At 33.7% G+C, this 53751-nt stretch overlaps 9 protein-coding genes and 1 long non-coding RNA gene across 20 annotated transcripts; 5 read left to right on the forward strand and 5 right to left on the reverse strand.

Moving 5' to 3' along the window:
* The first annotated feature begins 1047 nt into the window (after positions 1–1047).
* On the forward strand, positions 1048–2919 carry LOC123223660 (probable indole-3-pyruvate monooxygenase YUCCA10). The gene is made up of 4 exons (XM_044646953.1): positions 1048–1742; positions 1841–2074; positions 2415–2537; positions 2618–2919. The coding sequence occupies exons 1-4, from the start codon at positions 1131–1133 to the stop codon at positions 2780–2782; spliced, it is 1134 nt and encodes a 377-aa protein (XP_044502888.1). The 5' UTR covers positions 1048–1130; the 3' UTR covers positions 2783–2919.
* Positions 2920–3230: 311 nt separating this feature from the next.
* Positions 3231–11308, reverse strand: LOC123223659 (protease Do-like 2, chloroplastic). Of its 8 annotated transcripts, none has more exons than XM_044646945.1 (18): positions 11042–11308; positions 10817–10945; positions 10522–10602; positions 10276–10326; positions 10025–10077; positions 9729–9792; positions 9165–9209; positions 8210–8287; positions 7275–7374; positions 6975–7054; positions 5987–6090; positions 5381–5468; positions 5182–5267; positions 4889–5081; positions 4622–4659; positions 4033–4045; positions 3890–3957; positions 3231–3820 (listed from the first exon to the last, which is right to left on the reverse strand). In XM_044646945.1, exons 1-14 carry the CDS (start codon positions 11174–11176, stop codon positions 4991–4993), a joined length of 1185 nt encoding a protein of 394 aa, XP_044502880.1. In that variant the 5' UTR covers positions 11177–11308; the 3' UTR covers positions 3231–3820; positions 3890–3957; positions 4033–4045; positions 4622–4659; positions 4889–4990. The 8 variants fall into 8 exon arrangements, with proteins under 8 accessions (XP_044502880.1, XP_044502879.1, XP_044502885.1 ...); XM_044646944.1 differs by having other exon boundaries at positions 6975–7063; XM_044646950.1 differs by having other exon boundaries at positions 6975–7063; positions 10774–10945; positions 11042–11061.
* Positions 11309–12805: 1497 nt separating this feature from the next.
* LOC123223855 (short-chain dehydrogenase reductase 2a) lies at positions 12806–14321 on the reverse strand. The gene is made up of 2 exons (XM_044647277.1): positions 14142–14321; positions 12806–13739 (listed from the first exon to the last, which is right to left on the reverse strand). The coding sequence occupies exons 1-2, from the start codon at positions 14159–14161 to the stop codon at positions 12923–12925; spliced, it is 837 nt and encodes a 278-aa protein (XP_044503212.1). The 5' UTR covers positions 14162–14321; the 3' UTR covers positions 12806–12922.
* Positions 14322–14631: 310 nt separating this feature from the next.
* LOC123223854 (F-box protein At4g00893-like) lies at positions 14632–16617 on the reverse strand. 3 transcript variants are annotated; one of them, XM_044647276.1, is made up of 3 exons: positions 16460–16617; positions 16100–16200; positions 14632–15859 (listed from the first exon to the last, which is right to left on the reverse strand). In XM_044647276.1, exons 2-3 carry the CDS (start codon positions 16174–16176, stop codon positions 14860–14862), a joined length of 1077 nt encoding a protein of 358 aa, XP_044503211.1. In that variant the 5' UTR covers positions 16177–16200; positions 16460–16617; the 3' UTR covers positions 14632–14859. The 3 variants fall into 3 exon arrangements, with proteins under 3 accessions (XP_044503211.1, XP_044503208.1, XP_044503210.1); XM_044647273.1 differs by having other exon boundaries at positions 14632–15868; positions 16460–16616; XM_044647275.1 differs by lacking the exon at positions 16460–16617 and having other exon boundaries at positions 14632–15868; positions 16100–16440.
* Positions 16618–18896: 2279 nt separating this feature from the next.
* LOC123224443 (U1 small nuclear ribonucleoprotein C-like) lies at positions 18897–21881 on the reverse strand. 2 transcript variants are annotated; one of them, XM_044648099.1, is made up of 6 exons: positions 21725–21881; positions 21575–21617; positions 21349–21390; positions 21012–21273; positions 19865–20141; positions 18897–19154 (listed from the first exon to the last, which is right to left on the reverse strand). In XM_044648099.1, exons 1-5 carry the CDS (start codon positions 21730–21732, stop codon positions 19879–19881), a joined length of 618 nt encoding a protein of 205 aa, XP_044504034.1. In that variant the 5' UTR covers positions 21733–21881; the 3' UTR covers positions 18897–19154; positions 19865–19878. The 2 variants fall into 2 exon arrangements, with proteins under 2 accessions (XP_044504034.1, XP_044504033.1); XM_044648098.1 differs by lacking the exon at positions 18897–19154 and having other exon boundaries at positions 19630–20141.
* Positions 21882–27864: 5983 nt separating this feature from the next.
* Positions 27865–32377, forward strand: LOC123224444 (RNA-binding protein BRN1-like). The gene is made up of 9 exons (XM_044648100.1): positions 27865–28244; positions 28415–28497; positions 29908–29959; positions 30121–30246; positions 30343–30422; positions 30888–31064; positions 31237–31582; positions 31670–31813; positions 31891–32377. Exons 1-9 carry the CDS (start codon positions 28076–28078, stop codon positions 32016–32018), a joined length of 1305 nt encoding a protein of 434 aa, XP_044504035.1. The 5' UTR covers positions 27865–28075; the 3' UTR covers positions 32019–32377.
* A 2875-nt stretch (positions 32378–35252) lies between these two features.
* LOC123224445 lies at positions 35253–36913 on the forward strand. The gene is made up of 3 exons (XR_006503971.1): positions 35253–35303; positions 36363–36443; positions 36602–36913. It is a non-coding gene; the product is annotated as an uncharacterized LOC123224445 (long non-coding RNA).
* Positions 36914–39028: 2115 nt separating this feature from the next.
* LOC123224446 lies at positions 39029–39752 on the forward strand. The gene is made up of 2 exons (XM_044648101.1): positions 39029–39593; positions 39685–39752. Exons 1-2 carry the CDS (start codon positions 39226–39228, stop codon positions 39725–39727), a joined length of 411 nt encoding a protein of 136 aa, XP_044504036.1. The 5' UTR covers positions 39029–39225; the 3' UTR covers positions 39728–39752.
* A 650-nt stretch (positions 39753–40402) lies between these two features.
* On the reverse strand, positions 40403–43246 carry LOC123224447 (rho GTPase-activating protein 2-like). The gene is made up of 4 exons (XM_044648102.1): positions 42774–43246; positions 42060–42180; positions 41623–41973; positions 40403–41438 (listed from the first exon to the last, which is right to left on the reverse strand). The coding sequence occupies exons 1-4, from the start codon at positions 43103–43105 to the stop codon at positions 40830–40832; spliced, it is 1413 nt and encodes a 470-aa protein (XP_044504037.1). The 5' UTR covers positions 43106–43246; the 3' UTR covers positions 40403–40829.
* Positions 43247–46889: 3643 nt separating this feature from the next.
* LOC123224448 (NPL4-like protein 1) lies at positions 46890–49788 on the forward strand. The gene is made up of 2 exons (XM_044648103.1): positions 46890–48085; positions 49190–49788. The coding sequence occupies exons 1-2, from the start codon at positions 47105–47107 to the stop codon at positions 49442–49444; spliced, it is 1236 nt and encodes a 411-aa protein (XP_044504038.1). The 5' UTR covers positions 46890–47104; the 3' UTR covers positions 49445–49788.
* Positions 49789–53751: the final 3963 nt, after the last annotated feature.

A 53751-nucleotide genomic window follows, 5' to 3' on the forward strand; every position in this document is an offset into this window, starting at 1 on the left:
AATAACTGGATCAACTAAATCATATTCGAGATTATATAATTTGACTAAAATTATATTATAATATAATGATTTAAACTTAATTGTACATGTTTATGTGATTATAATTCGAATCACATCAAATAATTTTTATATTTTTTCATTGATAAATTTAAAATAACGAATGCATGCCACCAACAAACTAAGGGATGAAATCATAATTAAGATTATGAAATTTAACTAGAATTAAATGATAACATTAATTTTAAGTTAATCACACCATGCTGATGTGGTCACAATGTGAATCGCACAACAAGTCCTCAAATGTTCCTATCTAGAAATGAACCCCACACAACATGAATGTTCATTCTTTGATCAGGATTCATGACCATCAATACTGGAAAACAAGAAAAAGTTTATTATAGTGGAGCGGAAGCCGAACGCTGTCAGTGACGTATGGTTTATGAATCTAGAGGCTGGAGCCCATCTGTTCGATTATTTAAGTAATGGTTTAATTTGGCCATGGACGAGCTTCAGTCAGAATACAGAACAGACCTGACCGATGGAATCAAGAGATTGAGAAGAAAACAACTCAAGTTTCTGTAAGAATGAATGATGCTAGATTTGAAATAGAAAAAAAAAAAAGACAAAAAAGTAAAAATATTTATTGTAATGATAGATAGCTGAAAATTTTACAAAAAATATCAAAAAATAACATTTTAAAAATTTATTAGTGGAAAGGTGTTATTCAGAGAAAAAAATTCCAGGTGGGAAATAGTTTTCATCCGGTAAAAAGGAAAAACGACTATTTTCCATCCAACTTCTAATCTACTTTCAGCCTCACGATCATAAGAGATAAAAAATCTAAACCCTTTCCCCTGACCCAACTGCCCTTCAAATTTATCAAGCCTTTTGTCGCACGGCATTTTTCAAGCCGCAAGCAAAAGTGGGCCCAAAATTCAATTGTGTTCAGACTTTCTGAAAAAAACCTGGTTTATTGGGACCATTTGTCAACTAATTTTATTAATTAGATTATTAAATGGAAATGAATATTATGTCATATGTATGCATAAATCAAGCCATTCGATTTTGCAACCGCATTCTCCTCCATTTTTGTGCAGAGGAAGAAGAAGCTCATCAGAAAACACTATACAATGAGAGAGCAATTAGTAATAATCGTAGGGGCTGGCCCCTCCGGCTTGGCCACCGCAGCCTGCCTTACCCAGCTTTCAATACCCTACGTAATTCTTGAAAGAGAAGATTGTTATGCTTCTCTTTGGAAGAAATATGCCTATGATCGTCTTCATCTTCATTTGGCTCAACAATTCTGTCAACTTCCTCACTTTTCATTCCCCTCTTCTTATCCAACTTTCATACACAAAGACCTATTCCTACGATACTTGGATGCCTATGTTTCTCATTTCAATATCAGTCCTTTGTATCAAAGATCCGTTGACTTTGCAAACTACGATCAGGTAAGCCAGAAATGGGTTGTGAAAGCTAGAAATACAGCGTCTGGGGAGATCGAGGAGTATTCTGGGAGGTTTTTGGTGGTGGCAACTGGAGAAACAACTAACCCTTTTACACCAAATATTAAAGGAATGGATTCTTTCACTGGGGAAGTTATTCACTCAACTGGCTATAAAAACGGCAAGGCATATGGTGATAAGAATGTTTTGGTTGTTGGGTTTGGTAATTCTGGCATGGAAATTGCACTTGACCTCACTAACCATGGTGCCAAAACTTCCACAGTTATTCGTAGTCCGGTAATATTAACATAGACCCATCTGTTGTTTTTGTCATTTAAACTAATTTATTAGTTAAAATGATATAAATACAATATATACTTGAATCATGTATGCAGGTTCACATATTGAATAGAGAGATGGTATACATGGGTTTAGTTATGTTGAAGTATCTGCCTTATGGCGTGGTGGACTCCATCATGGTGTTGCTTAGCAAGCTTGTTTATGGAGACATGAGCAAGTATGGCATAAACAGGCCTAAGGAGGGTCCATTTTTCATGAAAGTTGCTTACGGAAAGTATCCAGTTTTCGATATCGGAACCTGTAAGAAGATCAAATCTGGAGAGATCCAAGTAAGTGATCTAGTTTTATAGTTATTGCTTGTGTTAGTGACTTGGCTTCTGAATACTTCAAATTTTGTCAACAATGAGTTGGCTTCCTGGTTAAGCAAATTGAGCTCACCGGAAAATTCATAGCGCCTTCCTCAAATTAATTTATTAGTTTATGTAGTCGTTGTTTCGAGACTGTACAAGCTTGCTTGTTGAAGAATCTTATTTCGTTGACTCATTGGTTATTATAACACAGCTTGACTTTTACGTCGGAATTCCACTGAGTTGTACAACGTTAGATGTCTTTCCTTGTTTCAATATTTAACTTAAACTTAGAAAGTATGAATATTTAAATGTATGACAGGTCTTGCCAGCAATAGAAAGCATTAGGGCCAATGAGGTGATATTTGAGAATGGCAAGTCACATCCCTTTGACACAATTGTATTTTGTACCGGCTTCAAGAGATCAACATATAAATGGCTTAAGGTAAAAATCAAAGTGGATATTTACCCACTTCTTATCCTACATTAACATGAAAGGGCTAATATTTCTGTATTGCGGAGCAGGGGGATGACTACTTATTGAACGAGGATGGACTTCCAAAGCCCAATTACCCAAACCACTGGAAAGGAAAGAATGGTTTATTCTGTGCTGGATTGTCAAGGAGAGGGCTGTATGGCGCTGCCGCGGATGCCCAAAACATAGCTAATGAAATCAAGTCGCTTCTCTGAATGAAGTCAAACTCTCTCAACTTATTCAGCATTGTAAACATCTCATTTCTTTTAAAATATTTTTTGTTGAAATAAAAATCAGACGTTTGAGCTACTATAATAATGCCTTTTACAACAATGGTTGAGCTTTGACAGTAGCTTCACTTCGATAAACAATGGAGACTTTCCAAGCTTGCTGGTTACTGTTCATTGGCATTGAAGTTCGCTAAATCATTAGATGTCTCCTCATATATTTATGTAACAACGAATTACTAGTCTTTCGTTTTCTAGATGCTGGGTAGATTTTCAACCTGTTCACCTCAAGGTCAACCCCATACTTACAAAATTTGACAGTTTCCCAAAGGAGCGTACCTGCTTTTTGACGCGCCATGAAACCTGCTCCCTGCATTAATTTCTTAAACAAATCCCATACATCAGAATTTACTTTGTTTCCAACTGTACTACAATATGAATAATTTAACAATTTCATAATCGCACATCATTACGTCAAATGCTTTCATATATAATTCAGTGACCTGCCTACAATTATGCTCTCCCTTATAAAAAGAATAAGAGTGGAAAATTGATAGCCAGAATTTAAAAAAAAAATCTGACCTCAGAGAGATTGAAAAAAGAAAGAGAGAAGAATGTGATGGTCAAAAAAATTATGGCCGAAATCGAAGCAGTAGGATGGCCGAAATCGAAGCAGTAGCTCTGGCATTGCAACTTAAGGTGGTTTGCAACCTCTACAGCTCTCACGATGCTTCCCCAATTGTGGCTGAAATGAAATATTATGGAGTAGCGTCTTAACATATAATAATAATGCCCAAAGGATTCCATTAAAACCGATTTCTAGATTTGAAACTGGGCTGTCGCCAAAATCTTGCTGCAGTGCCAGGCTGTCCCCGTGCAAATCCACATATGGTTCTAACAGATCAGAAGATCTCTGAGATGGAATTCCATAATCTCTGAGTATGCATGGCGAAGCAGCAGTTTCCCTCTCCAATACAGCAACATAATTTTCTTCAAACTCCAAAACTAGATACTTGTCCTTGCATGCTGGCCAACAACACAGCAATCATAAGAATAGATGAGAAACAAGACATAGTTAAAAGATGTACCACTTACAATCAACAAGGTGGGCTGGGTGATGAACGTTTTTTATTATTGTTCCATTGAACTTCAAAACCTGTTATCTGGAGATTAGAGAAAAAAATTAGAATATGTCAAATTTGCAGTGGCTGGTTGAGGTTTAGTAGCGATAGACTCACCTGCTGATTACTCATATTGTGATACCCCTAGGCGAATCCCACATCGACAAAGCACGGGAGAGATGTTGGGTCTGTGTGTGCTCTGTCTTTGGATCCCACATTGGTTAGTGGTGGGAGAATTGAATTGGTTAAATAGCCTGTGAGCTCCTTAACTGTTAAGACGCGTTTTGGGTTGCAAAGCCCAGAAGCAAACCCATGATGGACTGTGTGTCCAAAGTGGACAATATCTTAACAGTGGCTATTGGACCTGGGGTGTTACAAATGGTATCAGAGCAACTCCGCGTGTCCTCTTGATCGATGGTGGGGCAAACCTCAGCGAGGACGCTGAGTCCCGTTGTATGTGATACCCCTAGGCGAATCCCACATCGACAAAGCACGGGAGAGATGTTGGGTCTGTGTGTGCTCTGTCTTTGGATCCCACATTGGTTAGTGGTGGGAGAATTGAATTGGTTAAATAGCCTGTGAGCTCCTTAACTGTTAAGACGCGTTTTGGGTTGCAAAGCCCAGAAGCAAACCCATGATGGACTGTGTGTCCAAAGTGGACAATATCTTAACAGTGGGCCGGGCTATTGGACCTGGGGTGTTACACATATCCTCATATCCAATGTTTACTTCATTTGCTAAGACCTATCATCAGAAAACACAATGCAAAGAGAAACTTTTATACCAATCCAACAATGTAAATTCCCGATTAAAACAGTCTGTCAAAGCAATGGGGCATGATTGAGAAGAACCATAACACCATGAGAAAAGCACAAGGGGACTACAAATTAAGCCGAATGAAAGATTCTAGCTGGATTACAGTCAAAATTTTAAAATTCCATGATACTGCTTGATGCAAAAGCATGAAGCTTACCTGTGATAGGATCACAACTTGTTCCCCTTTGAATCTTGCTAAAGAGTGCCGAGCCTTTGCTAGCAGTTTCAGCTAATCAGAAGAAGGACCAACTAAGTAAATTTAAGCCATCTGGTCACATGTTAATTTGGAATGAATAATGTACTTAAAAGGATGTCCTCTGTAATTCATATTGGAGTCTTCAAATTCTTCCCTGTCAATACAGAAAATGGGAATATAAAATAATTTGTATAATATTCCCACAGTAATTAAGAATTATTATATTTAGAATTGCATACGTCTAAGTGTCATACTCTATTAGGGGTTCTGACAGTGGGGTAAACACCAAACCAGCAATGATTAGATATGAAGGCTGACCTCCATCAATATGGTAGGGAACCTTCAGGTAAATGGATAAGAAATTCAACATAATTAGATCTCAATATGAAAGCTAATGAAACTGACAGATATCATTTCCATATCATTTGAGATCGTGCCAAGTTAGAGTCATACCAAATGCATTTGTGGATTTAAGACAACATGAACTTTCATGAAAGTCCCATCCCTAATAACACCAAGTTCTGCTACATCACCAGCAAACCTGTACAGCAGTGTCATTAGAAATAACAGCCACTACATATCAGCCCTACATATAGCAGATTCAGATAAATAAAAACTGTAGTGAAAGCATAAACATTCATGCCATGACTAGAGTCCAAACCAATAGTAATTAGAAAGTATAGTGATCATTCATAAAGAGTGTCAATAGTGAAAGAAAAATGACAATTAAGAAGGGATTATACTTAGCCTGAATACAACTACTGATGCTAGCCACAAGGCATACAGAATATCACTGTTGCAGCTCTGGTTTTATTGACCAGATTTTGATTACTAAATCAAACATCTTTACAGTCTTATAGAAACAATCAATCTTGAAGAGATAACCTTAAGGCATAAATGGTGGGGCAGTTAGGTTTTCAAGTGAAGTCGATATCCCATAAGTACACCACATAACAGGTTTTGGTATAGTTAGACTGTGAAATATTTTTGTACAAGCTATATTTAAGAAAATCCAACGCAGTTTTTAGATGAAAATTCTGGGAAGATAATAGCGTTTACTTTTGACTAATGAGGTAGCAGAATGCAATGCGCTCATTTGAATGGAAGGGTATTGTTCCTTCACAACCTACATGAACATCATCAAAATTTACAATCACATTGCCCTGGAAAAAGAAAAAGTACCATCAAATTTTGTAGCATATAGAACACTCAAAATTTTATGAAAAACTCATAACAGAAGCACTCGGTCTTAGGTTTTCCATCTTAAATTCATATTATACTGCCACCCCACCTCACCATGTCAACCCAACCCACCAGAATAATAATAATAATGGAAAAAGTATCTCAAATGGGTCACAAGAATACTCAAATGGATAAAATATGTAGAATTTTATCAAATGTGATGAAAATACAAGGTTCATCTCCAAGATGGACCAGCGCTTCGCAAATTTATGTTGCCCAGTCAACAGCTAGTTTTACTTATTTAACTTAACTTCTCTTCTATATGACAGCTTACGGTGTTAGTTCTATTGCATGTTTTATAGCAGCTTTCAATTTTTCCAAGATAAATAAGATGGAACTAACCAAAGATATATTAAGCCATTTGAGAGTTTTCTAACATTTTAAGAATGATTCAAATTCTCATGATTGTTAAAAAGAAAAATGAAGCGTAAGTGCAACAGCTCCTGAAGCTACAAACAGCAACATACCTCCTTCAATACAGTATTTGCATCAGAAGTGGGTTCAACTCTCCTTACCAGCACCTCTTGTATGAGAGATAATTTATGAGGAAAATACCTATGGTAACTGATGGTTTCAGTTGATAAAGGAACACAAGACATTTTAAAGATGATTTGTGCAGTTTAGAAAACACACCACGGAGAACATAATCAAGACATGCAAGCACAAATAAGTACGCAAAAAAAACAAATGAAATAGCTGAGAAATTTATACTATAATTTGTACCAAATGAAATTTTTAGAAAAGTATGAAATAAAATTTTTATTACGATGGGGTCACAAAAGGACACCTCAATACAAAGGCATACCTCATTAGACTGTACTTTCAGGCATGCATGTAGTGCTGGATTCTCTAGCTTCTGCAGCAGTACACCAAGGCAAGGGAAACCTAGAAAAGCTATCAAAGACTTTTAGTGATTCAATGAACTGTCATTCTTAAGATTGATTACAAGGTATGAAACACAACAGAGTTGAAGTGCCACTGACTAAAGGAAATTCAAACTATGACTTAATTCAAGAAAGTCATGGTAAATCAGTAAATTTTGCAGACAGATTCAGGTAGCCAGGCAGTGAAATGCACAACTTTAAGGCAAGATGAAAAAACTCACCAGTGTATTTCCCATTCCTCTCATAGTCATTCAAAAAATGAGATACAACTGTAGTTGGAATCACATATCCAACATTTTCATCCTGTTCAGATCTGTAAACCTGAGGAAGTGTCCTGTAAGAACATGGTAGACAAACAATTTGAGATAAAAAAGAAATTCATGTAACGAGTGTGGCCTTTACAGAAGCAAGAGCATGGTTAGCAGTTAAAACACAAGAAGATTGGTGGAAATAAAAACCATGCTTAAATATGAACAATGAAGCTATTGTAAAAAATAATATACAATAAGAATAGATGAAAGAAAATTAATTATATATTTTTTGATACACCATGAAATTTCAGCTAAGGTAAAACTTGTTATGCTAAGGTGGACTGGACTGGAGCAGCAGTATATATACATTCAATACAATAGATAGTACAATAGAAAGTGCTAGCTGCACGTTTTCTGTTACAGCAGGCCAGAAATCAACCTGAAAAGCTACCCCAATGCACTCGCCCTCATCATTGAATGCGGGGCCACCGCTATTACCTAAAATCTAGCAAGTATAAGCAGTGGCTATCACAATGATATAGAATAATGCCTTAACAAAAAGAGAGGAAATATATTGAAAGAGTAGTGATATTAAGGCAAATAAAAACTCACTGCTTCCATTAAAAAGTTTGTTAACCAGAAACTCTTTACAAAAAGAGCTTCAAATATACAAATTTCTACAGACCAGGATTTATTGCTGCATCAATTTGAATGCCCAACAAATCAGATGACCCATAAGCATATGATGTAACCTGAGGTATTAACATTAGAGGAATTAAACAGCATTAATTGTTTAACAACATGCTGGGTCAAAGACATAGCTAGTGGAATCAAAGATGCAGTGGCAGAACAAAAGTAGACTGACCATCATAAACATTCACATTGATAGGGTCAATCAATCATACCTCTATACTTGATACAACACCCTTCGTCACCAAAATGGTATCTCCTCCAAGGGGATACCCTACAACAGTTACTGCATCCTGATCACAAAGAAGGCAACACGGAAAGAGTTCAAAAGTTTTTCCAAGAGACGTTTACAGCACATGAATGAGGAATTTCTTACTGTAAAACACAGCATATCAGAATGGCTACAAGAGATTGAAAGATACACAAATTACAGATCAGCATCCTTTCCAAGTATAACTTCTAGAATCTTATCGAACATATTACTCCATTGTCTATGATACCACAAAGAGAAGCAGTCCATAAACATAATAAAACACAATGACAGAATTACACAAAGTGACAATTTAAACCTGAAGACGAGGCAATTGTCCCAACTGTAGTGGTTCAGCATCCTTCCAAAATTCCTCACTTTCTACTGAAAGCAAAGCTATATTGCAATCAACACCTCAGGCTAAAACCTAGGTTGAACCACTAAATGGAAAGTAAGTGGCAACTCTAATTATGGTTGAAGAAGAATTAATAAAACCCGAACGGAACAACTTAAGCCATGTCTACAGTTAAATTGTAACCTCAGAAAAAGAATCTCCAATTTAGTTTGTCATTTATGACACAAAACACAAGTAATGAGGTCCCATACCCAAGCACATCCAAATGCCTTATAATAGCATATATATGTGAAAGAAGTGAAGCAACTAAGAAGCACTTCCATTGATAAAGTTTAAAAGAAACCAAATCTGTGGTCAAACTTCTAAAATCACAAATTCATTAAGAAAAAGCAAAAATAGCAGAGATTTATCTAAAGATCTCGAGAAAACAAGCAGAATATGGTAACTCCTGCTACAAAATTTGAAAAGCTCGAGAAAACAAGCAGAATATGTTAACTCCTGTCACAAAATATGAAAAGCTCGGGAAATAACAAAAAAGTAGTTTGTCTTTATATTGAATAAATACCTTAGCCACATATTTGGTATCATCTCCCCTTCTCTTCACTTTAACCTGCAATAATCCCAAATGAATTTGATAATCTACATGACTAATTGACAAACTCATACACAAGTTTAATTAAAAGGTCTGAGTTAGAGTTAGAGTTAGAGTGTAGGTTAATTAATCTACACTCATATGGTAAGGATACTGTATGCAGTAACTACAAAGTTAGAGTTTATTTTCAAAAGAATGCAAATGCAGCATAGGGCAATTCTTCTGAACACTTACCAAAAAATGTTTTTAGTAGCAACCAAAGCCACCAAAAACGTAAAATCATTCTTTAAAACAGGTTTCTAGCACACTACACAGCAATTTTGCAAATTAATGTATCCTATGATAAGAAATAGTTGACCAGGCCCCATGGAACCATTTAATTGAAGCATACTGCAATAATTTCACTAGAGAATAAACTCCAGCTAAAGGTTTTATTTTTTAATTAAGTAATATTGATCCAAATCTGAGCCATCTAGTACGGTTAGAGAAGTTCAGTCTACAGACATCCGTAAAAAGGTGGGCAACTGAGTAGATTACCTGTGTATCATGTTCAACACAGTGTGCATTTGTCAAAAGTTTCCCATCACCAATCATAAAAGCACTGGAAAAAAGCATAATTTAAAAGATAAAATGAGGCTTTTATCTCCAAAGAAATTACATAATAAAATAAATGGGTGCAATAAACCAGTAGGTTTAATAAGAAACTAAAAAGAACCAACTGAACTTCTTCATCTCTTTCTTTTTTTCTTGAATTTTATAGCAACATTTATTTTACTCTTGAACAATAAACAGATTAAGTTTTAAATACTTGTCTTCCAGTACTTGTACATTGCCTTTGCTTTTGCCATGGAAGGGAATAATCAGGAGCAGTATGGGTGCAATAAACCTTGAGAAATTAAAATGAATAAGTAAATATAATTGACAAGTAGAACTGTAGAAGCGAATAAAAACATGATTGATCCTGAAACTCATATAAGAGAAGGAAAAATTACGTTGCTTCTCTTTAGGTTAAACCGAATTACAAGAATATTCACTGATTAAAACTACAATGCGAACACAAAAAAGGAAAGGAAAAAAATTATACCTTCACAACAGCATTAAGAAAAGCTACATCTTGAAGATTCCTTGGTTCAACCTGAGAATGTATAAAATGCCTTAATAAAATAAGAAATAGGTATTTTTCAAATAATTGATCAGACATATAATACAAACCTGAGGAGAACCACACCTCAAAAGCTAATTATTGAGATCATATAAACTCTACACTAGTTGTCATCATTTTCAATATGGGATCCAAGTCTCATACCTTACACTTGGGATCCTAACATACCATCACGCTCCGTAGCCCAGGTGCCCACGCGGACTGGCTGTACGCTAGCTCCTGCAAACACTGCAATGCCGACATCACCACCTGCATTGCACAATTGCAACTGAGAGATATGGTGATGACTCTCGTACCAAATGATACGAACCTTAGGTGAACTACATCTTAAAAACTAGCTATTGAGATGAGAGAGTCCAAGACTATATAAACTTCATACTAGTTGTCCATACTTTTCAATGTGAAATCCAAGTCTCATACCTTACACTTGGGATCCTAACATCGTAAAATTTTAAAAGAGTACCGGCTGCTCCTTCGAATCATGCTGAAGCTCCTTTCTGTCTTTTCTTTGCGCGCCAAAAGATTTAAAAGCAGTAGATTGAGAACGTCCAACGTCTACTCGGCCATCGGTCAATGTTTCGTGCAATTTCCTCTGCGAAACAGATACAAACTTACTGAACTTATAAAACCAAAAATTAAAGACAAATGAAATTAAATTAAATGATAATGCCAGAATTGGGGTTTTTACATCAGAGGTGGCGAGTTTAGAAGCGAGGGACTGTGAAGTGGGGATAAGGCGTTGGGAGGAAATGGAGCAACGGAATTTAACAGTGGAATTGAGCGCAGGGAAGTAAGAGTTGACGACTGCTATTGCCATGGCCATATTGATATGGAAGAGTAGAGACCTGGCCAGACCAAGCAAAGCTAATAAGAGATATTTTTGTTACAGGAGCTGCAGTGCTGAACTCGCTCAGTTTTAGGTCCCTTTTATCTTATCCATCTGCCTTTACATTGAAGATTTTGTATTAGGTCACTCGTTTTTTGGCGCCTCACTGCTTTTATTTTTTACCAATGGGGTGCCTCCAAAACAACCACGATTGAAGCCCCTGTTTTTTTTAAATTGGACTTGGGTCAAGGGCTATCTTGTGCACCACGCACTTTAACCCACTTCTTTTTGGATTTAATTGGAGTTTTAGGCCTACGTGGGGGCTGGTTCGGGTCGATATTTTGGTAGAAAGCTGCTTGGTCTTGTCCATGTTGCAAATTTCTACTTCAATTTTTTGTAATTGGTAGCTGATGAAGAATAAAAAAAAGATATTAAACTTTTTTGCTCTAATTTGAGTTAATTTATATATTTATATTACACTTGTCATATTTTAAATATTTTTATCATTTTATATGATAAAATATTTAAATTAATTTTATATTTAATATTAAAAAAATAGATAAAAATAATGTTATTTTCTTTATATATTATAGAGAGAAATATATTTAAAATAAAATTTATATATGTATTAGATAAGATCAAGTGAATTTAAATTTTTTTTAATTTAAATTCTTTAAAACAAATTACATTTGAAGTTTAAATTCAAATATAAAAAAAATTTTAAATTCACTTTATCTTATCTCTCTAAATTTTGATTAACGTTAATCCAATATTGAAGTAGCACATAAAAAAATATTCCAATAATTGAAGCCTATACTACCCATGAAGAGTATATACTCTTAAGGCCTCGGCATGAAATCTCGACTTAAAATAAACCTAAAACATAAAAATACTTGTGTTGAAACATAAAACTCAGGGCATTAAGGTTAAAATGCAACATTTATATAGGACTAGAGGGGTTGGTGTCCGCCAACCCTTTTTTTTTCTGTTTTTGATTCAAATCTGGATCTTTATCAATTAATTCCCAATTTTACTCAAATTATATTATAACAATATTAAATAATACAAACAACATAAAATCGTAATATTAAACAATATAAACAATATGAAATCACAACAAAATTATATTTCACATGAAATCATAAATATGAATTTATCTTACATTATTTGATTTTCAATTGTTAAAAAAGAAAATACAAAACATAAGGGCTTGAATCAAGATTGACTTGAATTTGAATGATTTTACTGTGAAATCTTTGTAAGAAATGTAAATTCTCTAAAAAAATTTGACAATTTTTGTCTCTCCCTTTTTTGTATTTATATAAATCATTTATAATTATTAACGATTCATTTCTCTAAATTTATTCTACGGATTTTATTGTTCAATTATATATGTTTGCTTTAATTATTTTTCAGAGTTGAAAAATCGACATATTTCAAATTTTTTTTATGTTACAAAGATATTTTCTCTAAATAGAAAGATGATTAAAAAAAAATCTCTCCGTATGAGTTATATTAATAAAAGTATAGAGAAAAAAAATTATTATTATGATATTTTTATTAAACCAATAAATTATACGGTATGTACGTATATACTGTCAAAAAAAAAACCTAAAATATTCAATATATCCCAATACAAAACGTGTTGTTTTATAACCGTATTCACATATCATCTAAAAGATAATTATAGAAGTCAGCCTCTATTACTGCAATATTCCTCAAACAGCATTCGACAATTAACAATCAACCCTTCTGCAGGGAATCAGTTGCAGGTGCAGAGAAATTAAAAGACTTGAATGACGTAAAACCTCCATCTACCACCAAATTATGCCCACTAACATATTTGGCGTCCTCAGATGCAAGATAGACTGCAGCATTAGCTATATCAACAGGTTCACAGTTTGCTCCCTTTAACACACCAGTATTTTGTACCATTTCAATGAGTCTCAGAGCATCAACACCAGGATAAAGCCGACTCATTTCATCCAGCACGAATCGAGTTGGAACCGCGAAGGGTGATATGCTGTTAATCCTGATTCCATGACTGCTTAGCTCAGCTGCCGCAGAACGGACAAGTCCTATAACAGCTGACTTAGAGACAGAGTATGTATGCTGTGCTAGCCCACCCATTACTCCTGTTACACTGGCTGTGCATAGAATGGACCCAGTTCTACGGGGGATCATCACACGAGCTGAGTGTTTGATCCCAGCTACCACTCCTCGGACGTTGATGTTCATCACTCTGTCGAAAACTTGAAGATCCAGATCAACAATACTTGGGGGAGTGTTGCAGGCTACCCCAGCATTGTTGTACATTATGTCAAGTTTGCCATGTCTGGAGACTGTAAAATCAACAGCATTAGATATGTCGGATTCATTGGTGACATCACAAGCAATGAATGTGGCGTTGGCTCCAAGATCTTTTGCTGCTTCTTCACCAGTATGTTGATCGATATCAGCCATAACAACTGTAGCACCATTGTTGACAAATTTTGCAGCAGCTGCTTTTCCTATGCCCCTTGCTGCTCCAGTGATCAGCGCTACCTTTCCTTCTAGCTTTCTTTATAACAAATATAACAAAAGATTCTAATTACCGAATGAAAACTAAAATCTGCCTTCTTATTTGTAACGAAGACGAATGGTGTACTCTTGTATTTCAAGATTAATTTGTGCAGTGTACATACATCTAAATGCTCAGTGCAATATTGCCTAAAGATTTGTAAAACTTAGTCCAAAATTTGTCATGGTTTTAGACTATAAGCGTTATTGTACTAACAAGATTGGATCTAGATTTATCATTTTATTAATGCGAGACCAGAATTTCCAATTGATTACCATCTCTATCTGCCCATCTAATTTTGTTATCTGAACATGAAGATCAAACCTTAATTCATTAAAAGATGAAAAGAGAAAGAAAGGGTACAAACTATGGAGATTAGATAATCGAAATGGAGAAACGCACCTTATCTCCCTTCTAAGCATAGTTGCAGATGGAAACGCAGAAAGAGAGAGAGTGGGGGCTACTTCGACAGAGTCAATAATGGACACAAAGGAAAGGTAGTGGAATTGATATTTTATAAACACTACACAGTGACGGAATATTCTCTTCAAGATAAGGTGAAAATTTTTCGGTCAACCAATTCCTATTAAATTTTATAGTAACTGTAAATAATAAATATGCTATTTAATAATTTTTTTAAAAAAATAAAAAATTATTTTTTCCACTTCAATTTTAAAAATTGATAATTTTTCTTTTTATGTTATCTTATTTTTAAAAACAAATTTTTAATATAAACCATAATAACCTCCGCGACTCAAGGTTGGTGACCGTGGGTATATGAGCTGGTAATAGTCTCGCTTCTTTTTGGCCTGTTTGGACTACATGATGACATGTCGTTTCATCATCTTCGTTCTTTGCTTGCTGATACCTACAGTTTCTAATGGGAATAATATAGAAATAACTTCTGCATAAAATTCTTACTAACACAAGTTGACCAACTACTACCACCTTTGGTGAGACGCTGCTAACATATATGAAAACATAGCAAAGCAACAGAGGAATATTTCCTCCATTTAAACCATAAAATTAATTATTCTTCAATGTAATGTATCCTAGCAACAATGAAAACAATAAATTAATACTATAAGTATAGCAATTATTCAAAGATAGAGTCAATTTCTCAGAGATCCCAGCTCACTTCTGGGGAAATTTCATAGAATCGAGGTTCAATCCAAGCTCCTTTAAGGCGACGACTTTGGCTTTGGCTGTCAGATTGTTGAGAGATATTCTCATTGAAAAATACCATGTCATGTATATAATTACGTCTTCCACCTGATACCACTGTTCCACAAGTATCAATGGAGACATCCCCTGCCAAACCCAACTTTGCCTTCATGCTCTCCATTTTAAAACTCTCCCTCCAAAGATGAAATGGTAGCCTTTCAACGTCTTCTCGTGACTTATTACTCGACGCATCAAGTATACGAAGTATTTTCCAGTTTCCATCTTCTGGAGTAAACATGATCAACCCATTTATCTCATCAAAAATGTGGAATTTTTTTTCATCTACTTGATAAGCTACTGCTTTGATCTGTTTAAACGTGTATCTGTAGCAACTAAATTTGTGCATAGTCCATTCATAAGATCCACGATAAAGCAATTGTACTTCCACTTCCCATTTATCATTCTTGCAAACAACACAAACTATGCAATCTTTTGATGTAGGAGGAGATGAAAATGCACCAATGTAGTCATGTTGCTCTGAGTTGGGAAACTGAGGAAGGTCTATTCTAGAGCGGGAGAAGGGGCAGAAGAAGAAAATTGTGGTTTCTTGCTGTAAAAGAAGCCACCCATCCCTGGATGCAATGCATGTTGCCCCGTTGAATTCTGGGATATTGATGTTGTACTTCTTTTGGGATTTGCTTTTGCCGGATCCGGTAAGCAAAATGCATTGTGAATCCTCACCATAAAGGATAAACCAAGGTTCAAAATCAGGTGAGGACTCGATGTGAGCTGAACATCTGGAAGCAGCACAATGCCAACTCTTACAGACACTGCGAAATCTGAGAAGATCAATTAAGCCTAAACGGTCAGCAATTGCTGTAATTAGTTCAGTAGGAAGATCAGCCCAGCGGGGTTCAGCTTTGAGCTGTGCTCCTGCCATTTTATTGTGTCCAATCCTGCCAAAACTGCTTTGTCATCAAGAAAACAAATTACTAAATGCTGAACCTTTTGAAACAAAAAAGAACGCTCGTTACAGAGGAACACAAATTACAAAACTAACAAAAAATTGCCTGAGAATGCATTGCATTCAAATATGCTGAAAGAGATTTTATAAAGCATAAAACAGTAGAATACAACTGACGACAGAGAACTGTTAAAAGCAATAAAATGGGGGGTTCTAAAATATCAGAAGATACCATTGATTTCGATGGAGAGAGCACCGTGCAAGGATGTCAATTGTCTTTGTAACATAAGAAACAATTAAACGCCGCATCTCACTCAAACAGTAATATAAAATCTACATAACAGATCATAAAGAACACTTCAGAAATCAGATTTGAGCCTCTAACAACACAAAGCAATAAGAGAACATTCATGACAACACAAAATAAAAGAGTTTCTTTTCTGCCCATCTAAGAATCACTATCTATTACTTCCGATGATAAAAGACTTCTGAAAGTTTAAGCAATAGAAGTCCCTATATCCATCACAACAGACTGCAAAGTTTAAGCAATAGCAAAGAACTAAAGAAACTAAGATGTAAAATTATATGTTACCGTATTGAATGAAGAAAAAAAAAAATGTCATCACAAAGAAGAGAGAAAAACCATCTCCATACAGTAGGGTTTAGGGGAGAAATTTTCATTATGACTTGCTACTAAAAAGGCAACTGATATACGGAGGTAATAGAGTTTAAGTACAACTGAAACTACTACTTAATAACGTGTGAGACTCCAACTATCACTACTTATAAATCAAATCAAAGGCCTACACAATCCACAAACAAAATTGTTTAGAACCCCACCTTATATTAACTTTATCTTCTTTCCAATATTATTATTAAATATCTTTTGCTACAAAAACTTTTTAATTAATAACTTTGTTTTTTGATTTCTTTTTTCAATTAGACGTCTTTCCTATGTTATTATTATAAGTAATAATATGTATATATAATATACTGATAATAGATTATCATATGATAAGATATTATTTTATCTTTAATTTAAAATTATTTAATATTTAATTTAAAATTATTTAATTATATATTAAATTATGTAATAAATATAAATTAAAATATTATTTTATTTTTAATTTAAATTAAAATATTATTTTATTTTTAATTTAAATTAAAATTATCCAACCATACATTATCTTTACCTAATATAATTTTGTTACATTAAACACAAAGCAGTTTGTGGGTGCAAATTAAATTTGCAAAAGGGGGCATTCCGAGAATTGAACCAGGGACCTCTCGCACCCTAATCGAGAATCATACCACTAGACCAAATGCACGTTGGTGCGACGTGGCATTATTTTTAACTATTAAAAGAAAATGTTTTCCCTCTGAACCTTAATGATTTGTGTTTACAACTTCATTTCAAATCGTCGTCAAGTCACTGTTCTTCCTACATTGTAAATTGTAGTTGGGTTTCCTCATGAACTTCAATCACCTTCTCTGTTTTTGAGCGGAATTTCAAATTTTTTCCTCAGCTGATCAAACTAACACTCATCTGTTTTTGACCTGGACTTTGGGTTGTTTAGCAACTGTGTAGAATAGAACCAGGAGTTGAACGTCGCACCTTCCAATTTTTTTACTTCTAAATATCACTGAAAACCATTTAATATAAACACACCCAAATCCTTTCTCTTGGAAGAGCTGATTAAATTAGGTGCCGCTGAGTCGATTACCCCTTATATGTCTTGCCCAAAACACAAATTTAAAGTCTAACTTAAAAAGATTTAACCTAACATTGTAGTGTCTCAGACCTAGCTTATAAACCTTATGAATCAAGTTGTAGGTTTTAATACTAAGATCATGGGTCAGTCCGGTCTGATACTATTTACAAATTGTTAAAAAGGGAAAAAAAGACAAAAATGAAGACTTCTACTGCTTTTGCTTGTGATAATTTTTTTTATTTTTTCTATATAAAGCAATCCAAATTTTTTTATTTCCAATTTTATTTACAAATTTTTCAATCTTAATTCTTTTATTATATTTTCAGTCTCATTTTCTTTCATCAACTCTCTTTTGAAAATTGTCTGAATTTACAAATAATAATTCATTATATTTATAATTTCATTTTCATTTCAATTTTATCATTACAAATAGATTCAATGTCAAATATATACAATATCAAATAAATTCAGAAATTTGGATGTTGAAGACAAGTAGATAAATGATATAATATATATATATATATATATATTTTTTTATTTATGTTTATAGTTATACAATATGTAAATTAATTTATTTGTACTATATTATAAATTTATAATATTTTTGATCATGTAACCACGATATTTTTCTATCACAAAGGAGAGATTATAAATAAAATGTTTAGGGTATTGCGCTTAGTTTTAATAATTTGTTTAAAAGCTTTAATTAAAATTTTTAAGATTTGTGATTAAAACCCGTGACCCAGCTCGTTTAGGGTCCCAAATGCCATATATAGGGTCTGACCTTCGTCTTTCAAAAATTCATAGGTTAACCTAGTTTAAAGACCCATTACTATACAGGCATAAGTACAGGCATAAGGCCCGGACTGGCCTATTGATATGTCTGCCCTCACACATGGAAGGATTTAACTAGACGAAAAGATACAACATATGTTCGTGGTTTGTTTTGCCAGCATTTGGGTGATTCAGAAAATCAAGCAGCAGAAAAGGGTTTTTTGTAGAGTCTTCTTCCATGAGAAGCAAGACCATCGTACATCTATGTGTGTACTGCTATTATTACTTCCTTTTCAATCCAGCAGGTCTCAGCAAAGCTTGGCATTTCCACTGCAGCATCTCCCATGGATGCAGACATAGCAGATGTGATCACATATCATATAGTAGAACAAATCTTACTCCCCAAATCGTCTTCTAGTGAAAAACATACAAAACTTACCGATGAACAGTTGAGAAATATAATATACAAGGGGAACCTTTTCTAGGCCTGCCTCGTAAAATTAATAGGTAAAAGCACCATTTCGGCTTAATCATAACTACGAGTAAAACAAACCAAAATCCATTGATAACCATTAGTTTCAAGTTACTACTATCCACTTTCTGCCACTATAATTAAATCACATTGAATAAAAAATTTTCACAGGCATTCAAAAGAACGACATTGGGTTCCATGACATCTTATTAATGTTTACAAAATGACAAAAGTTCACATCCATTTTGGCTGCATGCCAAACTCTGGGAGCGCATTACAACACATCCAGAACCCCAAGCCATAGATCATGCAGTGAAAGCGAGTTAAGACTGCAACAAAAGCGGTGTCATTGACGCTATAATTCGAGTTCTAAATGTATCCACAGGACTTACAAAAATTAGTGGAAAGCTAAAGTGTGAAATGCTTTGTTTGTCTTAAATCCTCAAAGGTAACCAAAGAAAAGAAATCAGAACTTAAAGCTTTTAAAGTGTATTGATTTATAATACATTTAAACATCTGGTTCATTCTATTCTTTTTTGGGGGTCGCCAAAGAGTTTCTCAACCTCTCTACATTTTTTCCAAAGTTTAAATTAGGTAAAAATGTGTAGGATTAAACATCCCAAGTAAGCGGCTTAAGGGAAGTTGATCCTGACCTAATTTTAACAATCTGTTTCAAACCAAGTTAGTCATGCACTTCAAAGTTACAGTTCATGCTGCGGACAATTCTTTGGAAAGTTACTGCATGGAAACTACAAATACTTGAAAGAAAAATTGTGACCAAACATAACACATTTTGTTCAATAGTTACAAATCAACCAAATTTGTTATCATATTGCCTCATATTCCATACATACAAAGTCAAAGCACACTAATATAATTCCTTCAACATTTCATTGCGCCAATATAATTTTTTTTTTTTTTTTTAACATTTCATGGTACTTAAAATGATATAACAGATATCATTAACCACAAAAAAAACCCCTGTATATGGCATACTTGCAACAAAGATCCTTCATTTTGGTAGAAAAGCAAAACGTACCAGCTTGGCCCATACTAATGATTGGACTCAGGAGCTTGGGCATTGGCATTGAAACTGTCAAACCCACCACTTGTTGGAACAGATGAATTTGCTTGATATGGTGAAGGTGTTACCATGGCAGGAGCTCCAGTAGATGAAGCAGCTGGTGTGGCACTACCAGGAATTGCTGTTGGGTTAAGAACAGCTGGAGGTCTAGGAAGACCATTTACTTGACCAGGTGCAGGAGGCGCACCAGGTGGTGCCACCATTGGTGGCATGCCTGGAGCAGACATGTAACCTGCTAACACCATCAGAATGATTCAATTCCAGGCATTCTTAACGCCACATGATTAGATTACATGCAGAAAATACACTATAAGATGGTCACAGAAAGAACAAGCATTATAATCTAAAGAGTGAAGTCAACAAATATTGATTTTTTGGCATGTCTGTCAAAGAAACCTAGGATAATACAGTGACCTATATTGAAAACAGGCAGGAAGAAATAAGCCAGTTAATAGAGTAACAAGAGGAACAGCTCCCAGTCTTCATAAACAGAGCAATCCACCACAATCCATATCAAATAAACCTTCTACCAATCATGAGCCAATCAAATGATTAAATTGATGCTACCAATAAGTTTTTTTTTTTAAAATCAAAAATTAAAAATTAAAAATGTACTTCTAGGTCAACTAGCTGTCTACAAGGAGATAAAAAAGAGAAAACCTTTAACCTAATTATCTAAGAACAAAAATTCATATAAACCTATCCAACGGTCTCTGTATCTAATTACTCAAGCAAAACCCTACTCAAAAAACCAGCACTCCCAGTAGTAATTCCTTAAAGAAAGATAACTAATTTTGATAAAGAGAATTGGCAATAGTAAATGTCTAAATGATTTATCAACACCAAGATAACCATGGTTTGAAACTGATACAGGAAAATTTTCTAAGTTCTACATCAGTATACAAATGCGCTACCTAAGTATGACATCAAACAACAGCAGGAACAGCCACCAACAAGACATCTGCCATATCAATAAGGTCGCAGGCACCAACAATCAAATTACAAAATATGTGCTCACATGCAAAATGCATACCCTATGGATCAGTGCATGCAACATAACAGAGTTTGGCAAGGAGTAGAATATGTTTTAGCCCCGCTTTACCTGGAGGACCAGGAATTGGCCTCGGTAAAACAGGAGGCCTCATCCCTGGGAGTAATGCCGGATTCAACTGAGCACCTCCAGGAATTGGCATAACAGGTGTTGGTAGAACCGGTGCGCGGGGCCTCTGAACCATTACATGCTGATTGTAAGCAGCACCAACCTGGTATGCAGCAGTTTGGCCAAGATGTTCCTTGATTCTCTGGTCAATTAAACTTTGAGTTTGTTGCTCCTCAAACTGCTGATAGTAGCTCCTCACATTTGCCTGAAATGATATACAGAATTAGGAGAAAATAAAGTAGCCCATTTAACTAAAATATAGGACGCCTTTGTACGACACCTTATGTTTGTAGCCTGCATTGTGCTGTTTTCTCACAGATGGCTGAAAAAGATAGCAAAAATCATCAGTTAGATGCCTTGGAAGAAATTCAAAGGAACGACATGCACACAAATAGTATAAATGAAGGCAAGTGCAAATTTTTCATAAAATCAAATGTCATATGAAAAAAACAAACTTAAATCCTGCTCACTAAAGAGTAAACTTATATAGAACTAAAGCGACTTACAGAATCGTGGGTCAAATATGTGTCGCAATAGTCACAGTAATACCTGCGAATTTGCATAAACACCAGGAAGAGAGAATTTGTAAAAATTGATATGATTAGACAAATAAAAAATGGTTCTTAATCGAACATAGAAAACCTGAAAGGACATACCGAGGCATGGCTTTGTGTAGATCAATTTATGACTGAGTATAGAACAAAGACCCTATGATATGCTTAGCATTGGGAAAAAAATAAAAACCCTAGGAAAGAGAAAGAGTAAACCAAATACAGAAACATTTCACCCATCGACCCAAAAAACCCCTCTCAGGTTATCTTAATAATAATTAACCCCTATTGTTTCCGAAAAGCTGAAACAGCGTCTTTTATTCCCCTTCACCTCTTTTTAAAAAGCCGTTACTCCCCTATTGTTTTAAAAAATAATCATAAAATCCCTTACTTTTCAAGGGGTAGATTCAAACCAAGTAGTTATTTGGATAGATTGAAGCAAAATTTAAATTAGAGTTTTAGTTTGACACCTTAAACTAAATTTTTGTTTAAATCCATTTTTGATAATTATTGTTCATTTTGTTAACGATACTCTTTATTTTGCTTATAATAGTATTATCGTATTGATAACTCTATTCATCATGTCAACCTCAATGACATTTCCTATAAATTCAAATGAAATTAAACTCAAGCTAATTATTTAGATTCGAATGGAGCTTGACTCACTCCATAGTTGAGTATCGTTTTTCAGGTAATTTTTTTATTTTTCGAATGCTTTAATTGTGTAGCCTAAAGAGTATCTATTTTGTCTTTGTCCATATATTTTCTTCCAAACAGTCTTGCATAGTTTAAATGTTCTCCTCAATTTCTGACTGATGAAGATTTTGATTGGTGGATACCTCTTGAAGAAGTATTTCATCTGCATCTTATGTATGGCATTATTTGTAACTTTTCTTCCTCTTCCTCTGAGATATGGTGTTTCAGATATCAGACTACTTTTGAACAAAGAAAAGTTTGGTCCCAGGATATTACAATAGAAACTAAACTTTAGAAACTAGGTCATGAAAATAGTCAATTTAAGATTATTAAATCATGTTAGCTCTATAAACTCGTGTCGAATAATTGAGGCTGTCACATAAATAACTAAAATTCATCAAAGCTGAAGGTTCAGTCCATGTGGTCAAGCGTTATTAATGTTTGACATGAATGAACGGTTTGGTGACATTTTAAACCATTTTGAAAAAGTGTATACAGGTTACTGATATGATAAGTCATGGTCTATTATATTGTTCCTGGTAGTGTACTGATGTTTTCCTTGGTTGATACTAGTTTTTCAATAAAGAATGACAGAATAATTGTCATGCATAGGGAGCAAGCCAAATGCCATGCTGTTACATAGCAATAATATCTAGTTTGCTGTTTTACTTCATTGATATCTAATTGTTTTGTGCTTGATGAAGTTCAAGTTGCAGGCAGAAAACGGCACCTGTACACATGGTTAAAACCCGTCTCATGTAGCAACTGAGGACCTGGGAAAGTTGGAAGCTATAGAATGGACGTTATTGTGCATACCAGTTATTTGTTTCTTTTCACTTTTTTATAATTTCCCTTTGCCTATCTTTTAGCTATTTAACGTTTAGATATGACTTATTGTAGCGTTGTTTAAAGTAATAAACAATTGGCGTTGGAATTCATGAAGTCTAATAACTTTTGCACCTTTTAGTGTCAAAAGATCACTGAACATTACAGGTGATCTTGTGTACCTTTTTGGAACTTGTTTCTCCTTGGTTTCTTCTGTTTCCTTTTTGCCAGTGTTGTGGGTTCAATACAAGTTTTATCCTTCTCAGAGTAGCATGCAATCATAACCAGGCTCTCTATTTTAACACTTTGGATTTCCATATTCATGTTGCTAAAGGATTCATTTGTTGTTTGATTCATTTGTCCAAAGTCATTGCTATACCCATCTAAACTATGCTTAAACTCTCTTCTACAAGTTCTGTGTGCTTGCACCCTCCTTTTCCTTATATACATCACTTTAAGTGGTCCTGCCGAACACGAAACTGTCCATTATCATTGAAACTGATAGTCAGAAGTATGCTTATCTTTCACCTAAACAAAGAGAGATTTTAAAAGTCAGTTCTTTCTTCTTTTTTTTTTTTTGTTTTGTTCTCTTATTATTATTCAACAACAGCAATTGTTGTAAAATCAATTATTGCTGTTGATTGGGGGCAGGAAACAGTTAATATGCCAACTGGAAGAGTGGATGTATTTGTACAGTTGTACTTTAGTTTGGAATTAAAACTCTCTTCTGAACACACTATTCATTGCCTGTATATCTTGTCTAACATCTTAGTAATGTGCATTTTCAGGTCATGCGTACAGAAGGCCAAAGGCCACTTTATAAAGGGTAATGATCTATTGAAGCCTCTTCTCAATGGCTTATTAGTCACGTTTAAAAGTTATGAACATGTTTACTTCAATGCCTTCTCCAAAGTATTTTGGTTTATGAGGGTGGAATTACAGTAAATTTTCTGAAATATGCCTGATGTATTTGCATCGTTTAACAGTTATTTTCATTTCAGTTGATGTTAAACTTCATGTTTTAGTACAGTTCCATTATAATTTTTGTAGGGACGCTTTGCCGTTTTCACAAGATTGGGTCCTCAAATGTGCAATCACCTTTATTCCACGTGAGAAGCTACCGAAGCTTGCTGGATTGGATGCTATCTTGGTGGGATTGCCAATTTGCAGTCATGCGCTTCATTTGAAATGCCAAACAACTGCCATTATAACCAACAAGAGCCAACTAAGTGAAATTATTTTAGTTAGTTTTGCTATAAATTCTTCGGTGTTAGGACTACCACTCCATATTAGGGTAACCAAATATATAGTTGGTTTCTTACAGAAGTGCTATACCATTTTCTTTTTTCTGGGTATGGCCAGGCATAACTTACAGTGATATTATCTGTCACTGTTGTATCATTAAAAACCATCAAAGAAAATTGGCAACCTTCTGCTTGTCTAACTTAAACCATCTTGTATTACAGATATGACTGTGTCAGTAATAGAATTGTTCTCTATATGGTTTTGGCAAAAGTAAATTCTCTCTGTTTTATTATGTGCTGATGCTCTGCTTTGTCTTTTCTCCTTATCCATAGGGAATCATAAAGTGACAAATATTAGACAAGAAATTTCTGATTCACTTTACAGAAGAGTTGAAAGGGTATCAAGAAGCATGTGAAACGCTGACTTGCTGCTATGCGTTTGATCGATTCTCCCATGAGGAGAGAATTAGGTACAAGCAACCATCATTTGACTTTAAGAGAAGTTCTTAAGCCACACTCCATCTCTTCAAATGGATGAAAGTTGCCGATGGAGCTGTGTTTTTGTTGTATCAGTGGAAATCTGTGTGTCATAAAATATTGCTGTTTCTTCTTTTTGATCTTGTAGTTGACTTCCATATATTGAATAAAAATAGTCCCTGGACAGAGTGATCCGCACCAAAATAAGCCGACACCGGATGAATAATCTAATTAATTGTTGAATTACTCAGTATGGGTGATTTATTTTTATAATGTAAAGGTTGGCAATTTTCGGATGGTACTACATGAATATGCTGTCACATGTTCCCCCACTTCACACAGTTTCGGCTCCAACCCTCCTAAAGTAGATCACAGGCTTGAAGATGTCAAATAAGCCATGATTTTGATATATTGTTACATTAAATATCATAGATGTGTGACATCGGGCAATTTGAGTGTCTGACTGCAAATTAAAATAATGTCAATTTATTTTTACACGGCGGGCGGGGGTTGGGGTAAATACAAACGAGTAGTTTGTTTGTGCTGCAAGTTGCAATGGGAACAGAAGTGGCAGCGTTGGAGGCTCTGCGGAGACTTGGCGGGACAGTCTGGCGCACTTATCTTTGTGCCTCGGTTACCACGCTAATCTACCGTTATACCCTTCCTTTCATTTTTACACCACTGCCCTTCTCTTCCCAACGCTGACGATCGTCTCAACCCCGACATTTAACGGTATCCGTACCCTTTTCTGCTGAAAATGACCCAAACTTAACGGGTCAACTCACGCTATTGTTTCGTCTTCTTGGCTGAATTTTACGCGTTCTTTTTTCGTAATTACCTCCAACAAATAAATATTTAATTTATTTTAATACGATAAAACATGTGAAAAACATAACGCTTGTTGGAGTTGAAATGGAAGCACATGATTGTAAATCCAGCCTGAATTTAAGGGGAAGCAATGTGCTAGAGTGGTAGTTGTAAATTGCAATGGTGATTCAACTCAACCCAAAAGGAATGGTGTTTTTATTTCTTCATTGTTTTTTTTTTAAATTTATTTCCACAAGTTCATGCATGTATTTATTGCTCCATCTTAGACGGATTAAGTGAATATATTTAAGTAATATAATTAAAATTGTTAGATCTAAATTTGTGGTGTAGAGATACAAATTAATGAAGTAAAAAATAAAAAGTCGATTTGCTCTGTCCAAACCAACCATTGAACATTTATGTTTCTTCAAGTTTAAGTGTGACTAGATGAGTGAGTGTAAGTCATTAAATTACTTTTGGGCACGTCACTAGTAGGTATCATAAAATGAATTCAAAATGGATGGAGGGAAAACTTGTTTTAAAGTGAGGACATTCGCAAGATCATTTGTATTATCATTAAATATTCATATTACTTTTTTTTCTTCTTTTTGATTTGATCCATCACCATTCATCACACTTTTCTTAAATAAACAAACAAATGTTTAATATCAAAATTATTTGTTAATAAAACCTCTTAAACTTCATTAAAAGATCAAACAGTTGTTCATGTTTTGAAACTAATTGTTAGTAATGTTTTTCTTGTCTTTGAATTAATCGTCACATGAAAAATGACCACTTGTATCATCATCCTTAATGGGGCAATAATATACATGACATTATCATCCTCAATTTCATACAACATTCTATATTCAATCTTTATAGTGGTCTAAATGCAATTCTACCTATAGTTTATACTCAACTAGTAGCTTACAAACTTCATTAATATTTTGTTTGTCACATATAATTGGATTATAACTATTTTTTATTTTCCTTGTAACATATGTCATTTTGTTGTTTATTATCAAGGTCTATTATCTAGTACAACCAACCCAAACAATACTTGATATTTTGATTTATCATATAATAACAAATTAAATATATAAAAATTACTTATGAAAATACACTGAGAAAAATCCTAAGTGAAAATTTTTATTTTACCCATCATGGCAAATATATAAAAAACCATGAGACAAAATATCAATGTAATATAATTAAAAAAAAAACCCCAATTTCATAAATCGACATTTAAAATTAAGTTTAAGTCTAGTACGAGTAAATTTGCCTACTAGAGCTAATCACATATTTTTTTTTTTCTATTAATTTTATTACTTTCATCACAATTTATCTTAAAATTTGTATCAATGATTCAAACAAACACATAAGTAAATATTTATCTCCACACTTGGGTTAAGTGATATTTCGCACTATATTTTATGTATTTTGAGAGAGATTTGATAATGAAATTGTTGAAAGTGTAAGTTAAATAAAGTATGTTATGAACTCGTTAAATATTGAAAAATTATAGATAAAGATGAACTTACTATTATTTGGGTTATTTAACTATATCTTGTTACTTTTATAGATTGATTAATTTTGTATATAATTATTAAATATGGTTATTTTAATTAATTATTCTAAGCTTTTTTAAGAAAAATTAAAAAGTAAAATATAATAAAAATATTTTTATTTTAGTAAATTCATTTATTAATGTTTTTGAAATAAAAATAGATCCTATACGTGAAAATTTATATGTTTGACACAAAAAATGAAAGAAGATTAGATGATGACAATTGATTTGATTATTAAATTATTTTTTTATTATAATTATATTATTATCATAATACAAATATTAACACTTATTAGGTGTATTAATTACATTTCTAGTATAAATTATATCGTTAAAAAGAGGATGGGCAATTAAGTTAAATCATTGGATAAGCGGACGAGACGCATCTGCCCCACGTGATCCACGGCGCCGTTTGAAAAGAAAAGGGAAAATTTTTTGAATAAGACAAACAGACGACGAAATTAAAGGGCAGAGACGTCATTTGAAATGACAGAGTGATGGAAGTACAAGTCTTTGGTTCAACTGAAGACTGTACATGTACACCCATCATCCACCTCAGACCTGAAACAGCTGTTAGGGTAGTCTCGTAGTTAAACGTAAAACAAAGCCTCTTAATATGCAATTTAATTACATTGAATCTATTGAAGATCCAAGTTTGCCATCCAGAAATCCTCCAATTTCCCTAAACAAAAATAAAAAGCGACGACTATTCGAAGAAAGAGAAATTATAGAGAGAGAAACAACGACGCTGCAATTTCATAGGGAGAGAAATCAAGACAAGAAGTAGAACCTGAGACAGAGGGCGAGAGTTGTGTTCGTGTTTGTGTGTTTAAGGCATTAATGGCGGAGGTGAAAATAGAAAAGAAATCCAACGAAGAAAGCGTCAAGCTATTCGTTGGTCAAGTACCCAAACACATGACCGAAGCTCAACTTCTTGCAATGTTCAAAGAGTTCGCTCTGGTCGACGAGGTCAATATCATTAAAGACAAGACCACTCGCGCTTCGAGAGGTTTGTTTTAAATCTTACATTATTGCAAGCTTGCTCGTTCTTTTCTTTTGTTCGTTTTTTTTTTAAAAATTATTGTGTTTGGTAAGAATGTGTGATTTGTTTTGTTTTGTTTGAGATTTATCTGGTCAGTGCGAGTCCTGAACCCTAATCTTAGCGTATTTGGTTTGTAGGGTGTTGTTTTGTTATATGTCCATCCCGACAGGAGGCTGATAAGGCGGTCAATGCCTGTCATAATAAGAAGACACTTCCCGGGGTTAGTTAGATTATGTTTATTTTTTGGAGTTATATTGTTGATTACTTTGCACATTGTCAGATTAAGTGTCAGAATTTATGTGTTATTGCTCATAATAATGATCTCTAGATCTTATACCTTGATAGGATCTTATAATGTGGTCAACTATCTAAGAAGCTGTTCAGTATCCACCTATTAGTGACACTTGTGCATCATAATTCAGTTGTTAACTGAAATAAATTGCTTCATTTATTGTGTTAGTAATTATGAATTAATGCACATTGTGTTTAGTAATTATAGTAAATAATTAATGGTGTATACTTATTAGTTGGTTTTAAAGTTAACATTTATTTGTTGTTAAAGTAGATTACAGAGGAATTATGGTGCAATGTGTTGATCCACGTGGTAAAACAGTGTCTGTAGATCGGTTTAGCGCACGGTGTGCTGTGTTACTTCCACCAAATTAATGGCTCTTTTCTTAATTTATAAAGTGGGACTTAGAAAGCACATCATGCTTAAATTTTCTGGAGAGTTGAAAATTGCCATATGAATTTTTTTATGTGCATTAATGGAATCAACTGTCTGGGCTTGTATCCAATTCCTTTTGTTTTCTTTTCATTCGGACTTGGACCTGTAGCCAATTGTTACTCATATCCTTTTGAAAGTCAATGCTTCTTCTTGAAGATATGATTGTGCTGCAATCACCAACTCAGTTGTTGTTGGTTGTGCATTGCTAATCACATGGTAAAGCGAATTGTAGAAGGGATGAAAGTGAAATGAGTTTTGGTGAAATGCATTTTGGCAAATGGTTATAGTATTGGAAAGACTGGAAATGATGATGGAGAAATGCAACAAACTTTTGCACAAGCTCAAGATTCTATTTGTAAAGCATTAGCCCCTTTTTTGATGGACCACTTTTACTGATCCACTTTTAAGTTTCAATGTACATGCGTACTTTTCCTTTCAAAGTAAAAAAGAAAAGAAAAGAAAAGGAAGAAATGGGAAAAATTTTGTGTCAAAATAGAATTGAATGAAATTCATGAACGGGAGCTGAAGTGAAAAATTTATTTATTAACTAATTTATTCTTCTTTCATATTTTTCTATGAACCATGATGGCAAGCAAAACCATTTCCTCACATCATATTTTTCTAGAATCATTAAATTGGTTGACCAGCTTAAATTTTGTTGAACATTGTAACATTTACGAATGAATGAAAACTTTACAACTTCCAATTAGGTTGTTGCTTTGTTTTTAATTTTAATTTTATGGTTTATACTTCTTGATTAAATCCATTTATATGAAAAATAGAAATGGAAAACTTTAATGACCAAGTTCTTGCATAAATTCAGTTTATTTTATTGTTTTGCCACTGCTGATTTCTCATTTTGACCTACCTACTCATGTTGTTCTTGCTCATTGTTCAATTCAGGCATCTAGTCCGTTGCAAGTGAAATATGCAGATGGTGAACTGGAAAGGCTAGGTATAATATAATTTTAATGATTGGTACTTATATTTGTTTAGAGGGAGCTGTTGCAGCAACAAATCTTGTTTTTCTGATGCTGCTCCATTTTTGGCATTTTATACCATAATTATATAATGTTTTCTGATATTTCCCTTTATGTTGTTGTCTTTGCAATCTAGAACATAAACTCTTTGTAGGTATGCTGCCGAAGAATGTTTCTGAAGCTGAAGTTTCTGCTCTGTTCTCTAAATATGGAACAATAAAGGATTTACAAATATTAAGAGGTTCTCAGCAAACGAGTAAAGGTGCTTGGAAGATCTTGATTTCTTTTCCTTTTAGAGGTCCCTGGTTTGATTGTTTCTGAACAATGAGAGTTAATATGTCTATCTTTTTTATTTCAGGTTGTGCTTTTCTTAAGTATGAGACAAAAGAACAAGCTCTTGCTGCCTTGGAGGCTATCAATGGAAAGCATAAAATGGAGGTTTGTCTAATATTTGTATTCTTTTGGTAGTTGAGAATTTATCCCAAAACATTGACATCTGGTTGAATAGGAAGAAATTACTTGGAGTACAATGTTCTGATAATTTTTTTAGCTTTCTTTGGAAAGACATCTGAGCGTATATCTTTCTTTTTGGCCCTAACTTGTGTTGCAAGATTTTGTATACTGTCCCTTCTTATCTTTCTTATATAGAACTACCTTGGTAATAAATAGTAGGTTTACACTTAAAGGCAGAAATTTTGATTCTAATTATACTTTTAAGTCTACAGTGATTAACTTCTACCTGTCAAGCTTTGAGCATCTTTGTGTTAATCTTCAGTAATATTTTTGAAATTGTTGAGTTGAATTTATAATTACATTTGCCTTTTTTAATTAGAAGCCGTGGACTGATAGAAGCTAATTTATTTCTGCAATCTTATTCTGATGGTTATCCTTTGTGTCTGTTAGGGTTCAAGTGTTCCTTTGGTTGTCAAATGGGCAGATACAGAAAAGGAAAGACAGTCAAGAAGGGCCCAAAAAGCTCAATCCCAGGCCTCTAATGTACCAAATGCTGATTTACAACATCCCTCATTGTATGCCTTGCCATTTGGATATGTTCCCCCATATAATGGATATGGATATCAGGTAAATTCTTTTATGTTTTCTTTTTCTGGGTTGATTCAATTTTTCACGATGCCTCTAGGCTATGCAGAGATGATAAGTAGTTTCACCTATTTTGGATTGTACCACACTTTCTTGATTAGTATTAAAAATCAGAATGGTCATATAGGTTGCTTATCACCTGTTCTCTTTATAGGCTCCTGGAGCCTATGGACTTATGCGGTACCGCCTACCTCCAATGCAGAATCAACATGCCTTTCATGGTATAATCCCTCCTGTAAATCAAGGAAATGCAATGCGTGGTGCCACGCCTGACCTCTCACCCAATATGGGCCCTAGAAATTATGCAATACCTTCTTCAAGTTATGTGGGCTCAGGTTATCCTAATGTACCTGGTCTTCAGTATCCCATGCCATATCTTGCAGGAATGTTGGGTCACCAACCTTTGAGCAACTCACCAGGTTCTGTCACACCTACAGGTCCAAACAATAACCCAGCAGCCTCATCAAGTCCTGGTACCAGTTCTGGGGGTCAGCTTGAAGGTTAGCCATCTTTTTTTTCATTTCATTTGTTTTTCATGGAAAGCTTTTGGAGGTTTGTTCTGTTAATAATGATATCTTCCTACTTAGGTCCGCCTGGTGCTAATCTATTCATTTATCACATACCTCAAGAATTTGGTGACCAAGAGCTTGCCAATGCTTTTCAACAATTTGGCAGGGTCCTGAGTGCCAAAGTTTTTGTTGATAAAGCAACTGGTGTAAGCAAATGTTTTGGTAAAGCACACTGTTCCTAACTCTGAATTCATTGGGAAAATGTAGGCTTTTATATCTTAGTAAGCCTTTATTTGCAGGATTTGTCAGTTATGATTCACCAGCTGCTGCTGAAAATGCCATTGCTCTGATGAATGGATGCCAATTAGGTAGTAAGAAATTGAAAGTTCAGCTTAAGAGAGACAACAAACAGAACAAACCTTATTGATTGGGAGCTGGGTCATGGAAGGAAGCAGAATTCTCTATGATATGTACTCGCATGCAATCTGGATATCCAGGAGTGACCTCAGTATCTGCACTCGGGATGGGTTGAGATAAATCAGTGCTTACATGGCTTACATACTTCACAACATCCTCCTTGTAATTGCCTCGCAGGATTGAAATCCTAGAAACTTGTAATTCATGGTGCATCCTGTGCCAATACAATTTGTAATTTGTGTATCATGGAAGTTCATTTAGACAGCAATTATTAATTTATTGATTTTTCACACAAAATATTTTGTTGTGATGTTTTGTGAAACCTCTTATCAGATATCCACTTGTCCCCCATCCCTATGTTTTGTTTTTTCTCTCGCTGTTGAGTTTCTGTCTATATTGGCATTTTTCTTTATTTTCTATTGGTAAGACCCTTTGTGTTTCTCTAAATATTTGGTAGTGTTTGTTTTGAGGAACCAGGTAGTAATTCATTGGGTTGGAGATAGTTTAAATTTTCAAGTATGCTATCTCCTGCATACTGCATAGTGCATTGTTCTTTATTATTTCCTCTGTACCTGGTGTAGTCCAAAAATTCATACCTTCTAAGTTTTAGATCTTTGACCAACAGAATCATTTTCCAAGAACTTTGCTTTATTGGTTAGGTCAAAATCAAAGTTGTACTAAGTGCTTGTCAATGGTTTCTATTGATGACATGTATCAATGTTCAATTACCATCTACATGATTGCTCAATAAAGTGCTGATCTCGTCTTTCTTCATTTTTTTTGGCACTTCAGGCAATTGATGTCACATCTAATACTAATCTTAGGATCATGTTGTATTAGGAACTTGTCTAGAGAGCACTGTTTCCTGATTCTTGAATATATTGCTTTATAAATTTACACATGGGCGATTTTACCAATTCTCTATCTAACATTCGGCATGCTTATGTTTTCTTCCTGGATAGTTCATTTCATATCAGGGCAGGCATGTTGTTGTGAAAGTTCATGTTGTATTTTTGCATATTTCTTTGTTAATGAGTTATAACTAGCTTGACACTTTTTTTAGGTAGCCAGAGAAAATTGATTGACCAAGATCGGATGAAGAGGTACATTGTAATGTGTGGACATGAATAGAGGTCTGTACTGTTGGCTTTAATGAACTTTTGGTTTCATGTCACTTATTGAATCTGTCTTATTTTGCAAAATACTTCCAAAACCCACTATCTATATGCATGCACATGCTTTTGCCAACTTCCGTACAAATCAAAATTCTTCTTCAATTCACTAGTAATTTATTTGTAATACCCTCAGTATGTTCCAGGGGTATTTATGTCTTTTGACTCTATTTAGAGATATTTCTCATTTTAAATACATATATTTGTTTTACATGTATATGTGTGTTTATATATATATATATATATATACCTAAAAGAAAAAAAAAAAAAAAAAAAGGAAAAAGACAAAGAGAAAAAGAGAAAGAGATAAGACTTTATATATAAAGAGAAAGAGAAGACTTTTCCATCATTTTCCGTCCATATTCCTAGTAGCCACCATTCTTTATGCCTTTTCTTTGCTTTCTTGAAGCCAAAGGAAGAAATTGAAGAGATATTGAAAGATAAAATAAAAAGAAAAAAAAAGAGAAGCACCTTGGAAGCTTTGGTAACCAAAAATCTTCTTCCTTCTCCTTTTATCTATGTTTATATGCATGTTATGTGAATATATTAGTGTGTTTTGGTATTGATTTAAAATGATCTTGGTGATAAAGAAAACAAAACAAAGAGGAGGAAGCCAACTTGCAAAGATTTGACTTGAAACAAGGTAAGGGATATCATCCTTGATATGTGACATGTTTTAGGCTTTTGGTTCCTTGGATCTATGTTATAAATGATGATTTTGATGTTGAAGAATGTTGTTTTGCCATTTGGGATGTCTATGTATGTGATTTTGTTCATGGCAGAAAGTTGTATAATATTTACAGTTTTTGCCATTGAGTTCGTCCCATATTTTGACTGCCTTATTTGATGAATTATGAGTGCTATTATATCTTGTTGGAAAGCTCTTTGAATCCTCTCTCCAACGATATATAGCTTGTATGAATTAGAGATTATTTGGACTGTTAAATATTGTATGAACCAAAAGGACTGCTTTACCAAATAAACAGAGGAGACAGTTTTGCTACTGCTTTCATCTCACGTTTTGACTGTCTTATATAAGGATTTATGAGAGCTATTATATCTTGTTGGAAAGATCTTTGAATTATCTTTTCAGTGATATATAGTTTGTATGAATTGGGGATCATTTGGATTGTTAAATATTGTATGAACCACAAGGACTGTTTTATCAAATAAACAAAGGATGCAGTTTTTGCCACTGACTTTATCTGCTGTTTTGACTGCCTGATTGAATAAATTATGAATGCTATTATAGCTTGTTAGAAAGCTCTTTGAATCCTCTTTTCAACGATATATAGCTTGTATGAATTAGGAACTGTTTGGACTGTGAAATTGTATGAAAAAAAAGGTTGCCCTGTCAAATGAACAGGGTTGTGAACAATATTTCACAGTTTGGAAAGGAAAAGAAAGAAAAGAAAGGAAAGGAAAGGAAAGGAAAGGAAAAAAAAAAAAGAGAAAAAGAAAAGAAAGAAAAGCAAGAAAAGGTTGAGACTCAAGATTCAAGGGTCATCCCAAGAGTAATGTCTGGTGAGTTATGAATAAATTTAGATGGAAGCAAAATTAGTAAGATATAAGACTCGTATACATGCTATAAACTATGAGGGAGCACTTTACACTACACTGCCCGCAGTAGGGCACGTCCGTAGTAGAACATAGACCCCTAGTAGGGTCCGCTCGCAGTAGAGCATGTTCGCAGTAGAGCTCAATTCAGATTCAGAAATAGTGTAGTGAAAGAAAAAAGAGCTTCAGCTTAGAAAATGTCAAATCCCTATAGTTAGCTTTCAGAAAGTATCAAATAGACACCAAATGGGACAAAGTATGACCCAAATAGTAAAGAGTGAACTAAATTACCCCCTCAATCTCTTATAGAGGTTAGGATGTGAGGTTGAGTCCCAAAAGTGAGTTAGAACAGGAAAAAAAGATAGTTTACTTGATTCTTTCCCCTTACTGAGTGTTCTTATCACTCACTCCTTTTTCTTTCCTGATTGCAGGTATAGGTGATCGAGATAGCTGCGAGGCAGGGTCAGGTCAGCGTAGGTAGATCCGGCTGGAGCAGATTATCTCTGGTTTATGTTACGTGCATACAGTGGCATGTTCTTGTCGATTTTTGACTTTTTGAGATTATGGTACAGTTGCATATGATTACTCCCTGTTTTCAGATGCTTTCAGATGAGTTTTCATATGAGTATATACATCTTTTATTCGCTTCCAGATTTTCAATTTTCTTGGAATACTTCATAAACATTTTTAATGATGCGTTTATTTTAAAGTATTTTTAAAAAAAGAAAAAAAATAGACGCTCCGAATATTAATTTGTAATATTTCTCCTTCGGTGGGTAGTATTTCCAGGGAGGGATGTTACATTTTTACCCAGGACAAATTTGACAGAAGGGTTAATATTGTTTCTTCTTCACAATGGGGAATTTTATTTTTTATATCCCCTTTTCCCTTTACTGTTTAGTCAAAACTGTACCAAATTGGGTCTTTGCAAGTATTACATTCTTTAAAATTTTAGTTATACAGGTCTCGCCATTTTGCATTTGGAAACAGCTAGTGTGAAATGGACAGTTTCTCAAAAGAAATTTTTTAAAATAGAGATACAGCAGTAGTCTAGAGTGACTTCATATGAAACCATGTGTGAACATTGGGGTAAAAGGTTTTTAAATGCAGGCTAGTTAGATAAGGTTTGTTGTCCGTCCGGAGAGCAGTGTACCATAACCTTTTTTCCTTGCTCTTTGCTAAGCTTAACTTATTCTCTCTACCTTTGTGTTGGCATGCATATAACTGATACTAGCCAATTTGAACTGTTGAAAATGATAATATGTTGTGGCCTATTACATATCCAAAATTTTCCAGCATCCTATTTGCTGTAGTTCTTCCTATGTGGAGTGTCTCTTTCTACTTCAGTATCCATGTATATATTACTAAAGAATTGAGTGCTTGTTTCTCAACAGTCAACAGTGGTTATGGATTCTTGTCTTCTTATAGCATTTGTATGCTTTTGTGCTTAGCCATCCTGTCCTGAATGTTTCTAGTTCTTGATGTTTTTCTTCATGTCTAATGAAGAAGTTGAGCTTGTATGTCCAGTGTGAGTTGGGCTTTCATAGTAATTTTTTTCTATGCTAGGCTGTGCTCACCAGTCAAGCCTGCTAGTAATATCTTAATTCGACTATTTCTTCTTTCAGCTTCAGGTAGCTTTCTGCTACCTATTGATGGTTTTCAATTGCATTGCTGAAGGTTTTAAGTATGATACGAAGAAATGGGCGGTATAAAAGTTTTTCCTCCCCATTTCTGATGGCTTTCTGTTTTCTCATTTATTACTTTCATCTGAGTTTAGTACTATTGATCAATATTGTAATTACCTCACAGACCAAAACCTCATTCTGATTGCATTCTAATTCCATGTTCTTTGATCACCTTACAGTTGTTACACAGTTGAAGACCTGCACTGAGCACCACAGGAGTGATTTCAACAGTAATTTTACATATTTAAATTGATTTATATTGCAATTGCCTCAGACCAAAACCTCACTCGGATGTGATTCTGCTCCCTAGTTGCATTCTAATTTTATGTACTTAGTTCACCTTATACAGTTGAAGACCAGCACTAGAAAGTTAGGAGCAATTTCAATAGTAATTTTACAGTTGTAACTCAACTAGGGACTCAAAAATTTCAGAGAGTTTGACTCATTATATTAGCATTTCTTATATACATTTTCCAACTTTTTGTGCATCATCTATATGTTGCCGGGGAAACATCATGGTGCAACAGGACCAAATGCAGCTTCTGAAGGCTACATAATCATGTAATTGCATTCATAGAATATTATGTCTCTAGTATCAGAATCTGAATTCCCATGATTTAATATGGTGTCTACTGTGGCAATGTTGATGGAAGGTATAAAGAGCTATGATGAAACAAATTTCAAGAATCAGTTAGAGGTTGATTGATAAATAAACTAAAATATGAATGCTGTCTGGGTTCCATTTTCAGACCGACCAGCTTCGAGAAGGATATTTTATCCATGCGCCGCCCATGAAGATTATGTTTCATGTTTTGTTGCTGATGATTATTGACACTTGAATTTACCTCATGCCGCCTCTAATTTGCAGCAAGTTTTTCTGGTGCCAGCTTGCCTTGGCCTCTAATTTTTCAAGTTTCTTTTAATTCACATGAAAATATCTTTTAATTTCGCTCTCCGGCACCATCTTGATTTGATAAGGTTTGACTTGTCATAAAGTGAGACCCAAAAAGACTATTCTCTTATTGTGTACAATGATGTAATGGTTACCAAAGTTGGCGGAGCATTAACATTTTTAAAAAAATATTTAGGTTGGAGTCTCTTTTGTATTTATTAAATTTTAATTTATTTAATATAATAATTATAAATCTGATCATTGTATCTTTAATTTATTTATCTATAAAGTATAAACAAGATTTTTAATTATGAAAAAAATATTATATATAATCATTATATATAAATTTATATATAAATAATGATATATTATCATATAATTGAATATTATTTTATTTATAATTTTAAATTATATCATTAACTATATATAAAATTATGTATAATATTAATACACGTAATATTACCCTTTTCTTACTCCTGGAACTTCAATTCAACAGGACAAGTCTTTCCTGAGAATGGTCCAAATTATTTCATTGATTTATGATTTCGTTGAAATTTGGAAGTATTTGACTTGCATTTTCTGTCGTAAGAAAGGGTGTGTAGAATTTTATTGACTAGTAACCGGTTAAACCTTCTACGGTGGAGGCTAGTCTTGTTCAATGCTGAATTTGTTGAACTTTGTAAAATTCGATGGCGTTTCTTTTTTCTCTCTTGCTTCTGCCTGGAAATTGCCTTTAACCATCTCTTAATTATTACTTTTCTTTAATTAATTACACCATTAATTGTGTTCAGTCAACGCATGCAAGTTTGGGTTTGTTTGTAGTTGCTGAACTATGGAATGTGATAAACTATGAAAATAGTTTAAGGTACCCAACAAGTAAGGTCTAAGATGTTGACACGTGGACTATCTGTCTTTCTAGAACTCTGGTTTCAGTCTATATGTTTATGATATGAGTCATAATATATATTTTTTATTATTATTTCCTTCTAGAAGAGATGCACATTTTTGTCCGGTCATTTTCATATCTTTCAAGCTCTAATAACTATGTCCCACCCAAGGTTTAATGAAATTCACACCTTTAAGATCACAAAAATTATTTTCGTTTTCCTATCATCTATCAAAATCACATACAAATAATAATGTAAACAAATTACTTTTAATCTTAAATACCTTATTCTTTTTTTCTTCTATCTGTTCATTTCACCTTAAATAAATTTAGAAATTAATTTTTGTTTGTGATATTCATTGTTACTCATTAGTAAAATAAAGAATCAATATAATCACACCAAATTGATATGATTCTAGTAAAAAAATTGTATCGTTAATATAATTTTAGTTAAAATCACATCAAACCAATGTGATTTTAATATTTGATGCAATTTTGGTAGAGAATTGCACCGATCATTGCGATTCTCAATATTATTGGCAATGAACTTTGTTGATGACAATTAATTATAATATTTTTGTAATTATTTTTAATTAAAATTACATAAATTAGAGATAAAAATATATAAAATAAAATTTTGGGAATAAACATTATTTAGTAGTTTGAGAGTGTTTTTATCATTGTAACAAATTTAACATATTTTTTAACAAATTTTATAGGTGGGTGAGTATTGAATTTTTCAAACCTAAGAGGTTATTTAATTAAACCTTGGGTGGGAAATGATGATTCAGGAATCTTTTAACGTGAACTTTCCGTCTTTTCTTTATATTAAATTGGCGAGTCGATTAATGGACCCCGTGCAGCCAAAACAGCAAATCACTGCTAAAATTTTATCAGGTCGGAACAGGACAGGCACCGCCCAGATCTTCCCATTTAATTCCTTTCAGTCATGTAGAGAGAGCTTACGGGGGCAGTCATCAAACCAAAGTTCCTAATTCATCCAAACTTCTTCTTGGCTGAAAAAGATGGACGTGAAGAATGTTTTTGATGTTTCTTCTTATATTTTCGTCGAAGCAACTGGTGACTCAGAGGCTGATGTTGTTGTTGATCCTAACACTACCACCACAGTTTACCATAAAAATGACGATGCTGAATCATGTAACCACAATTTCTCTGGGTTCCCATTTGTTTCTTACATACATAATGGCTTTCAAGTTCAAGCTGTACATGTTGATGATGAAGTGGAGGAGGGAGAGGAGGTTCATAGTTACAAGACATGGTCGAATCAAGGACAAAACAGTCTTCCTGGAGACAAGAAATCGAAGGATTCATCTGAAAAAGGAATGAGTGAAATAGAGAAGAACAAGCTGTTCTGGGAAACATGTCTGGCATCGTAAGTCTGGCTTTTGTTTTCACTTGGTTTCTTTGTTTATTTTTCTCGTACTGGGATTGAGTTTTTTGGGTCGTTTTTAACATCATTTCAGTGGGTGTGGAGTTAGCTGGAGGGGCACGGAAACAGCTTTTTAAATAATGAAACTGTACATATTTAATTTACTGACTATACTCAATTTTTCATTTCTGAGTTTGCAGTTAATTTTATTTATGGGATTAAATTGCAAGGAAGGAGAATTAACAGCAGTAATATATAAATACTTAAAATAAGTATATATATATATATATGTATCATAATATAACTGAATATTATTTTATTTTTAATTTAAAATCATTGAATCATAAAATGACATATATAAATATATATATATATATATTTATGTATTTAAAATAGGTATATATAATTTTATTGAATAAATAAAAAATAATTATATATATAATATATAATTGGGAATATAATATTATACAATTGAATTTATTTTATTTTTATTTTATTATATAACAATATATCATCGATATACCTAATTATATATAAAACAAATACCCAATTTTTCTTAACGAGGAAGAACACGGAGACGTTAGATATAATTATAGGGAAGAGAAAAAAGAAAGAAAGAAAGCAAGAGGAGGCAAGTGAAAGGTGCTCTTTGGATTCCAAAAATATAGTAATCCCAGCATTATTAGCGTGCGGAATATTGAATATAAAAATGTGAGCAAGAAGCTAATAGTGGTTCATCAATGGATTAAAATATTTGACTGAAACGTGCATCAGCATCTCTTTTAGTAAGCCCTTGAACTTTAAAGCCAGTCTTGTGAAAGTATGTCAACAGTTCTGATTCTAATTATAGAAAAGCTTAATAAATTAGATCCAAATACAATTGAGGCTTAGCTTATTCACTAGCACACAACTGTAATATGCATGACAAGGTCAAACTCCCTAAGAAATCATCCACAAATAGACTTCTGGAATACTAAATTCCGATCTTAAATAAGTCAGGGGATGAATTTCTTTTACAATCTAAAACACCAACATAGAAATAGTACATGTTCAGCCCCAAGCTGAGCCATGACTGACTCTCTCAATCATCCACCACAAGCAAACACACCCTACCCCAATTCAAGCAATCCCCCCTATTTTCAAGCAATGTCAATGTACAGATACAACCATCCGATTGAAGAGAGAGCAAGAAAAACAAAATGGGCAATTTATCCTAGCCGTCAGAATGATATGACCGATTTATTGCACACACGTGATTGATGCTGACTCCACTAATTTCTCTACCATCTCCACATCCTTAGTGTTTTCATTGCCTTTTGATGGGCTCGTTTTGTTGGTTTTTTGTTCTACAGCAATCAAACTTGTCCTTGAGTCTTCTGCATCACTTGAACAAGAACTAGAGTTCTCATTTTTGCTATCAGTAAAAGATATACCAGACTCAGGAGTGAACCCAGAGAAATTTCTGGAACTTGCATACTCTCCCTGCAAATCACCCATTGGCTGCTTTAAGCAACCACCATTTGGGATATTTTTGTTCTCATCCAATTGCCTCAAGAAGCATTCTTCTATTTCACCCAGTGGCTCAGTTTCATCTTCATCTCCACTACTGTGGCTGTAATGTGCATTATCATCATATTCTGATGTTGGCCCCCTCAATTCACAGCTGCTATTCATCTCTTGCTGACTATCATATTCCTCATCAGTTTCCCGATCAGATGAATGTGATGACATTGGCGAATATCCTCCAGTTTCTGTATCTTCACGTTCCCTCAGACTTTTGGTAATTAGGGTCTTGAGCAAGTTCATCACTTGAACAGCATGCATCAAAGCCGTCAATGGATCAGACATCTGGTCAAGAAGCAGAAACACTTAGCAAAATTTTCAATTTCATTGTCTCATTAATTAAGATGAACATCTTGCATTTTTACATAGCTAAGATGAACATCTTGCAAAACTTCTTTTGTGGTATGACCTGTCATTTGAAAACAGGAAATACATTTTTACATAGCTAAGATAGACGAAAACTTATAACCTGTGTCATATTAGGAGCAAAAACCATGGCAATGTTTCTGGCATTCATTTTGTTGGATTCCTCTTCTTCCACAACATCAGCCATTAGCTCAACAGCCCAATTGAGCAATGCAGCCTCAGTTGGTCTCAATTGCTTCACAAGCTCAACAGATTCTTCTTCTGTGTTGCAATCAAGAACTTGTTCTGGTGATAGTCCATCCAGCACTCCTGATGGAAGTTCTCGGAACCAGGCCTTTATAAGGCCAGCCAGACAATGGACGTCAATATTGTCTGGCACAACGCCCCTGTTCAGCTGGTCTCTCACATGCTCCTCCTGACTATTCTCAGGGTTGATTCGGAAAATTCCCTCTGCCTACAAAGACACACAAAAATACGGTGACTAACTCAGTGCTCATTTTGCATAAACGTTATCTAATATGAAAAGTTAACATCAAGCACCTTAAGGCCTCCTTGTGAGTATAAACGTTCCTGCATCAGCAAGAGAATGGTTGGGACACTATTCCCCCTTGAATCAAAAGAGCATTGCATTGATTCCGCTGAGACGCCAAACACACTAGCACTGCAAAATATGATAGTCGAGAGACAAGACCATGAACAAGATGCCCGTTAAAAATAATGGACCATATGATGATTAATAATACCATTAAAACTAGCAGAACTACTGTGGACCTAAATTTCATTCTTTTCGCTACATAGAAAATGAATAATTGGGAAAGAGCAAAGCTGTTAATCTTGAATATGGGCTGTCTCGAACTCATCATAACAATGAGGTTGGGATTAAACTGTATCTTCTTATAAACTAAATTTGATTAAATAAAATACATTGAGCAGAAGTTATACTTAGTCCCTATATTCAGCTGAAGTTTGCAGCAGCCAAAAGAAGGTTTAGGGCTTCGAAAACGGTGTATGATTAACCTCTCCAAGGTGTCTTATAGTTCAGAATCCAATCATCACGAGGTAGAAGAATCAAATTTCACCATGGAACTACATTACGACTCATTTAAAGGCATGTTTTTGTGCGTCCGTACATGCGAAGGAGAAGTTCAAATTTCAAACACTCCAAAGAATACACCAGCAAACAAGATTAAAAGAACCAAGACGTACACTAATTCAAAATTGAACAAGAAGCATAAAAAATAACGAAAGAAGTACCTGGCACTTGGAACTTGACATGGAACTTCAACTTCGAACTCAACAGGAAGACCAAGAAAGCCATTGAAGGGATCAAAGGTGACGTGTGCTATGTGTTCTACATTGGTAGGCCACCCAATCTCCATATTATCAACCGTTGAGATAACATCTACATCTCTATCAAGATGGCAAGCCATCATAGACTTTTTCAGAGCCGCTATAAGAACTTCCGCCAATGAGAGCTGGTTCTGTTCTTCATAACGGCTTCTCGTTCCTTTGTTTCCTTTACCACCACCACCACCACCACCACCACCGCCACCACATCCAACTCTCACCATTACCAGCCCTGTCATTCTTCAAGATCAATCTCCCTTTTGCAATAGTTGTTCGTTGGGTTTAAGCGAGAAAAGAATTTAAATTTCAGGTTGAGTTAGTTTTATGGTTGGATTGGATTTATGTTGGGTGGGGTTTTCAAGTTTCAGACTTCGGAGTTTGTACTTCAAACGGCCACAAGTTTCAAATTTTCTCATGACTTTCACTTTATCAGCTCCGCTTTTCTTATTTAACCTTCTCTTTCCCGTTTATATCAAGAATGCCACTTTACAATATGACACTTGTGACTCCTCGCTGCTTTAAATCCCAATTTCCATTTTAAATTCATAATATAATATAAATAAATTAATAAATTGTAATATTATTTTCTAACAAATTATTTACTGTTGAATTTTTTAACCTGTAGTGAAAAATGATTAATAACCGGAAATATAAGGACATAATCAAACTTTCTTCTTTCTAATAAATCCATAATTATGAAAAACTTGGTAATAAATATTAACCACACAATAAATGGTAAAAAATTATGTAGCTTGTTTTAAATTTTGCTCAGAAGTGAACATGACTATGTGGGGTTCAATTTAATTTGGTAGTTTGATGCCATAATTACAGTTTGGTGAATGAAATAATGAATAATTTCCAATATAATGATGGAATCATTTTCATTTCCTTTTTGTATTCCCAACATATTTGTGTAAACGTTAGTTTGATGAGAGTAGGGCTGGATTCGAGCCGAGCCGAGCTCGGCTCGCAGCCAGCTCGGGCTCGGCTCGCAGCCAGCTCGGGCTCGGCTCGGCTTTTTGAGGGCCAGCTCGAGTTTGGCTCGAGTTCGGCTCGTTTTCAGTTCGGCTCGGTAACGGCTTAACTCGGCTCGTTTTTTATATCAAAACGACACCGTTTTGTATATATATAAAAATCAAAACGACGCCGTTTTATATAAAAAAAATTTTAAAAAAATATACCGAGCCAGCTCGGGCTCGGCTCGAGCCGAGCTGAGCCCGACTCGTTTCGGGCTCGAACCGAGCCGAGCCGAGCTCGAGCCCGAGCTGGCTCGGCTCGAATCCAGCCCTAGATGAGAGCCGCCTGGACTGGAGTGTTAATAATTCCCATAAATTAATTTTCTAATAATAATAATAATAATAATTATTATTATTATTATTATTATTATTATTTTATTTTATTTACACTTGCAATTAACCAAATCTTGTCTAATTTTTTATATTCCCCTCTTCTATTCCCAAAATAGCAAAGTCTCCCGGTCACTTTTACATATAATTATACAATTTTTATGTATAAATAATAACATATTATTATATAAATAAATAATAAAAAATAAAAATAAGATAATATCTAATTACATAATAATATATCATTATTTATATATAAATTTATATATATAATTTTATTTATATATATGTCAAATTTTTTATCAAAAAAATTCTATTTAAATTAAATATTTTTTAAAAATAAATTAATTATATTAAATAAATAAAATTTCAATATTCTTTTATTAATTTATAATTATTATACAGAATAATTCAGGATTTATATCTTGATTGGACACTTGCGGTCTCAAACCTATTCCATTTTGATGAGGATAATATTTTGAAACTGAAGGGTAATATTGTCTTTCCAGTATAACAAGAATCAATGCCATGCTGAGAGCCTGCGTATTGTATTAAAAAACCGAGGCGAGCAGAGGGAGCAGCCCAGACTGAATGATTTCGATCCTCAATATAATATTAAAAAAATAAAATCGTAGACAGTAAGCATACGTTCGTTGTGGGAGACAAAAGACAAGAACATGGATCGCCGTATGGGTCCCATGGTCCCACGAAAAATCCACAACGGGACTACAGCGTACCATCCAATATTCCAATCCAATGGGGGTTCTCCCTCCAAAAAGCCACTATTTGAATTTGAATTACTAGTTGTGACTGTGGTAAACAGAGATTAATTTGATAGTTACCACCCTAGGTTTTTCTTTTTCCTGCCAGACTCAGACATAGTGCTATTGATTTTATTTTATTTTATTTATTTGTTTTAAATCTATAAAAAAGAAATTTAATAATTTTTTTTTTAAATTTTTCTTCTCTATTTGTTTCTACTTTTCATCATGTAAGTTAATTTTATTTGTTCAAATCGTGAAATGCAAATATGTGATTAATGTTTGAAGGGATTTCAAGATCAAAAATTGAAAGAATTTCAATTTGAAAGTTCAAGAGGCAGTTGAACAATCAAAAGTAAAAATACTCAAAATATTTCATATATAAAAAAAACTGTTGTCATAGAAGAGTTTATAAATTATTCAAGCGAATATAGAAAATTATGTTAATTTTATTTTGTATTTGAGAGTTGGGTTTGGTTCCACGAATGTAGGCTTATGTTGAATCTTAGCAGTAAAAAAATGTTGTGTTAATGCTACTTTTTTTATTTACCTTGATTTAGTAGAATGTATTGTTTGATTGCTGAGAGAGACAAATTTTCAACTCAATTTTAAATAAGTAACAAAAAGCTGATGAAGAATTTGAGTGGCATGTGAATCTAGTGCAATGCAAGAGATTTCGAGTAGAATCAATTACATTTCTTTAATAAAGACAGTTAGATTGAGATCGAAGTTAAAGACGAGTTTGTTTTGTTAATGTGTAATTGTCTTTAGTTTTAACAGTGTTTGTCAAAGAGGTAATCAAAAGAAGAAATTCTACAAAAAAACCTATGGTCTTGCTGAAGACATTGTTAGAGATATGACTTGAAATATGTTCAAGTTTGCCGGCCAAACTTCTCAGATTGCATTTTCACGACCACCTGTAATTTCATTTTCTATTGCACATGAGGGATGCCTCAATTTTGTTAAACCCAACGACAAGCTAAGCAATGCGTTCTACAATTTCATAGGAAAAGGGTTAAAAGGAGATAAAGACCCTTCACTGGACCCAGCCTATGTGGAATTCTTGAACACCAAATGTCTGAACCTTAGCGACACAACAACCACAGTCCACATGGACCCTGAAAATTCCCTAGATTTTGATACTCATTACTATGTTAGTCTTAAACAGAACAAGGGTCTCTTCCAATCCGATGTCGCCCTTTTAACAGATAAGGGTGCAACAAATATAATTTCCAAGTTCTTCATTGAGTTGCGCAATTGATGAAGCGAATGGGTGCTATGGGGGTTCTTCTCGGCACCAATGGGGAGAGAAAAAAAAAAAAAGGTCTAGTGGTGTTAATTGATTATCTATGTCATTACTGTGATTGATTGGTGAGTTTTAGGTTTTAGGGATTTCATAATTGATTGCATATATCTGTAAGCCGGTTATCATTCATAGTGATTGTAAATGTTAAGAATAAGGCAAAGAAATATTTTTCACCCAAATTATGATGTACTAACAAAACTTCATCCTTAAATTTATAAAGTCCATTTATACACCCATCATCTGCTTTTGTTAAAGAATTTTGTTACGTACAAAGGCATAAAGGTAATTTTGTATTGATTCTCATATGTTGGTTAAAAATATCATTGAAAACCACTTTAAGAGGTTTTAAATTATTTGGTTTAATAATTATAAGACTAATTATTAAATTTTAGATTTTATCAATTTGATATGTTCAGTTAAATCTCAATACAAATTAATTCGTTTGAAAAAAAAAAATCTTTAAAAAATCTGTAAAAGCCTAAATCAACAAGGAGTCCATCAACTAATAGAACTAGGACTCTGAGTCCATTATCAAAACGATCCGTTTCATAACGATATGCACTGAAGACTCCTCGGTTAATGTGAATCTGAATCCTTAGTTGAATGGGACGAGTTTTTCTTACTTACACAACAAAAAAATCTGAATCCGAAAAGGTCATCTATAATTCATCTTTACCTTCTTCCAGTCTTTATTCCCAAGAAATCCCGAAGCTGCAGAGGCTTCTCTCACAAAATTCCGACAATTCACTCTAGGTACTTGCTCTCTGTAAATTATTAAATTCCCACTCAAATTTCAATCTGAATACATCTAACTCTCGACTAAACATGCTGCTTCGCATCCGCAGCAGAGATGGCCTTGAACGCGTCACAATCGACGGCGCAAACATCACAGTATCACAGCTCAAAACCACAATCCAATCCCAGCTCCAAATCCCTGTTCAAAATCAAACACTTTCGACTAACCAAAACCTATTGTTAGCGAAATCACCGTCCGATCTCCAGAAATTCGCTGATATGTCCAACCCAGACACACCGTTATCTTCTCTAAATATCTCCCACGGCTCAATTATTTTTTTGTCTTATGAAGGAGAACGCAGCATCAAGGGCCCTACGTTCCACCCGGCTGGATCTTTCGGCCGCAAGATGACCATGGACGACCTGATTGCGAAACAGATGCGAGTCACGCGGCAGGAAAATCCGCATTGTGAATCTGTCTCTTTCGACCGCGATTGCGCCGATGCTTTTCAGCATTACGTTAACGAATCACTGGCGTTCGCGGTCAAACGCGGGGGATTCATGTACGGAACGGTGTCGGAAGATAAAAAGGTGGAGGTGAATTTCATCTATGAGCCGCCACAGCAGGGTACGGAGGAGGTGCTTTATATGTTACGTGATCCGGAGGAGGAGAAGTTGGTGGATGGGATTGCTGCTGGATTAGGAATGAAGAAAGTAGGATTTATTTTCACACAAACGATAATGCAGAATAAAAAGGATTACACTTTATCGAACAGGGACGTTTTGCAGGCGGTTGAGTATCACGCGGAAAGCGATATGGAGGAGTGGGTAACGGCAGTGGTTAAGTTGGAGGTGAATGAGGATGGAACTGCAGCAATTCATTTTGAAGCGTTTCAAATGAGTGATATGTGCGTTAGGTTGTTTAAGGAGGGATGGTTTGAGACTGAGATTTCGGAAGGTGATGATCCCAAATTATCGAAGATGAAGAAGGATGTGGTTGTTGGAGTGAAAGATGTTAAGGAGGTTGATAATGATTTTTTCTTGGTGGTTGTTAAAATTTTGGATCACCAGGTGCATTTTTCTTTCATTGAATTACTCTTAACTTGCTGATTAAAGATATTAGATTGTGTATTACTTAACTAATAACTTATATGTGCACGTTATATGTTAGGGTAGTTTTTTTTTTTATATAGATAGCAAGGGAAATAGAAGAATTGAAACTTGAGATTAAGTTAGGGTCATATGTGGTGTGTTAATCTTCTCTTGGAATGCTTTGGACTAAGCACTGTCAGCTTTGTAATTTTTTTAGCATGGCTTTTTTTTTTTTTTTTTACCTGAGAGTTTTGAGTCATTGTTCTAACCTTGGTTGCTCTGACATGTTGCTCGTGAATCTTTCTTTCCTATGAAGTTGTGATATGTTGTTCATTTGAGTCCACTTAGGTTTTATTTGAGTCGTAGTTTCAGTTATATATTGTTTCTCTGTGGAACATGGTTGTTCAATAAATGAATTGGCATCTAAAGTTCGAATGTTTTGTTGTTCCCTTTCTCTTATGAGTTAAGACAGGAACCGAGAGTTGACATTTCATTTAGTCTTCAACATTTAATCAGCAACTTTTGGTGTAATGGCGATTTAACATTGATAGGCATCTGTAAATTAGTGACTGACTATCCGATCTGAAAGATTAGAGCAAGCTTCACTAATATCTTAAATCTATCTTTAGGCAAACTATTATACAGTCTAAACTCTAAAGTGTAATGTTATTTTTGTTTTCCAGTTAATGGATATCTTGACTTCAATTATGCATTAGTGTGACGTAGGCTTAATAGGAATAAGCATTATAATAGAGATGGTATTCTCTACCCCAGGTTGGCTACAAAGTCAGGTGTTCCCTTAGTGGAGAAACCTAGTGTGACACTATATATGAGGTTCTAAGCCTTCCTTAGGTTTAGGTTAGGGTCGCTTCTCAGGTAAAATTTTATTATTATTTCTAGAGTAATTTGAAGAGCCTCTGGTTTAATATTTATTGTTGATTTATGTATTTATAGAGCCCTGGCTTGCATGAGTGGTTACTTAGTTTCTGTAGAGATGGAACTGGTTCTTTTTGATGTTGCAAACTGAAATGTTGTAATTTGACACATCCTGTTGCCATTGTAATTACCTTTTTTTTGGTACAGGGCCCTCTTTCATGTACTTTTCCCATTGAGAACCGGAACACCCGAGTAACAATGAGGGCACTTAAGAATCATCTGGACCGGTCACCGAATATCCCTTTAGTCAAGCGAATTTCAGATTTCCATTTATTGCTGTTTTTGGCAAGGTTTCTTGACCTAAATTCTGATGTCCCTGCATTGACACGATGTGTGCTGACACAGACAGCAGTACCAGAAGGTTATAAGCTCCTAATTAACTCAATGGCTGAAACTGCATGATATCAGATTGCGATTTGGCATTCTCAGCTGTGTGCAGTTGGCTGTGGGAGCAATTTTTATTGCTTTTTAACACCATGGGTGAAGGCCTCTGAGTCTCATTGAAGTTACAAAATGGTTATGTGCAGTTGTGCACCAGCACTTTGACCTTGTGCTATAAATAGTCAATAGGTCTTCTGTTCACTTCTTGCTGAAACAAGGCTGTGTTTATAATTACATGTATTTCAGTACTCTAGGCATCTGGAATCACTGGCTTTGCATATTAGTAGGTAAATTATATGGCATATTTTATTGCTTCCATGCTTCATTGCATTTTCAGACCAATAAAAATACATCATTTTTACAGATTTGAAAAGTGTTTTAGGAAATTATATAGGCATCTGGAGTCATCGATTCATGGCCAAAGTTTAGTAGCCGAAGATGTAGGAAAAAAATACAAACTCGAGGGAGAAATGTAACTTTTTAAAATTTACTCTTGAGATAAAATTATTAAAATTTTAAACTAAGAAGAGGAAATAATATTAATTTTTATATTTTTTAATATTATTAATTAAATACTTATTTTATCTATATAACTAATTAATTATGTTAATTTTAATAATTGATTCGTAAATATTTTAATTTTTGAAGCTTTAACAAATAGGAATTTGAGTTTTGACTGAACTTTGGTGAGAATAAATCTTTTGGCCTCCTAGATAAGATAAATATTGATTACATTATTATTGTTAGTACCTAAAATAAAATAACTTTAAATGAAAATGAACTATACACATTCGAAATGCCGAAGCGTGCGTGATATGATTTTTTGGATTTATACTAATATTATAATATTGTAAAACAGGAAAGTATATAATAGAATGCAACACCGAAAAACGGAAAAATTATATTAAATACCTATTTTATCTTTTTATTAAATAAAAATATCTATTTTTTCTATTTCTAAGTAAAAATATCCTAATTTTTTAAATATCAAAATTACTTTTCATCATATCTATATAAACTCTCTCACTCTCACACTCATTATATATCATTTTTATATCACTTAAACATTCACTTTCATTCTCATTTTTACGTAATATCAATTACTATGAGTTCATTCGAAAAGAAAAAGTTTATATTTTTTAATTCGAATCGAAAAAATTAATTCGTAAAAAAAAATTATTTATATGAATCTTAACTCAAAACTTAATTTTATTTATTAAATTTAGTTTATACGTCATGTAAAGAAGGTATTTTGATATTTGATAATAATTGAAGAGTTAAATGAAATATTATAAAAATATAAGACATTTTGATAATATATAAAAGATTTAAATAACATGTTAAGAATAAATAGATATATTCTGATACAAAACAATATACAAATATGTTAAATGAAGTGTTAAATAATTATGGAGACCTAAAAAAATGTTATAAAAATATGAGAGGTATTTTGATATTAAACATTGTAAGAACATTTTAAATGAAATGTTATAAATAGATAGATGCATTTTGATACAAGACAACATATAAGAGTGTTAAATGAAATATTAGATAATTATAGGGGATTAAATGAAAAAATACAAGTCGGCATATAATAAATTGACAAATATTGAAAAATAAAAATAAAATTTGAAATCTACACGTAGAAATACCCTATAACGTAAAAAACCAAAAATCTTAAAATTGTAGAAATTAGAAAAACGGAATTGAAATTCGAATTGTATATATTGAAATATCCTAGAATGTCAATAATAGAAAATTCTCTTGAAAATTTGAAAAGTATGAGTCGATATATACTAAAATAACAAAATTCAAAAAATCGAAATTCAAATTCAAATTTGGTACGTTGAAACACCAAATAATGTTAATAATCAAAAAATCGCTTGAAAATCAAAAAAGTACGAGTCGATATATCCTAAAATGACAAAAATAAAAAAATCGAAACTGAAATTCGAATTTTATATGTTAAAATAACCTAGAATGTCAATAATAAAAAAATTGATCGGAAATTTGAAAAAACGGATCTGAATTTTCAAAATTACATGTTCAAATAATTTAGAAGTGAAAAAACAAAAAAATTGATCTGAAATTTCGTAATTACATCGTAAAACGAGTCTAAAAAACACAAAAATAAAAAGATAGATGTCAAATTTGAAAACTACATATAAAAAACCCTAAACAAATATGAAATTCAAAAACTATATATTGAAAAACTTTAGGAGTGAAAAATATCAATTTACTCTCTTATAAATTTTCCACTTTTAACAAATCCAATATTTTTTCCTTGCCCCCTTATCAATTTTCTAACCTCTTACAAACCCTATAGTTTAAAAAAAGTCAATTTTCACCCAACCCAAGGTTTTCACGATTGCCCCACGATTTAGTGTAAAATTTCCCACGGACCCCATGGGTCTCCCCTTCTTCCCTCTCCCCCTAAAATTTTGAAAACGCTAAATTTCTCTACCCCACAGGCGCTCGTAGGAGATTATCATAGTGCCAACAGATCTAACCTATTTTTCGGCTAAAAATTGTCATTTTAGCTTTAAATTTCAACAAAAATCAAATCTACACATTTAATAACATAAAACCCCTCAAGAAATTCAAACAAAACAACTAAGAATCAAATCATTTTATGTATTGTTCAAAATCGAAACCCTAAAAATTCAAACTTTAAAATCCCCCTCAAATCTCAATATTCCTAACAATAAATTGATTCAAACAAGAAGTGAGATGATGTATTATCTTTATTTGTCATTTTCAATTGTCGAAAAACACGAAAAGACAAAAACCTATTACGTCTGTGGGAGATCCAAAATTTCTTTGAATTTGAATAGTAAATTTGTGGGAAATATGAGGTTTATATATAAAGACAGTTTGGTCCTTTCCCAAATTGAGAGCATTTTTGCTTAATCGTTAGAGTTTTAGGCATTTTCGCTTAACACTCCTTAGTTTTAGGAATTTATTATAATTCCCCCTGAAAAATGTTACAAGTGAACTAGAGGTGTTCATGGGTAGGCTTTGGTGCAATCTATCAGATTTACGATCGAATTGAATTGACCTATGGAATGTAAAAAGTCTACACTCCGACTCAATATATATGGAGCTGAACCTTTAAGGGATTGGTCTATTAATTTTAATAAAAAAATTAATTTTTAATGTTATAGTGATTAATTAAATAATTTTTTAATATTATGTGAATAATATCAATCAAGATCAAATCAACCCATGCTCTGGATTGAAAGATCCATAGGTCAAACCCGATATGCATAGTATTGAATTAGACATTTTTTGGGCTTCAAGTCGAACCAGCCAAATTGACACCTTTTCATGTAAGGTTAGATTTGAATCAAATCGAGTTTGAGTTTAAGTTCGATTCGATTTGTATGAAACTGAGCTCAAGCTTGGTTTGTTTCAAAAGAGTTGAGCTCCAGTTCGGTTCGAGCTCAAATCAAGTTTTTAATTAGTTCATTATTAAAATAATATCATTTTAATACATATAAGTCAAAATGATCTAATTTTATATCAAAATTTTTAACTTGTGAGATTGATGAGTTAAATACTCCAAAACTTAAGCTTGAGTTTGAAAATATTGAACTTTTATATTCGAATTTGAGCTTAAACTTGTTTTAGACATATTTAAATTGAGTTTAATTCGAATCTAACCATATCTACATGTGACAATCATTTTTTCTTTTTGTAAGATGATCCATGTTTAAAAGGGAAAAAAACCATTACTGAAGCTATACAACATCGGTTTTTCCCCCTAATAAATGTTCTTAGGATGACGAATAATACACTCTCTGTGTGAATATATTTTTGAAATAAAAAGACAATATTTGACATATAAAATTTGAATTAATGGTCGTTATAAAAATAAATAATAGGGATATTAATTAAAATAGATAAAAAAATTTTTGTTTATATCTTTTTAGGTAAATACATAGTAGTTTTATTTTTATAAATAAATTTTTGTGTAACTCCAAAAATACCCTCCCAACCCTGTAGCTGTAGGCGTTGGAAGGAAGGTGTGGTGCACACGGTGTGTGCGTAGTGCGCGCGGTGCATGCCCAGTGTGCAGTGCGTACAGAGTGCGTGCACCCTCATATAATATATATAAACAACTGCATGCACACTTTCTTTTATATATATATATATATATATATATATATATATATATATATATATATATATATTAAATAATACAATATAATATTTAAAAAATATAATAAATAAATATATATTAAATATTATAATATTTAATATAATATAGATAAATAATAATAATAATAATAATTTTTAAATATATATTATATTATTATATATATTTA

Source organism: Mangifera indica, chromosome 8 (genome assembly GCF_011075055.1).
Source record: "Mangifera indica cultivar Alphonso chromosome 8, CATAS_Mindica_2.1, whole genome shotgun sequence".
NCBI lineage: Eukaryota > Viridiplantae > Streptophyta > Magnoliopsida > Sapindales > Anacardiaceae > Mangifera > Mangifera indica.

Excerpts from the sequence above, each read along its gene's own strand:
- LOC123224444 (XM_044648100.1), top strand. The coding sequence starts at position 28,076 with ATGGCGGAGGTGAAAATAGAAAAGAAATCCAACGAAGAAAGCGTCAAG. Across the intron at positions 28,498-29,907 it reads ATAAGAAGACACTTCCCGGG|GCATCTAGTCCGTTGCAAGT; the intron begins GTTAGTTAGATT and ends TGTTCAATTCAG. Across the intron at positions 31,583-31,669 it reads TTCTGGGGGTCAGCTTGAAG|GTCCGCCTGGTGCTAATCTA; the intron begins GTTAGCCATCTT and ends CTTCCTACTTAG.
- LOC123224443 (XM_044648099.1), bottom strand. Across the intron at positions 21,391-21,574 it reads CATATTTGACCCACGATTCT|CCATCTGTGAGAAAACAGCA; the intron begins GTAAGTCGCTTT and ends TATCTTTTTCAG. Across the intron at positions 21,274-21,348 it reads ATGCAGGCTACAAACATAAG|GCAAATGTGAGGAGCTACTA; the intron begins GTGTCGTACAAA and ends ATATCATTTCAG.
- LOC123223855 (XM_044647277.1), bottom strand. The coding sequence starts at position 14,161 with ATGCTTAGAAGGGAGATAAG. Across the intron at positions 13,740-14,141 it reads ATGCTTAGAAGGGAGATAAG|AAAGCTAGAAGGAAAGGTAG; the intron begins GTGCGTTTCTCC and ends TTTGTTATAAAG.
- LOC123223660 (XM_044646953.1), top strand. The coding sequence starts at position 1,131 with ATGAGAGAGCAATTAGTAATAATCGTAGGGGCTGGCCCCTCCGGCTTG. Across the intron at positions 2,075-2,414 it reads TCAAATCTGGAGAGATCCAA|GTCTTGCCAGCAATAGAAAG; the intron begins GTAAGTGATCTA and ends AATGTATGACAG. Across the intron at positions 2,538-2,617 it reads CAACATATAAATGGCTTAAG|GGGGATGACTACTTATTGAA; the intron begins GTAAAAATCAAA and ends ATTGCGGAGCAG.
- LOC123224446 (XM_044648101.1), top strand. The coding sequence starts at position 39,226 with ATGGACGTGAAGAATGTTTTTGATGTTTCTTCTTATATTTTCGTCGAA. Across the intron at positions 39,594-39,684 it reads TGGGAAACATGTCTGGCATC|TGGGTGTGGAGTTAGCTGGA; the intron begins GTAAGTCTGGCT and ends ACATCATTTCAG.
- LOC123223854 (XM_044647273.1), bottom strand. The coding sequence starts at position 16,176 with ATGCGGCGTTTAATTGTTTCTTATGTTACAAAGACAATTGACATCCTT. Across the intron at positions 15,869-16,099 it reads TCTCTCCATCGAAATCAATG|TTTTGGCAGGATTGGACACA; the intron begins GTATCTTCTGAT and ends ATGACAAAGCAG.
- LOC123223659 (XM_044646944.1), bottom strand. The coding sequence starts at position 11,176 with ATGGCCATGGCAATAGCAGTCGTCAACTCTTACTTCCCTGCGCTCAAT. Across the intron at positions 8,288-9,164 it reads ATACCAAATATGTGGCTAAG|GATGCAGTAACTGTTGTAGG; the intron begins GTATTTATTCAA and ends CTTTGTGATCAG. Across the intron at positions 7,064-7,274 it reads GAGGAATGGGAAATACACTG|CTTTTCTAGGTTTCCCTTGC; the intron begins GTGAGTTTTTTC and ends AGTCTTTGATAG.
- LOC123224448 (XM_044648103.1), top strand. The coding sequence starts at position 47,105 with ATGCTGCTTCGCATCCGCAGCAGAGATGGCCTTGAACGCGTCACAATC. Across the intron at positions 48,086-49,189 it reads TTAAAATTTTGGATCACCAG|GGCCCTCTTTCATGTACTTT; the intron begins GTGCATTTTTCT and ends TTTTTGGTACAG.
- LOC123224447 (XM_044648102.1), bottom strand. The coding sequence starts at position 43,105 with ATGACAGGGCTGGTAATGGTGAGAGTTGGATGTGGTGGCGGTGGTGGT. Across the intron at positions 42,181-42,773 it reads TGTCAAGTTCCAAGTGCCAG|TGCTAGTGTGTTTGGCGTCT; the intron begins GTACTTCTTTCG and ends CATATTTTGCAG. Across the intron at positions 41,974-42,059 it reads ACTCACAAGGAGGCCTTAAG|GCAGAGGGAATTTTCCGAAT; the intron begins GTGCTTGATGTT and ends GTGTCTTTGTAG.